Below are 68704 nucleotides of genomic sequence, written 5' to 3'. Positions count from 1 at the left end.
GTTTATGCTAATACATTTCAGTTAGTTGTTTCATTTAATATTGATAATACTCTTAGGAACTCATTCTTATTGAAAATGGTTGTGACTATGAAATGACTTTCAGAACTGTCAAGTTGTAACAGCTTACTTTATGTGAGGATTTAATATCTATTATTTTTGATAAAGCCAGCTCTTAAGAGAAGTTAAATCCATTTGGCCCTTTAGCAAATTATATGAATCAACTTCTAAAACTGACACCCACTAATCCCCATTACAATCCAAAGGGATGATTTTTTGGAAGTCTTCTCAACCCTCGATATCATTCTCTTTCTGATCTGATATTCTCTAAGATAAATAACTATGTCTTTAATAATCTGTCTGCAATTCAGTAATTCAATTGAATATGATGCCACAGTCAACATGACACAAAAGAGAGGAAGATGGATGACATATCCAACCTATTCATCTTAATTGTCATCTTATAGTTTTCAGAGAACTGCATCTTAGTGTTTTGATTCAGTTATTCTGATGTCCTTGTCCAGTTCCTGTCTTTTTGTGCCCTTTTTAAGTTGTATTAGCTGTTTTATCTTGTTTACATCTCCCTACTCTGCTTTTAAATCAAGTGTCATTACGTCCATTAGGGAATAAATGATTCAATACACGACGCAGATTGGTATGGACATCAATGCTGACGTTATTAAGCGAATCAGGAATCGATCATGACGCAGATTCTTTGCCAATGTCATTACAGGCTTTCAGTGTTTCCTGTCACAGCAGGTTGCTGCCTCAGTTGTCAGTGCCACAGCAGGCTCAGCCTCATGTTACCTTATATTTTATATTTGGTAAAAAGCTAAAGTACTGGTATCGGATCGGTACTCTGTATTATCCTGAGCTGAGGTATCATCATTATCATTATCATGCATTGAGGAAATATTTCACTGCACAAACTTAAGTTCTCTCCCGAGGCCTGCATTCACAGTAAAACCACTGCTGGGGCTCCAGCAGTCAATCTGGAGCCATTAATAGTAATTACAGTGGAGACTGATGCAAAAATTGATAAATTGATGCAATACATGCAGGTAGTACCACTTACAGTAATTACTGATTTAGCTGTAAGATAACACTTTTATTAATATAAAACATAACATTGTTTGAGCACCACCTCCTCGAAGTAACCTTCAATGTTCGGATTAAACATTAGAGCGTGAATTTAATTCTCAATTTGGTCAATTAATCAGTCTCCAAATTGTATGCTCTTGTCCCAACAGTGACCTTTGTTTACTGTGCTCAAAGGAAACCACAACCGCAGCTTTTTAGGATATATGAAGACATTTATTAATTTTAATATTCATCATCTGGCCTGCAGAAATCCTCCTGGTGCTCCTGATGTCCGGTCTGGGTCTGTGCATGACTTCTTAATTCTAACACACCTGATGAAGGTTGGGCAGACCGAAACATTGTGAACTCATAAATATTCCAGCTGTAAGCGTTTTTTGTCAATCTTAGTTGAGTTGTGCTTTCCTCTGACGCACCTTTTACATATTCTGGTGTGCAGCAATGTTTTGAGACTCGTGTGACTTGAGTGTTGGCGTAAATACCATCAGCCAATGAGAGAGAATCAGGGAGTGATTGTGTTGTATCTGTCTCTGAGTTTTGTGTGTCCTCATAAACCAGTCAGACTCAAGAGGAAGCATTCCTGTATGTGTGTATGTGTGTGTGTGTGTGTGTGTGTGTGTTTGTGGCCTGGGGGCTCGTCAAAAATCCTGGGGCGCAGCACTCCATGGGTTCACGCCCCTCCCTCATTGTATTTCATCTCTGTTTTCATCATCACTTTCATGTTACTGCAAATGCACCCAAATCCAACTAGAACTTAATTGTAATGACTCCACTGCAGACAGGATCTTAAAAAGGCTGACATGTTGGTGAGGTATGCAGCACCAACAGCAGGAGTTCACTGACTGCTCCCATGACCAGGGGCGATTTTAATTTCACATGTAGTTATTCACCACAGTGAGTACAGGAAGATTAAAAATTAGAATCATGTCTCTACAGTGAGCAGCATTCATGAGTAAGTGTATTTATAATACATATTACATATTTAGTGTTCAGAATAGAAACTTAATACTCCGATATCAACAGAAAACAGACTTTAAAATGGTCAAAATAAAAGTTTGAATAAAAGCAAAGCTAATGGAAGTGGAGTTTTATTCTATGCATATCCAATACCATTACAATATATCATTCCGTTTAGCCGAGTGAAAAGCACATCTATCATCCGGCCAACAGTTCAGTTTTCCCTCGGTACAAAGACACTCTTCTGCTAATTGATTAGCACCCTGTCTGTAAATGGATCATGTATAAAGATGTCTGCTTTGACACACTTCATTACTCAGTGTATATTCTACAGTACAATGTGCTGAGCGGGATCCGTTGACTCTGCAGCTTGTGAACATAAAAAATCCATTGAATTAGAGATGGCACAGAGGTGATGTGATGTTTGGCTCTCTCTGGGAGGAGAATAAAAAAATACTTTTAGACACGGAGCTACCCTGAGATTGGAGCTGATGCAGTCTAACTGTGCCAGATGTTTTTTCCTCTCTGCCGGGATTCATTAAGTCGCTCTACGGGTGTGAAGCAATTTGTTGCGTTGAGCCACGGAGCAGGTGTCTTTATGCATATTGTTCACTCCGCTGTTTCAAGGCTGTTAGGCCACGGTAGACATGCTGCAGAGATGAATTTTGACAGAGTGACACACTGATGCTAAAACCAATATTGTGTTTTGAATTCTGCAGTGTGCACAGACATGATAGCTGAACTACAGTAGTTGAATTGCTCATACATCATCGCCCATTGCATGACTGTCTAAAACTGGTCCAAGGTATCATGTGTGCTCACGTTACCTTGTGGAAAAGCATTTTCACCTCCCTCTCCTTTGCCAACACATCTGAAATGAATCAGGCTCGGCTTTTTGAGCTTGTTGGAGGATATCTGCACCTTTCTGACAGATCAAATGATTTCTAAAGCTCCAAATTTCAGTCTTCAGTTAGACTTTCATCCCTGCAGCCAATGCTGTTGTTATTGTTCGGAGTTCTTGTTTTCCACATGTTATGTTCAACTTCCATATCCCAAAGGGATGGTGTGCAAATAAATTAACAATATTTACCTGCAATGAGTCGACATAAATTTATGCAGTGCTAATATTCAACTGTGTTTCTATTTTGGGAAAGTTCGTGTTCAGTTTGTACTGCTCTCCCTTTGAAGACAAACTCAGCAATATAAAAATAGGATGTGACACAACTCAGATTCAAACGAGCTTCTGCGAGAGATCACATTAATAAAAATGAATAAAATAAATAGTGATATCTTAGTTTCCTGTATGTCAGTTTGATTTATTTTTCTAGAATGCAAACCGTGGAAAATAATACATGGTGAAGGATTTTTACAAGTATCTGTTTCATACAAATATTATTAAATTTATATTAAAATATTATTAAAAAATTGTTTGTTTTCGGGAAGAAAAATAAACCATGTCAAATACCAGCACGCAGGTCGGTTACATCGCTATCTCAGTGTCTCTCTTCTGCTCCGCTGTTACATCTATCACAATCGTAAATGGACTGTACTTGTATAGCGCCCTTCTAGTCTTTCGACCACTAAAAGCGCTTTTTACACTACAAATCACATTCACACACATTCATACGCTGAATGGGTACAGGGGCTACCATGCAAGGTCCCAACCTGCCCATCGGAGGGAACTAACCATTCACACAATGATGGAACAGCCATCAGGAGCAATTTGGGGTTCAGTATCTTGCCCAAGGACGCTTCGACATGCGGACAGAGACAGTGGGTGACCCGCTCTACCTCCTGAGCCGCAGTCACCCCTATCAGCAGGTATTAACGAGGGGAGTCACATCCACCTGCTACGTGACGCATATTTCCTAATTTGGACATCACTTCCGGAGTTGGGGGTGTTCCCCAGATATATAGCTGAGCTACTGACACACACATCATGAACAAGCTTCATGAACACTTATTGTAACACTTTAATTTTCTAAAATTAAAAGCGTAATAAAAACAAAAACAGGATTTTTAAGCCTCTTTCCACTTTTGTTCAGAATACAAATACAAATACAAATAATTTTCTGCCTCAACGAATACAGATACAAATACAAATACTGGGCCCTCTGTACATCCCTACCTCACATCACAACACAACTCAATGCTGTCACTGGTGGCTGTAAGATAATGTAAGTAAATCAGAAAATCTGACCACCATCTTATTCAGTAGTATTGTTGCAATATAGCACTCAAAAAGTTGAGCGAGAATCATGAGTGTTTTTTTCCCACCTTAATGTTACTAAAAATGTCCCTTCTATCTGGGAATTTGTATTTTCAACATTCTTGCTGTAGCAAATTTATAAATGTCTGAGGATGTTTGAGGAGGTGGGGATCCAAGAAGAGATCACGGCTCCTCAATTAAATATGCTATTCAGACAGGTATATTATATCTGGCTTAATATATTCACTAAAAAAAAGTAGGGACGTCATTCTTCTTGTAGTTTTGGCAGTTTAGACACCTAGCATATCCCTGCCTCCCACCGTTATTAGTTAAAACAGAGAAAGGCCTGACTTTGCCACCATTAGATGCTGTTTTACTGTGCAACATAGTCGAATGCATTCATTTCGGTACTTTCTTCAGGATAACTTTAAAAGTATTTGAGGTAGACATTCGCATTCATGATTTGCCTGTATTTATACCAAACAAACCAGGAAGGAGTAATACAGCTGGAGCATTAGCATTATTAGCGTTACTCATTAAATTCAATCATCCACAAAGCTGTCTGTTAAAAGCTGGAGTAATGCAGAAGTCTACCAATCAAGGACAAATAAATAAATAGATATTACAGCAACTGAAAACAGCATTTAAGCAATAAAACTGAGAAGTACAAAGACATAAAAATTGGTATTACACATCACAAATGCACACTCTGAATGTAAGCAGAGCAACCTAGAGAGAATCAAATAATCAATATGCAGCCCAAGGAAACTTTTCATTTTTAATATTTTTTGAAGGATTGCGTGCTTCCTCTGTGTTACAAGTAATTGAAAGTCTGAGCAGTTACCTTCAGAGAGAATTCACAATGTCCATCTTTGCCCTCACATTGCTCGTTTTATTTCGAGACAGTTCAAGAAGAGTGCAGATAAGACCTTGCATTATTGATGCACTCTGCTAGATTGTCATCAATAGCCACAACCATCATCGCTACTGTGGAGCCCACTTACTGTAATGTTGTAATAATGTTGTAATGTACTGAACTGATGCACAGAGACTTTGATTTGAATTGACACATGCTGAGCTCCAGCCGCCGTCTGGCAAGCATCCAAAGAGTCCTCAGCCTCACACAGAAAAATAAAATAGTTGGAGCAGAAACAGCGATGACAAAATGCAATTCACAAAGAGATTTTTGGTTTCCACTGAGGCCCTGCTATTGAATCTGCATGTTTTCTATGTGTATACTTGCCAATTTGTCACTGTGGCTTGTGGGGGAAAATCATTTTTTAACAAAGTAAAATTCCTTATGTGCAATCTTCATTCATTTTTCTTGTTGTCAGAGGAAACAGCTGCACCACAAAACTCTCATTATAAATAAAATACATCATTATAAGTAAAACAAGCTGGAAAACAAAAGCACAAAAATAGCCACTATGATCTTAATTGTGCTTTTATTAGCACTATTTACACAGCATTTAATTAATTATCCATTGTATGTCCTTATTTATTTACTTAATTTTAACCAAGACACAAGAAAACACACAAAAAAGTCACCCATACAAAGTAGAGCAGAGCAAAGCTACAATCAACATTTTCAGCATTACACAAAATTTGGGTCAGTTGCAAATCTGTTCTAAGCTATGGATGATCTGGTTACTTGTGTTGTCCTGAAATCCGGGCAGTACATCCAGTTACCACAGCCGGTCCCTTGGTATGTGCTAAAATGAGAATGCATTAACTCGGTGGCCAGCCACAGTGATACTTCAGGAAACACATTTTAATGAGCTGCCAGATTCAGCGTCATAATTAGGAGCAGCTTCGAATGAATTAGCAAGTTTTGGTTAATGGTCTCACTGAAGAATACATAAACAGACTCATCAGAGGTGTTGATATACATCTATATACTATATGTGCTCTGTTAATTGTTCAGGCTGTAGTTGTGTACTAGATTGTATCATATTGACAAATGGCATTCATGATAGACAGATGTTGCCAAAATGTTTGACTATCTGTCATTTTGTCACATTATGCAACTACAAAGTGTTTCTGCTGTTGAATCATTTTACTATTAAAATGATGTTGCACAACTAAAACTTCAAGGACTCATCAAACAGTAGATTAACAATCTGCAAAATGATACTGACTTAAAGGGGAACATTATCATTATCACACATGAAGCTCAGTTTTCATAACCCAGCCTGTGAAAACTGTTGCAAAATGTCTCTAAAGAAGCTTTTCAAAGTCTGAAAAAGTAACCCATGACATCACTGATGAAAGACGCTATTAAGTTGCATTATGGGAAATGTAGGGTCAAGTGTTTTTGGAACTTGACCCACTCTAGAGACTACGGTGTTTTCAAGCCTGCATTGTTCAGTCTAGTTGATCTAGGTCATTTTTCCTTTTAATGCGATTTGTTTGGGTAGATTTGAACACATCAATCGTATTCGGGTCTTTGACCAAAACAATCGCACAGAGACCCTTTGAGGAAGTGTTCTCACTCTGGTCACAAACACATTCTGGAGCAGTTCATTTGTGGTGGGAACCAACCTCAATCCACTGATAGGGACCAGAGCGAACAAACTACAGGTTTGAAAACGACCCTAAAAGTTATATCAAGGCCTCTGCTGCTTTGATTTTAACCATTCTTTTTGCCACCATTCTTTGTACCACAACTTTATAGAAGTGCAAGACTAAATCACTGGAGTGCCCCTTTAATAGGTGGTTAAAGCTTTGTGTTTTATGCCTTGTTCTACCAAATAAAGTCACAGGTTTATCCCCACAACGAGTAAAGTATATGTTCCTGTCAGGCTGCTGGTAAAATCCTGGACTTCTGCCTTCTCACTGCACAGAAAGATTCAGTATGTGAAGATTTGAAAGTGATATAACTGAGAAGTGAACACGCCTACATAAAATATAAAAATCATTACAAATTTACAATATGCTGTTATGTATATTGCATGCAATATAAATAATATAGCGTGAAATGAGAATAGTCTTGAGTGTTTGTATCTAATCACAGCTAAGCACTTTGTAGCAGCTACTTTAGAGCGAATAAGCACATATTATCTTAATGCACTAGCCAATATACTCAATATAGTGTAGTGGTTAATGTAATGGGTGCCCAGAGGGAGGTTGATTTCATACAATATGTCATTTTATCATTATGCTATCACATCTGACAAAGAAACATTGTATTAAGTATTTGATTTAGTTGCTATTTGATCCTGAAGGACTGACACCATTACCTGATAGTCTTCTGTTATGTTTTATATGGTTTAAATGATATCCTTACATTACTTAAAGAGGAATTTCAGTGCTGTAAATTCAATGATTTCTTAAAACTAGGTCACCTACTGTATGTAGTAGAAATGTGCAATTATTTTCAAAACTGGTGCCTTATGATGTAAACTGAGGAAAACACTGCAGATTCCCTTATTGCTCTAAGAGGGAAAGCATTAGATCTCTTTATTTACCAAGGCTTATTTTAATTCACAAAAAGTTTTTCCTCATCGAGTCCAGTTTTATTGTAGCAGTGTGGAATAACAAAGTTTATCCAAAAGAAACTAAGCACCGTGAAGTTTGTTGCAGAAGAGTTTTTAATTCCGTCTCCATCGTGGTGTATCTGCCACAGACACCGTGCCAGTCATCACCGGGCACCAGGCGATGCTGCAAAGCCAGCGCCTGTCTTTCAGCTGCTGCTGTAACAAAGCTCCAGTGGCTGGTTCCTCCTCCATACTCTGATGTGTCTAGTACAATATTCAGAGTCGTAACAAAAGCGCCACATCTCTGATTCCAATATCATATTGAAACTAGTTTTTTTCCAAATGTACTGATATTTTAGTATCTCCTGTTCCCTATCGCTAGTGAGAAAACAACATGGCGGATGGATTGTTTTGGTCCCTGAGTTTGGAGCCAACCCTTGAAGGTGCCACAACAAACAATGAGAAAAGTAGTTTGTAGTCCAAGGCAGATCTCGAAACGCGCCAACTGGTGGACATTTGCAGCTGGATGAAGAGGGATATTTTAACACAGGGAAGAGAGACGGACTTCACCTCATTGGAACCATAAGAATCAATTTGAAAATTGGTAAAGTCGCCCTTTATCTTTGCTCAATGTTAAGATAACACAAGCAGGGTTGTAGTCAGAATTTTAAAAAATTCTGAGGTCATGATTTCAAGTCCCCCCTAATACAGCAACTTGATTCCCCTCAGAAGATTTGGACAAGACACCAAAAACAATGTAAAACTGTCTAAATATTTGGATTTTCACATCTTAATTATTCACTTTAAACTTTATTTCCCCATACAAAGGCCTACATGTTGTTTAAAGCCTTACCCATACTGCACAGGTATATTTGGTAGAGAAATACTTAGTCCTTTATTTGTTTATTTTCTGTAGGACTATACGTGGCAAAATTCAAGTCTAATTGAGTCTAAAAATAGTGGAACCATCCTGTATAATACCCACCATGAGTACGCTGTAGAATATAAACTCCCCCTACAGGCCCCTAAAATCCCCCAATTCCCTGAAAAAATACAGAGAAGATAGCTTAAGTGTCCTCAGTGGTAGCTCCTGTCATATTAACAAGAACAAGAAAAATACAAAACACTGTGCCCACAACATTAAATGTACATAAACAGCAAGTGCTGTTAAAAATAAGTCAAGACTATATAATAAGATAATTTGCATATATAACAGCTAAAAGATCTCTGTACTGTTAAAAAAAAAAGTTACTTTATTAAACAGTATAATTGCCAAAGTCTTGTCAAGCTTATTAGTTTGGAAAAAGCTCCGAACCTCCCATTCTGAAGACTCAAGACAAGTCCAAAAGCAGCCAATTAGGAGTAATTTATTTTTAGAAAACCGTTAGAGGGTTGTTTTAAGAGTTTATGACCATATTTTTAGAAACTGCATCCACACACAAACACTTGAAGTTTGTGTGTGTTAGACAGATAAAAGATAGAGGATAAAAACACAATAAAACTAAAAGCTTATTTCCATTGTGGTGCTCTTTCATGTGTCTGTGCGTGTTTTCAGGTCACTATCACATTTAATTAGGAAATGCATGGCCAACCTTCTGTGAGAAAAGCTTTACAACATAGTTTGTGTGTGTCTGTGTGTGCGTCGCTGTAAACAAGCATGTGTGTAAGTGAATGTAACAATAAATCCACAGCTGTCTGGTTTCAGTCTGCTGCTAAGACTGAATATGTACACCAGCATCCCAGTTATGAGAAATATTGTATCTTGACTTTGATCATATTTGGGATATGATAGTTAAATGGAACATACATTAACCCAGTTATTTATTGTCCTGTGTACATGATAATAATAATAATATATTCCAGATTTGTGATCAAATTCTGCAGTCTGCAGGAATGTCTTTGACTCCTCAATATCCACGCACGTTTCTAATTTCTGCACTAGTTGTGTGACTGACTATTTAAAGGGGACATAACATGCACATTTCCAGGTCTGTTTTTTTTTATTTTTTATTCTGAGGCTCTACTGGGATGTCTTTGTATGATTTGCAGTTCAAAAAACTCCTTCCTTATCTTATACTAGCTCTTTATGCAGCCCCTCAGTTCAGCATCTGTCTGAAACAGGCCGTTTTAGCTCCTGTCTCTTTAAGTTCCCCCTCCCGATGAGCTCACTCTGTTCTGATTGATTAGCTCCCAGAAGCTGCTTATATCTGCAGACTTCTGGCGGCTTAGGAGACTACATAAATAAACAGTAGTATTAGGATTTCACTTATTTTCTCTAGTTCTTTACTCAAAATATGAACTTCTCAAATACATCTGTACATGTTTGACCCCTAATCCAATCCAAAATATGTGACTGGACAACGTGAATGACCCATGGAACAACCTTAGCAACCAAGACTACAGCATGGATGGGCGTTTGTGGGCATGTGATCTGATGTCATTACCAGGAGGAAGTAGAGGTGACACAGCAAACACAGTGTTGATGCCCTGGGTTTTGACTTGTAGGCGACATTTTTACATACATTCGATTTGGCACTATATAAATAACACTGAATTGAATTGAAATTGAATGTCAAAGATGCTTTATTTCAATGACTAGAAGCTTGAGAAAAGGCTTTACATGACACAATCATTTCTTTCTAAGCTGCAATTTGCAACATGAGATAATTTTCTTCTCGCTTATTTTGACTCATGAAATAAACACCATCCTTGTAGCACATGCATGAGCATGATAGAGTCCCAGGACTTGCAAATTTTTGATGCTGCCACCATTTGTGAACTACTGTATGTGAAAGACGTGCTCACAAGTCACTTTAGTGAAACGGCCCCAGCTTCTCAAAACATGACTTATCCTGGTTTTTGTGAGCAGGGCATGATGTTCACTGTACATATGTAAATACTAAGGCAGGATACTCCAAAAACCCATCATAACCAAAATACTAATCATATTTGAACAGGTTTTTTGTAGCCTTGTCTGAAATATGACCTGCATTACATACATACAGGATGAGATAAAAGAAGACGGGAACAACTTGCTGCAATGAACTGGTTTATTACAACAACATGTAGTGTTAAGATGGGGTATGTAGGATTTACTGAGGCATGAATCCAGTCTTGAACTGGACTCAAAAAAATATAAATGTAGAAATAAGTGAATGAACAGCCAGTTATATTTAATTTCCAGTATTTCTGAAGTCAAATAAAGTCAATTCAACTTGAGATAAAGAAGTGAAAGGTGCAGTATGTGCAACATTACATTAGAATACAATTATACTAATAATGAATGCAATGCAAAAAGATAATTGTATGTGCAGAATTTGAATATTACAATATATAAAATGTATAGCAAATGAAAACAATCAGTGAACGCAATACCTAAACAAATTCACACAGTCATGCATCAGGCACAGAAAATGCTTATACATACCTACAAGCATTGTAATCTTCATCTGCAATTGATCAATCTGTAGATCATTATGACATATGGAAACAAAGTGCATATTGTGCTGATTCTGTAATAGACACAAAGGAAAATAAAAAAAAATAAAAAAGGATGCAGTATGATTTTCAGAGGTGTCTTCCTTCGGTGTCATCCCTGCTGGGGCAGGGCCAGTGTAACAGGAAGAACAGCAGGATGCTGAGCCGCGGGCTGAAAGTGCTTTGTAGATGCATCAGCTCCCCACAGAGAGGGCAGGATGCGTTGTCTAAGATGGAGTTCAGTTTCATCATCCTTACCTCTGCTGCTGTGTAAAGGATGCCCAAATCACATATATTGTACATGAATGCATGTATATAATTTAGTATATACTATACAGTCTTCTTACTGTAGATACACATTTGACGAAGATGGATAATATGTATGTTAAACTGTAATATTTGTAGTTATTAGTTAATTTGTAGATATTTTAATGTTACAGGGTTGCTGCACAGGGATTTGTTGTGACACCACATGACTGATTTAACTGTTCATCAGAGAAAAACTGTTCTAGCGTCTGGTAGTTTTGGCGTATAGTTCTGTTTAGCACTTACCAGACGGGAGAAGTTAAAACAGGTTGTGTCCACTCTGCAGTTACTTCCTCTGCTGTTTCCTGACTCTGGAGTTGCACACATAGCCGCGGGAACATGATTTCAGTATTATAAATATAACTATTAATGAGCTTCAGGCAAGGTCTGTAACATGTTACATTAATGTTTGAGTTTATTAAATACCTGCAGTGATCTCACAGCAGCAGAAATGCTAAGTGCATCTACAAATTATTTTTTTATCTTCCTGACACATCGACAGGATCGGTCATTAAGAGTAATTAATGTTCTGTGTTTTTTCCCTACACAACAGCTGTTACACGCAGATCCCAGGTTTATACAGTGAAATAGACTGTAATAAAGCTGTCCTTCTCAGAATGAATCCTCAACTCCATCAGAGCTGTCAGGACATTTTTATATCAAGATAAGTCTAAACTCTGTTTCCTCTGACAAGTTTATAATTACAGTTTTCAGTTTTGCTGCCTCAATGCAACCGTTTCTTTTCATTTTTGCTTAATGATGCTATAGTAGTATAGGTTATCCTATACTACTCTCACATTCACCTCCCCCTTTCATATCTGGTGACATCACTATAAATCACAATAAATATCATTTACTTCATAAAGGAACTGAGTCTCTCCTGATTGAAATTGTTTATATGTTTCAGCAAGATAATTGAGTTTGTCCCCTTTTTTCATACAAAACAAATGAATTAAGAATGGTGATAAACAATGGTGATCAAAATGAGGATCCAAGGACACCTCTGTATTGAAAATAATAGACTACATGGCTTACAAAAACACAAAACTGAGTCTATTTTTTCAATAATCTTGCAAAATAGGGGGGTTGATTTGTTTAGTTGCTCTTGTCTTTCCTGTTTTCTTCTCTCTTCCCGGTCCTCCAGCTCCCTTTGTCTTTGCCTTTGTCGGTCTGTATATTCCCTAAGAAAATCCAGTGTTTCACTGTGTCTTCTTTACAGGACGCTTGACTGGATGAGGCTTGACTGGGTGAGGCTTGGTGGATGCGGCTTGACTGGGTGAGGCTTGGTGGATGAGGCTTGACTGGGTGAGGCTTGACTGGATGGGGCTTGGTGGATGAGGCTTGGTGGATGAGGCTTGACTGGATGGGGCTTGGTGGATGAGGCTTGGTGGATGAGGTTTGACTGGATGGGGCTTGGTGGATGAGGCTTGGTGGATGAGGCTTGGTGGATGAGGCTTGACTGGATAGGGCTTGGTGGATGAGGCTTGACTGGATGGGGCTTGGTGGATGAGGCCTGACTGGATGGGGCTTGGTGGATGAGGCTTGGTGGATGAGGCTTGACTGGATGGGGCTTGGTGGATGAGGCTTGGTGGATGAGGCTTGACTGGATGGGGCTTGGTGGATGAGGCTTGGTGGATGAGGCTTGACTGGATGAGGCTTGGTGGATGAGGCTTGACTGGGTGAGGCTTGGTGGATGGGGCTTGGTGGATGAGGCTTGACTGGATGGGGCTTGGTGGATGAGGCTTGGTGGATGAGGCTTGACTGGATGGGGCTTGGTGGATGAGGCTTGGTGGATGAGGCTTGACTGGATGGGGCTTGGTGGATGAGGCTTGGTGGATGAGGCTTGACTGGGTGAGGCTTGGTGGATGGGGCTTGGTGGATGGGGCTTAGTGGATGAGGCTTGGTGGATAAGGCTTGACTGGATGAGGCTTGACTGGATGAGGCCTGACTGGATGGGGCTTGGTGGATGAGGCTTGGTGGATGAGGCTTGACTGGATGGGGCTTGGTGGATGAGGCTTGGTGGATGGGGCTTAGTGGATGAGGCTTGGTGGATGATGCTTGACTGGATGAGGCTTGACTGAATGAGGCTTGGTGGATGAGGCTTGACTGAATGGGGCTTGGTGGATGAGGCGGCTGCAGAGGGTGATACCAGTGGTTCTGGTGGAGCTGTGACAGAGTGTTCAGCTGTGGAGGGGTCTGGACTGCAGTGTCCTTGATCAGAAGGACTTTCCTCACAGTCTGAGATATATCCCCCCACACTGGCTATGAGGTTTATTGGTTGTATGCTATGTTTTTTTCCCCAAGGCACTGTGCATGGCAGGAAAGAATTCCCAGCTATTAAATCAAAGCATTGAAATGAATTGAAGTTAATGTACGAATACAGGATACTAAGAGTAGTGTAAGATGTAATACATTACCATTTTGTTGTGCTGTTTCTGTAGAACTAAACTGAAGCTGGTACTGCTAGTGAGCCGCACTGCATGCATGCTTATACTCACAGCATGGGAAATGTAGTTTTTGTTCTAGAAGTCACACACAATGGTTGTTTATAATGTTAACCGACATGTTTGTGTTGGTATTATATCCTACAATGTAAAGTTGGTGAGTGGCTTTATTTATTTTTTTATCATTTTAGTTATTTAGTAAACCCCCAGGGTTTAGTACCTAGTAGCCGAGGTTAATACGTAATTATACTGTTTTCATAAAGTTGTTGCCTCTGGTTATGTGTACAATGTACATATATTGTGGAATGCAGTCAGTGATGTAACCAAGAGAAACACAGACCCACCTGTCCATGAGGGGTTCCTTGATGTTTACTGTCTGTTACTGCGGATTCCAGTAAAAAAAAAAAAAAAATCACAAAGAGAGAGCTGTTGCGTCACTGTGGTTTTGTGACTCTGTTACATTAGTATTGTATGCTCCACTATCTTTATGTGTCAGGTCTGTTTTTGCAGGACTGGCTTGCATGCCACAGAAAGAAATAAAATCTTGCAACAACACGAATGAGCCTATATGCAGCCCCAGCCACCTGGAGTCACCCCTCCTGTGGCTATGAGTCCTGCATCTTGTACACTGTCCATCTACCCCGACCTCCAACCTCCAACTTTTAGGCAATTTCCAGACATATCAGGTATCAGGCATTAAAACACACAAGTACACAAAAAATCAAGTCTTATTAGAGCACATTCAACTAAAGATCCCCAAAATAAAAGTGTGTTGAGAATTGAGCTATAAGGTGATATAATACTGAGTTGTGGAGTGTGGAGAGCTTCTTAAATGTGAATTATTCAGATGTTCTGCATGTGTGGGTAGGGGCATTTGTCTAAATGCATACATTAAAGAACAGGGGCAATTCAAGGGGCAATTACATATACATCACAGATCATTCAGCCACCCCCCAGGCCCCTGCCACACACACACACACATACACAGTGAAATGATAAATAATACATCTTTCCATTCCTTATGGGAGTATCTGAAAGATCCTGACATGCACCCGCCTACCATCTGTGAATTTCACCCCATAGAAAGAAGCAGAATGGTGATGAACTGCAACGTTCTTGGCGAGCGAACATAACAAACTGGAGCATCAAAGAGATTGGGGATTGTGCCAAGATGAAAAATGATATGTGGTTGTGTTGAAGTGAGCTTCTTGTTGGATCTAATTCATGACAAGCCCATGGAAACCCATCACAGTTATTGAGTAGGAGAAATAAAAAACTTATTTCCAGTTTTAAGCTTACTTGACAATGAACACTAACATTTGTGCATTCTCAGAGGATGTTGACGGAATTTCTGCTTGTGGTTCTCATGGACAAGATTTCAAAGTGCAGCCGAGGAGAGAGAGAGATTCCAGTTTGGTGGCCTCAGGATTGCTTCTCTGTTGGGGATCTGTTGGCTTCATTACACTGTGACCACCAACACACATTTTGACGGATGGAGCTTAGTGTGAGGCAGTTTGGGGGGGGGAATAACGGTGAAGTAACGATTAACAATTTGATCTGCGTCCCAGTTTTTAATGGTTATGAGCTTTAGTGTAGTGTTTCTCAAGAATGAGATCTTGGACACAGCTGAGATGAAACTCGTTCACAAGGTGTCTGGACTCATCCTTATGGTGTGTTTGGACGTCCAGAGTAATGCGAGACGAAAAATCGCTTTGCGTTACTTGCATGAGTTAGACTCCAGGATCATCTGTGATTACTTGCCCCAAACAGCCAAAGTACAGTACTGTACATTAACTGCAAGCTAGCTAGCACAGGGTGTGTCTGTGTGTTTGGGTTCAGTTTAACTTCTGTCTGAACTCACCAGGAACTCCGGTTCTTGTTATTCTTCTTCTGTTATTTCCCTCCAATATCTCTCCTGCACCCCAGTCCTCTCTGTATGTTTATAAAGTACATTCATAAAGCTCTGCAACAAGTGCAAATTTTTGGCTCGAGTTAAAACATTTTTAACGCACGGACACATATTTGTGTCAACTTGCGTCGCCCGGCGCAAATTCAGGTCTATTTGCATCTTTACATTGACTTTGTATGCAATCATGCCACGTGAAAAATTTGCTTCACGTTTGGTCTGAATACACCATTAGAGTCGAGGCCAGATGCATAGAGGGAGCTTGAAAAAGAACCAATGCTTATTTGCAATAAAAGAGGCCAGATGAGGAGGTTCAGGCATAAGATCGGAATGCCTCCTGGACGCCTGTCTGAAGGTATCAAACCCTGTCTCCTAAAAATTATGTTTTATACTGCTTATTTGCAACAGAAAATACTGCATGTTCTAAAAGAAAGTAATGGCACCTAAGTTATGTTTTTTATCAACATAATGAGGAAATGTTTCTAAAGAGTAACTACGCACTAAATATATATATATATATATATATATTCTTCACATTTAAACTGTTTTTTCTGTTCAAAATTAGCTTATTTATGTCTGCTTGGATTTGAAAATTCAGTTGAGCTGAATTCTCCGCCCCTCCCTAATCGTGACATAACAGGCAAGACTCTGAGGTCTATATCATATGTCAAGCAAACAGCAATACCTCAGCCTCAGTTTGTGCCTCTCAAATATAGCAAGCCTGATAAAAGACAGCAGAGACGACATTGTACATGAACAAGAAATGTATTCCTTTACTGTGGCAGTAAACACAACACAACTGTGCTATATTCAGAGCTTCACAAGATATCCAGGGCTGATGATGGTAATATTAACACGATAAACAGCAGGGCTACCGCTACATACTGACACTCCCCCACAGACACACTCACACTGGAGAGCCTCTTGTAGAAGAGCCACTAGCTCAGCTACAACACAGGAACCACACAGAAACTTTTACAAAGGGCTTGAATGTGCTTCTAATGACTGTCAAAGCTCCAGTGGACTCTCTTTGTTTCCAGCACGGACACAGAGAGTCTGACAGCAGCTGCTCATGGCTGGTTAACTCTGACTACCAGCTCTAAATCACTATTCACGCTATTCATGTTACACTGAGTGGTGGTCAGTCGATGTCCCCTCACCCTCTGCATCACACACTACGCAGCCACAAGTCATTGCCCTCCACTCTGTTGCATTTTTTTTAAATATGATGGGGGGGAGCTAGCACAGTTAAAGTGTGTAGTTATCAAGCCCCCATTCTGTTGCTAGCAGCAACCCTTACTGTCACAGTTCTGCAGGAGTTGCAAACTGACATTGTTACATCCACCATTTTGTCAGATCTGTAAGCAAGTACTGCAGGGTTGCCGACTTTGGGTACCTGGCTGGAGTGAGATTTTGATGCCATGGGCTTAATCACGCAAACGCATATGCTGACTTAATCACATGCAGATGTTTGGACTCAATTCACCATCAGGATTTAAAACAGTATGCAGCTTACACATGAGGCGGGAGCAGCAGCTTAGATGTAAGATTTAAGGATATAGCCTGGCTATGCTATCCTAACAATTTCACAATATTAGACATACACTAACCCAATAAAGCGCACCCAGGTTGGTTCACTAATGAAAGTCATGTTGTTTCCGATATTAAAACTACAATGTTTTATTGAATAACGTTAAGTTAAAAAGGCAATAACAAGGGCTTATTGGAAGAAGAGAATCAGAATGGTAGCAAGAACCATAAATTAAAAAAAACCCTATCCTACTCCAGACACATAGCCGATACATGAACACACTCACACACACACACCAATACACACTCACTCACACACACACAAATACACACTCACTCACACACACACACAAATACACACTCACTCACACAGCCAAATCTACACGACCATGCTTACTCACCCAGCCAAATATATACATGAACACTCACTAACTCATTTACTCACTTACACACTTGCGCTCTCTCTCAAACACACACACACACACACACACACACACACACACACACACACACACACAGGGGCCTATTTTAGCCTACTACAACTACAAGCAGCAGACTCGGACTAGATTATCATTTCTACCAGCAGTTCATGTTTGTAGCAGCACGGTGTGACCTGATTACTTTTAATGCACATAATGGACAACAGCTTCCCATCTAGTTCAAGTCTGTTTCTACACTGTTTTGATCAGGCCAGTTGTTGAGAAGACTCGTTCTGCATCTACATTAGAGTGAGGTAAGCATAGAACAAGCTGTGCCACCTTCCTGAGTCTGGGAACTGTGATTCACCAGTTGTTCAGACACCATGTCCATACAATGGAATCGGTCTTCCTCTTCAACACTCACCAGGGCACCTTTCCAGACGGTGTCATGTATGGCTGTTTCCTCCGGCATCTAGTACTCCAGAAACTCACCTGAAATCCTGTCCTGGTCCCTTGGATCCTCAAAAGGAGGAAGGCGATCATATCTGGGAAAATACAATTTCAACAATATTAGTTAGAATTGGAAAAAAACATTCAGAAGTTAAATTTTGTAAATAAAATCTCCATAAACTATAGCTAATCATCTATTCAAATAGAAAGAAACAACTCTTTTCAGTAGCAGAATCTCCCTGTTTAATACCTCAGAGCGTAGTCTTTTCTCACCCATCACAGCTGCCGGTGAAGCCTATCAAAATCACACATTATCTTTATATAACTACTCACGTTGTTTGAATTAAGTATTGGTGAAGTGAAAACAAGAGTTCAGTGATTTACCTTTGGACAAAGTAGAGCACATCATCCACATGCAAGTCTTGTCTCTGCTTAAAGTCCACAAACTCAGCATATGGCAGCAGGGGATCATTCAGTAACGTTAGCTTCTTCAATGCGTATCCGTACATCTTAGCAGGAAGCCTCTTGCTGCCTTGTAAAATTTGGTGACTTCACCCGAGGGAATCTCACCAGTTTCATCCAGCCTCATCAGCATTGCCTTTGTAGTCAGACCAACACCAAGTTAGAGGTCTGAAAGGCAAAAAAGATAACGTGCTATTTCTCACCCTTGCACCATTCTGCCCACACTATATACCTGTAGATTATCTCAGTTTTCATCTCAGTTCCTTCAAGAACTTTGACATCAGCTTTCGGATGAACGCCCTCACTTAAAATACAGAAAATATGCAACCACCTCATCCATAAGCATTAACATAAGAATCAATTATAGAACACCTGGCTTTCCTTTCGAAAAACCAAATGCCATTGTTTAACGTTGCTTTCATTCTTCTCTCTGCTGTGCCCTTAATGTTAGACAGCTTATGTAAGCTAACGTAAACTAGCTTAATCCTACTCTGAAACTTACAGATCACTTATTCAAAACAAATATTATACAGTTAGTTTATAACAAACACCCTGGGTTAATTAATTAATTAATCCATGATTAATAGCTGCCCTATTCACTTACCTTGGTTCATACCAGGTTAGATGGAGTGTGGCTGGCTTGCTTGAACACCTTCTGGGCTCCTGGCTGTGAACTTGAGCAGCTGTCCGATTATCACGGTGATAAGCACTACGCAACAATCAGAGAGTAATTTAAGATGCAGCTCCATGGAAACACCCACTTTTTGAATGCTCAGCTGTCTTGTAGAGTCCAAGATATTCACCAGGTTTAACCATTACTATACCAGAAATACTTTGACCATAATATATTCGCCTGTTCATCTGTGTTGCTGTCATAGTGTTTTGTCTTGACAGTTGTTTGGGCAGCAAAGTATGTGAGAGTTAGCAACCCAGGTATTGACAGACATCTTTTATCTACTGCCCAAATGCTCATGTTGTTGCCAAAGCAGTTTACAGAAGATTCATATAATACATATTACATATACATATTAAACATACAGGTGTCACATGCAGGTTCTTTATTATACTGATGCAGTCCATTATTTGATGGTAATACAATACAGTAACGTACAACACAGTTTTATAGAATATGATACAGTTACTTAATATCTTATAAATATAGATTTTACAGTGATTGTGAGTCTGTCAGGCTGTGGCAGGAAGATACATATTTAGCTGCTAGAGGAGCTGCTGTCCCTTCACCCAGGAGAACTGCCAATTTCTCCTCTGGAGTTAACATTTGGACGTTTGGTATTTGTTTGTTATTTCCTTTGGTAGTGGAAGTCTCTTACTGAAGAGAACATCTCACAGTGGAGGAGGAAGTGCATCTCTGTCTCTACCTCCCCTGTCGAGCAGTGAGCACATACATACATACATATATTTATATATAAAAAGAGTGAAAGTGAAAAGGGAATATTCATATAAGGTATAAGCTTGGATTAAAATGGTGAGCACACAACACAAGGATTTAGCTATGACCCAGGCCCCGACATCACTGCACTTATAAATGGAGTTTTGGTATTAATAGTAGTAGAAGTACATGCAGACATGAGAAAGAACATTTTGCTCGTATCTTGCTATGAATAAAAAAAGCATTCAAATTCTTGTCCTTCAGGTGTATAGTGTATCTGTCTATGATTGCTCCCCCCGCCTCCCCTCTCCTTGTTTCTCTTCTTACTCTGAAAAAACATCTTTAACGAACAAAAGGGGCACAGATGGAGTGGAAGCCGTACACCATCTAAAGGGAACAACAACCACAGTAATATAATCAAGGTTGAAATTAGCTTACTGGTGGATGCAAAGTGACAACACACTACTGGACCTGATTTTACACAAACAAACCTCTCATTTTGTTGGAATAGGTTTCTTTTCCGCTAGGACCAACAGGCAAAGTGAATGATTTACACAGCTATTGTAATGTGTTAGTTGAAGGAGTTAAAAGGAGCAGAAGTAGAGCCAGTTGTGAATCAATAATATCTGTTAACACAGCTTCCAAAAATATCCCTAGGTATTCGGTTGGATATTGATACTATGAAAAAAGGTGAAATGGAGGTTTGAGCAATACTAGATTCATTCCGTTTTCTCACAATGTAAAGCCAGTTTTGTACTCATTTCAAATGAAAGGGAGGCATAATCTGAATTAGCTGCTGTTAATTAAACCATCTTAAGTATTATAAATGTTCATATGCAAAGGAAAGACAAAGGAATCATATTTGAATCAGATTTTGCATATTCTATGTTTAAACACTACAGTAGGTTAGAAACCTGAACTGAACACTACAAAATGCTTCTGAAGTTGTGCTTTTTCCAAGTTTATACTTGCAACCAATTAGTTTTAATGAAGCAAATTTGAAATAGAAAAAAGCCTGAGTTAAGAATAACTAATAACTTACATTGTATTTTGCAGTCAGGTTAAATGAATTTAAGCTACATTCACATTACATGCTGAAGTGGTCCAAATCCGAGTGACTCAGATTTGATTTTTTCACACAAGTCTGAACAAAAAAAATCTGATTTTTTTCATATCAGGTCTTGGCCGCTTGCATATGCGGTCCAAGATCTGATTCATATCCGATCTCTGGCTACGGTACGGTCAGATTGGAATTCATATGGTTTCACTTGGTTTCACTCTGCACATATTGCCTGGCCCCTTATAGCCCAGTACAAATAAACACACAGGAGAGCAACAACAGCAACGGAGGTCAATGGAGAGACGACGAAATTTCATATTTGTTGGAGAGTTTATGGAGAAGCATCTATCCAAGCCAAACTGGAAGGAACTTATCGTAAGGGAATGCTAGAACAGCTATATCATCCATGTTTGTGATTTGTCTGTTATTGTTGTTGTTCTTGTATGCATGCGGCTCACATTTCAGTTAAATCTGTGCATGCATGGCAGTTTAGGACCTAAATGGTGTTCACACCATGGGTGTATTAAACACACAATATGTGATTTCAGCCGCTAGGGGTCTCTCAATCAAATCAATAACAAAAGACGGAGTATGATGCAAAGTAGCGTGGGATCATGGGAGTTGTTGTCTTCATTGTTAAATAACCAGCTTCTTTGGGTAGGATTACTCCACTGTTCATCGTTCAGGATGTTTTTACCAGGAGCCGAATTATCCACAGTGGTCTCCTCTTGAATACAAACAGACTCAGTGATTAAAACAGGTAAAAACACTGAATAAAGCAGTTTCATGTTAAAAATCAGTGTTTCTCTGACACTGCTCTGTGGGCACAGGACGTCCGGTAGGGGCTGCTAGCCGAGCTGATACTAACGTTTGCTCACCTTGTTTTTCTGATTAATTAAGATCCAGACATCCGATGACTAAAATCCTTCATCTGGTTAAAAGATATAGTAAAAAACGACCAAGATCTAAAAAGCTTATCATAAAAATGGCTTAAAACTGAATAAAAGTCCATTTATAACAGTTTCTGTTGAACAACCACAACACCGACGTATTATCTTGTATGCGTATACTCTTCGGTAGACGCCATTGTGGCAAACAGCCACTGTATTATCTTGGAGGTATTTACTCTTTGGTAGAGGAGTATGACGCCATTGACAGGCGACCAAATGAAAAGGACTGTTACTTTGATTAAAATTACAGATGTCTCTGGGTTTGGAAAATTGTTGTAAACATTAGGGATAATGTAAGTACACAATTAAACAAAATAAATAACATAAGTCTAGTTGATTTTAGACATTTTAATGCGGAATAATTACATATCAGGGCTTTAAGTAGCTGGTTACACGTAACTTCCGAACATGAATGTGAACCATCAACGCAAAACAGTTCTACAAGGAGAGAACAGAGCAGCACTCAACAGGTGAAGCATCACCTACATAGATATCCATAATGTTATAGCTAAACATCCACAAACTATTCTCCCATTCCTCAAACCACAGAACCACAACATGCCAAAATGGCTGCATGTGACAGATAATTAATGTTGTGATAAATTATCCACAGTTCTGTGGTTAAAACCAAATTTTATTTATGTCGAAAAATCCTTGAAATCCTGGGAAAGGAGTGATATTCACTCTAGTTTACAAATATCTAAACAGTAAACGCAGTATGTTGTGGTAAAGAGATGATATTTATGTGTATTGTTCATGTCTAATTAAGAAAAAACACAGCAGATAACCACAATCTGAAATTGATTAAAAAAAACATTACTTTTAGAAGAAAAACATCAATCATGAGTAAGTTTTGCGAACTTTTCTTTTATAATTAGTTCAATGTAGAGGAAAAAGGCTCCTGTTTGTGGAAAAAGGTGACAACTCAATTACCTCTATTTACCCACCCAGCAATGTCTCCCATGACATCTTCTCTTCCAAAGACTCATGCTCAGTGTCACTAAACTCTATTTACAATGCAAGCATCAAAGCAAGACGTTCTTTGATTTATATACAGTATAAATAAAGTAGGTAGAGGTAAAAGAGTTCATGTTAGTGCTATTTTTGCTTTGTTTTTGTAGTGTCTTTTCTCAAGAAATTCACAGGATTACTTCAGCCTATTAGATACTTTTGGCAAGACTTTACTCACCACTCGCTAAAAAAAAAAAATGTTATTGGTGACTTCTCTCTACATATCATTATTTGATCGGTAGTTCCAATCAACTTGTGAGAAAAACATCCTCTTATTTTGTAAATTAAGTCTGTGTTTTTATGCATAACGCTACCTTCCTTTCATCCAACAGGCTTTATTAGTCTCACACAGTTAAATTTCATGTGGTTTACAGAATAAACATGAATGTATAAATGAGAAGTGAAGAACATCCAAGGATTACTAATTCCTCCCATCCGGTGTGTAGTCTGATATGTTGCTCACTACTGGTTTACAGTTTAAAAATCCACACTTCAGAGAAGATGTTTAGTTCATTCCCCAGATCCTCTCCATTAGTCTTTATCATAGCAGGGAATGTGCTATCAAAATACTTGAATTATTGAGGATGTGACAAGAGCATCAAGGTATAATATCTTTGATAGCATTTGTCATCAAAGTCAATTGTTATGGTCTTCTCGGTTCTGGTATGAGATGAAGGGTTTATCTTTTTGCAGGAAAAAGAGAGAAGGAAATGTAGAACTGGAAAATTTTTATTGTGGACATAACAAAACATATTAGGATATAAGTAAAGTGAAGTTTATTCTTTAAACAAACCTTTGCAACTTTACAGCAAGACAAGTTGATGTTACCTTTACATACGGTGTTTTACATAAGACTTCAAAAGGCATTAAGACAGGATATAAAGCTCAAATGGAAAAAAACTGGAGAATAATAAATTCCTCCGCAAGCCAAGATAGCCCCAAATTTGATTTAATATAAGCCAGCGGCAACAGAAACATTTTTAGCCTGGGGACAGTAAGCAGACCTGTCCCAGTTGATCTGATGAGTCTGGACTGTTCATAATGTGGCATCAGATCAGAAATATACAGTATTTAGGCCCTAAACCCTTCTTCCTTTAAACAAATCATCCTGTCTTTGTGAATTTATGTTGTGGAACCCTGTTCGAAAATTAGATGATACATCTCAAGGGGTTTTTTTTCCTGATATAGTTCGTCTCCGCCCATCACTTTCCTCTTCTGCTGCTGAAACTTTGATCCATGCTTTCATCACATCACATCCCCGACTAGTGCAATAGCATTCTTTATGGTACATCATCCAAAGTCTTTAATAAACTTCAGTACCCTGCTGCTCGCCTGCTCACTCACTCCCACACCATCCCAGTCCTCCACTGGCTCCCCTGTTCAGTCCAAAATCCCTCTCTTAACTCATAAAGTTCTACATGACCAGTCCCCATCCTACCTCATCGACCCTCTCCACCACCAGCCTCCTGTCTCTACTGTCCAGGACCGAGCATCGGACCTGGAATGACAGGGTTTTCCCCATTGTCGACCCCTCGCTCTGGAACTCTTCCCTCAAACCAAATTGTCTGTGTTCAAGAAGTTCCTCAAAACTCATCTTTTTAGACCTGCTTTTAACATGTGATTAATGTCCTATGTTTACCTTTTTTAAAGATCCCCTCCAGACATGTTGTAAGGTATATAAAAATACTCTGTTTGAAAGAATAATATGTGTCTGATATGTTTTTTTTCCACAAAAAATTCCAGTAACCTCATTTAAAGGTCCAGTGTGTAAGATTAAATGGCATCTAGTGGAACAGACTTGGCAGAAATGCAATATAATATTCATAAATATGTTTTCATTAGTGTATAATCACCTGAAAATAAGAATTGTTATATTTTCGTAACCTTAGAATGAGCCCTTTATATCTACATAGGGTCCTCTTCCACGGAGCCTGCCATGTTGCACCGCCATGTTTCTACAGTAGCCCAGAACGGACAAACAAAACAGTGGCTCTAGAGAGAGCCTTTTGCGTTTTTTGCGAGTTTCGCAGCCACCGTAGGTTCTCCTACATGCTTGGGGGGAGGGTAAGCTGTATTCAGTTGGTTGCAATCTGCAACCTCACTGCTAGATGCCACTAAATTCTACACACGGGACGTTAAAAGTACATCTACTCCATCTAACAAAAAATCCAGAATCTCTGAATATGCCAATATTGTTTGTTTCAAAAGTGTAACTGTTGGACACAAGATGTCTCCTACTTCACTGAAAGGTGTATGTTCACTGGAGGCTACAGGTTTCCACATCATAATTACCTTCCAAATTAGTGATGTCACAAATCATGCTCAAGGGCCAACAACTCAGAATTTCAATGAGCACTGAGAAACTTTCTTTCTTTAACAGATGAATGTGAAAACAAACTCTGCTCAAACATCATTCTGCACGGTGCAGCTCAAACATCCAACTGAAAGAACAAGAAGAAAACACATGTTTGACTGGAGGGGGACATTAACTTGTGTAAGGCATCTTTGAGTTTCTTGAAAGCACTCTACAAATTAAATGTATTATTATTATCATTATTATTATTATTATTATCAATCAGTTTTCTGACATGAGAAAGTCCTGAGTGCCTTGTAGCCTATAAATTAAAATTGCAAAACTGTGCAATGCTGCTTGCAAGTGGTGACTTTTGTTATTGCAGAATCTTTGCAGATTATGTACGCCGCCTGCATGAGGTGCCAGGGTTTATGCACATTTTAAAATAATGGAAATCATGATTCATCACATACATCATTTTAATAATACAAAAGGATTTATCACTCAACCTTCGGTTTACACGACTGAAAATTTGCAAAGATGCTTGAAAATCTGGCAACCTTAGATTCTTCTGAATTACTGTGTTTAAAGAAGGTTTTGAAAGTTGTGCCCAAGGTTCAGCACTTCATTGTGTCCTAGAAAAAGCGCTACAATAGTTGACAAGGAGCATTTCATGTGGATTGACTCCCTTTCAAGTGCAGAAAGGATTTTAGAGGACTTGTGTTTAGAATTTTAGGGTCTAGGTTGCTTTTCACAGCAGGGATGGAGACTGAACCTTTGGTTTACACATTCAGAATCTTACCAGCTGACCACCATGTCTACAGGCAGACATCTGGACTTGTCATGTTGTAGACCTGATTCTTATAAATCAGTGTCCCACATTTCATGTCATGTAACTCTAAAATTTGCCTGCAAATATGTTTGGGAATTTCAGTAGTACTATTTCAGCTTACAAAATAGCACATGCATTGAGGAAGATTTAGAGGAAACAGAATCACTTATTGTGAGTGAATTGTAGGCTTTTTGTCTGTATGCGATGGAAAAGGTTTTGGTGTCTCTTGTTTCTTGGCACATTACAGCCACCTGTAGATCACTGCAATAGTGTGACAACATTAGCAGGACTTTGTATCACGTCACCTGCATGCAAACACTCGTGCATGTGTGTCTTCATGCATGCGCATTAGACAAACAAAACAGGGACTCACTCATAAAAAACTAGAAGCATATTAAAGGTCAGAAACTCCACAGAGTACCATTAAATCTTCACTACTGTAATTCAATGTCAAACTGATTGCCTTCTGCAATGAATGCAAGCATTATTGTCATTGTTGTGTATTGTTATTGTTTGTATTGTCCTTTTAAAATCTTAGTGATTGTATGTTAACCGGCACTGGTGCCTAGTTTTTCTATCTGTGATGAAAGATTATCTTGAAAACAATGTATAGTGCATGTGGTGCAGCATTATTTTGCTTTTGTATTGTGCATCTTATTGATCTACTGTAGTTTAGTTTAGAAATTACCCAATGCATGCCTCCATAGAAGGTTTCACTATTTACATCACAATGACCAACAACAAGAAACAATGCCAGAAACAAATCCATGATTTCGTGTTTATCAGCACTTTAAAGTTTGGCCAGTATGTGTATAACAGGCAATAACATTTCTGAGAAACAATTTACAAGTAACAAAGGTTTAATGTAAAGAATGTCATTTTAAATGGCACACTGCCAATAATTTACCATGTATTCCTTTTACATCGTCTGGAAAGCAATTCTTTCTACCCTGTTTGGTTAGCTTGCATAGTTTCTAATTTTACTCCCTGTGGAGAATTATTGCAACATGCAGCCCTCGGAGATTAAAACTAGACTGTGAAGCTAAGAAAATGACTGACTCTATGCAATAATTCAGCAATAGATAAAAACATTTTGGTTGTCACTTGTGGGAAACAGGATGGCACGTCTTTAAATGTAAGCATCATAAAAGAATATGTGAATTTAAAAGAAGTTTCAAACAGCAGGTGTTACATTATTTGGAATACGCCTTTGAAGTGAGACTGTAGCAAACTACAAAGTTTGAAAAGCAAAATAAAACATTTACTGCCATTAAAATGATGGAAATGTATGAAGGAAATACAGTGTAGGCCTTGATGCTGGTGAGGACCAACACCTTGGGGATTAGCAGGTAAGATGAATTGAGAATGCAGATGATTCTTTAAAACCATGTCAAGTTAGTGGAGGCACATTAGATATTCTTATTGCTGACACATTTTTAGAGGTGGAGGAGAACATTTTATTTAGTCGACAGTGTCAAAGAAAATGCTGAGATAAAAAAGGATGAAATCTCAAGCATTGGCAGACAGCAGATGACTTACTTTCAGGAGAAATGAAAAAATGCTGATAACCTTATTTCAGAGCTGCTACTGTGCTTAGACCTCGGTTGAGTACAGGCCAACACATTTATTTACTGTTTGGAGAGAGTTTAGTATCGTAGTGCCAAAATGATTCGAGGTCTTCGGAATTTTCCTTCTTCCTTATTCACAGAAAACATTTTGACGTGTCTGTGTAGGAAAAACAACTTCATTCATAATTCAACCTAATGATACTTGAATTCCATTTAGCTGCTTGAATTTCAGGGTCCTTGTGATGTGCACGCTGGCTCACTGTCATGGTTTAGAATAACGCTATTGTTAAAGTTCTTAGTAACCCCTGTGCTTTTTCTACTATCACATGTCAAAGTGTCTGTTTTGAAAAGGGCCTCACTTTTGTCATTTTGAGTTGTCGCAATAGCTGTCTGTCAATCTTGTCGCAAGCACAATACTGCATACAGGATGATTACTTTTTTCTTCTATTTTCTGATGCTGCTTTTGTCTGACAAGTGTGGAGGCGTTCACTAGAGTCCTAACAACTGTGATAGAGACCCTGACAGAGATTTTCACATTCTGAGCAAAATAGTGTGAATCTTCACATTAAAAGAGGAACTGTTGGGGTTGGTTTTATAATAAAATCAATGAGATTGATGAGGACTTTGGAGTATTTCTTCAAGATCTGATCTGAAATGTAAGATCTTGATTCTGGGTTTTGTTTTCTTTTTCTCTTTTGCACATGTTCTGTTTCCCCGCATTGTTTTCCACATACTGATTGAGCAGGGCTAAAAATTTGCATTGGAGCTTTCTATCTCCAACTGAGAAGCAATATCTGCATCATTAACTAACTTGTATGTAGGGCAATGGGTAGTAGTAGCCTTTACTTCCTCTGTATGCTTGTGTTTGATATTGTTTGGTACTCATTTAGACACCACATGAAAAAGTAACATTGACAACAAAACAAATTTACAATGTAAATGGATTGCATTGATATAGTGCATTTCTAGTCTACCACTCAAAGCGCTTTTACAACACATGCTAACATTCACCTATTCACACACACATGCATACACTGATGTCAGAGGAGGCCATGCAAGGTGCCAATCTTTGGTCACTTGCTCCTCTTCAGGAGCAATATAGCAGTTTACAATGTTTCTAATGCTCATTCACGTATTCACACACACACACACACACACACTCACATATGGCTGTGTCATTGGGAGCAATTTGGGATTTAGTATCTTGCCCAAGGACACAAATACATGTCGAAGTGAAAATCCAATGCAGGGTTTGAAGAATAGGTGTGATGTGTTCAGTTTTGTTTTGTTTTTTTTAGTTCTAATTAGCACCATTGCTGCAGCATTCAGGGTGAGTTGTAATTGTTTTAAAGGTTTCTTTGTGAGACCCGAGAACAGTAGAGTTAGGGTAGAGAATAGCATGGAATAGCTTTTCCAGGTCATGTCTGGACAATAATTCCCCCTTATTTCATTAAATTCCATGGTATGTTATTGAAATTTCATTATATTGTATGTATTGTATCGTGGTATAATTGGATCTTGGATTGTTGGAGGCCGTGTGTAATTTTTTATTCAGTACTTTGTGCTTCGTCCAGTGGGAGGCAGCAGGACCCGGACGTACCGCTAATCTACTGCAACAGTACAGAAGGAGAAGAAGAAGGTTCAGCTAGGCATCATCATGCCTGCAGCTGTGATTATGGAGGAAAATTTTGATAAACTACTGGAGCAGTGTGAAGCTCAAGAGCTCGAGGTAACTACTGAATCGCGGAATTAATTATTTTATGTGCCAACAATAAATACTGTTTTATAGACCGTTTAATAATAAGGTAACAATCTGACACCTAGTTAGCTAGCGGCTAGCTCAGGCTAACGTCAATAATATGGCTTAAAGCTAGCCTGTTTGCACAACTCTACGCCAAGTTTACTTACAAACTCTGTTATATTAACTTATTAACTCAACGTTACAAGTTAGTTATGAAAACTGTAGTAGCAGAATTACCGTTATTGTCCACTTTCATTTCATGTATTAGCAGATAGTTGGTAGCTAGCTACATAGCTAGAGAGCTCTTCGTTATATCTTACTGGTAAACACAGCCTGCGTTGCAGCTATTGTATTGTTGTCATTTAGGGTCTTATAACGTTAAAAGCAATTCCTATTGTAGCCGTGTGTTACTGTTAGAACTGATCATTTGCTTTTATAACTACGTCAGCTGATAATGTTGACAGAAGGCAGATGTCAGCTAACTTAGCTGACAGCACTGCTGGTGCTGACTGTGGTCAATGTAAAGTAAATATTACGGGGCTCAGTGAGTAATCTGTGAAGTGGTGGAAAGTACATTTACTCAAGTCCTGCACTTAAGTACAGTTTTGAGGTACTTTTGAGGTACTTTATAACTGTTACTTCCTCTCTACTACATTTCAGAATTAAATACTGTACTTTCTCCTCCACTACATGTATTTGACAGCTTTAGTTGCTTTTCAGGTGAAGATTTGACACAATGGATAATATAACATAGTTAAAGGTATACTATGCAGGATGTGTTGGTTGGTGTTTGTAAACACAATATTAAAAGTTGGTCCCTCCTCCCCAGCTCAATGACATTAGTGCTAGAAAGAGAGAGCAGCGGTGGTTCAGTGAGCTAGAGAGTGAATGAAGAGAGTGAGCAGCGCTAACTAGAACAAAGCAGTGAATCAGATAAATAAAATGTTATTTTCTGATTGTTTCATGGCAATTACATTCTAAAGCACAATTAAACATGCTCACACCTCTGCACAACCCCGCGGGAAGGTGCCACATTGTCGGACTTTGTGTCAGATTTTGAAGCGCATGCTTTGCCTGCATCCTGTCCATTGTGGCCTCTCTGCTCTGTGCGTGTCTGTGTATGTGGAGCTCAGCCCTGCCCTCCTCGGTCCGACGTACACAGATAGAGAGCAGAGGAGAGAAATGGAGACAGCAATGTAACCTGGTCCCTATGTTTTTATAGTCCCATCCTCACACCCTGCGTGCTGTTATGGGATGGGGGCTACACACCCACTGCCCAAAGACTGACACCCAGCAACATCCTGAACATAGCAAAATAATAAGAAAATACAGGCAGTGGGCCGGGTTTCTGTAGATGCATACACCACCACACACTTGTAGTGGATTATTGTGATGATTGAGATTGAATTTTGTATGAGTCTATACATCCTTTTTTGTTGTAGGAAAATCCTGCATAGTATACCTTTTAAAGATTAAACCAGTGGTTTTTAACTTTTTTTGTTTTTGACGTCTTACAGAAAGCAGTGTGTAGTTGGTGTCACATTTCAGATGTCTATGAGTTGTTAACAGCTCCACCAAATAGTGATTTTTCCCTCTAAACTTCTCACATGCTTTCATTTCAATAAATGTTCAAATGATCCAATATTTCACCAAAAATCAAAGATTAGAGGAAAAGTCCAAAAACTCAAAACAGATTTGTGTATCAGAACTTTTTCTTCTTTCCTCTCCCATTAATCATCTCATGACCCCTTAGATTTATCTGGTGACCCTTTGGAAGGGCCCAACCCCTAGGTTGGGAACCACTGGACTAAACTAGCTAACTGTATATAAAGTAGTTGAAACTAGCTCCACCTCCAGCAGCTACAACAGTAACATGCTGCTCTAACACTGATGCTTCACTATTAATAATCTAATGATGTCATATATAATAATATATCAGTCAGAGGGACCAAACCACTACTTTTACTGCAATACTTTAACTACATCAAGCTCATAATACTTATGTTCCTTTACTGTGGTAGGATATTTCATGCAGGACTTTTACTTGTAATGGAGTATTTTTACATTGCTGTATTGGTACTTTTACTTAAATAAGGAGTCTGAATACTTCTTCCACCATTGATCTTTAATATATACAACACAGTTTGTTTAGGAAAGCAAATATGGTTTGGTTTTCTGCTTATGTTAAGCAGCAAACTTTAACATCAGACCTGCATTTATTTTTAACAGGCTCCAGGGGGCATTGCAACACCTCAAGTCTACACTCAGTTGCTGGCGCTCTATTTACTACATAATGATATGTAAGTCAACTCTGTTTTTGTTTTAAGTAGCTGACATGCTTTTCTCTACATTGTTTTTTTTTATTGGGGGTGTGGGCTTTTAGATTTTGTGTTCAAAGCAAATGGATGCCATGTGTCTTTTATTTCAAATGAACTTAGTCAACACTGGGGATGCCATTTTTCCTCTTCAGTTTCTTAGCCGCCAAAGACATATTCTGCGACTTTTTTTAGCCTTTGTCTTGTGACATATGTGCACTGTCACAGCAAAAGATTGATTGAACACTGATTGTCATTATCATTTAAAGAACCAACATGCCTTCTTAGGTGTTGCAGCTGTGGTATGCAGTAAGGCTGCATCTCCGTTAAATTTCCAATATCATAATTCATAAGCCACAAGGGGTGTAATGGTACACAAAATTCACAGTAGCGGTTGGTATGTAGCTTGGTTTTGGGACATGGTATGTTATCGGCACAGCAGACTAAAACAAATTAAAGGTAGAAAGCAACATTTTGGTCCATTACTGTTTAGCACATTGAAGTAAATGGATTATAAAACTATTTTGACTGTAATTGTTTGGGTCACAGAACAAAGGAAGGAAGTCGCTTACCAGACATCCTGTAACAAATGGTTTGGGACAAATGCACGTACTGTTACAACCCTATAAGCCACATAAAGCCATAATCCTTCAGTACCTTCTTAGAAATGAAATGACATGGCTTCCTGGAGTTGCAAGAACAGTAATCACTTGAGTGAGAGCACTCAGCAGGAACAATTAGATTTAAATGGATGGCTTTAAAAATAATACATCTAGTCTGGATTTGAACTGCTTGTATAAAATATGTGTGTTAACAACAGTAGGTAGCTGAAGTCTTGTTAAGTTTTGTCACAGCTCACCCAGTCTTGTATTGCTGCCTGTACCTGCCGTTTAATTCTGTGTTTTTCCTAACTTGTGTTAATTTGTGTCCAACAGGAATAACGCCAGGTATCTATGGAAGCGGATTCCCCAAGCAATAAAAACGGTAAATGAGTTCAACCTCACCTCCATCTGGGTATGATAGATGTAATAGTCCTGCTCATGCTGCCTTCAAGTTATGTGGAAGTTATCATATTTACAAGTTTCAGATTTGTAAGTACTGTTCACATCAACATTCAAGTGGTAAGTCTGGAGTCTGAAAAGCAAAGAAATGTGGATGTTTGACTTTAATTTCATTTGGTTGCTTGAGATCAGCAACACAACATTGAAATATCATCACTTTTTAAGGTTTTATGTGTCTGTTTAATCCATAAATAAATCAGTCATTCATGGTGATATGGCAAGCTTGTAAGTAAACAATTGCTTATTTCCACATCCAGCAGTTACGGAGCAACGTTATCATTCCCTCGGAGTTGTGTTTCTTGCCACCTGGCAAATGTAAATCCAGTATTAACTCTCTTTTAGCTCTGTTTTTGGTCTTTGCCAACTCCTGAGGGAAATATCTTTAGCTTCTAAATGCTCCGCTGTGATCACAGGCTAGCTGCTAATTGTGTCTGTTTGCCATATGGTGCTGAGCAGGCAGTGTACAGTGGGATTTATTTTAGAGCTTTTTTTTCCCTTTCTATTCTTTTTTTTATGTAAAAGAGTGGTGAGAGTGAAATAAAACAGTATAGGCCCAGTTTGTGCCTCTCATGCATTAGAATACATTATGGTCACAGAGGTAACATTCAGTTTCTCTAAAAGACAATTAACTTGCAATGTTTGAAAAACCCAGAGGCTCATTTAAAGAAACATTGTTTCGGAGGTATTTCCAGAATCCTAGAAGACTTTTCTAACCATCTAAATTAAAAAAAAAACAAAAAAAAAACATTCCATACACTGCATGATAAAAAATATTTTTCACCTGTTTCCTAAGTTGCAACTGTTTCTTATCCGTGTAGCCAGCAGGCCGTCTTGTTTTGATTCAGAAACGGAGGAAGCAACCCCACAACTGTCATCACATTTTGATTCAAATATTTCTAATGCGAGACATCACCAACTGAGCCAAGGATGAAAACACAAATACAGAAATGTGTGGGAGAAAAACTTTTGTATTGATGTAGGAGCCTATTAATAAGTAGGAAGCTGATTGAGAAAAAATGTTTTCAGGCTTTTTGCCCTTTCTGCTCTTCATCACATTCCTAGCTGAAGGTTGAGAAATAATGATCCTCACATTGCTTAAATAGTATGAGATTTAAAATTTTAAATGGTATTTGACAATGGATGTGAGTAAAAATAGTATTTGGGTGTGATGCTGTTAAAGTACAGTATGAGGGCCACTGCCTTGTCAAGTGAAGCATATGGAAAGATTTTAAAATGCTTTTCCTCTTGTTGTATGCAGGCAAACCCTGAATTAACAGCTGTTTGGGCTGTTGGCCAGCGTATTTGGCAGCGCGACTTTCCAGGGATTTACACAGCCATCGCAGCACATCAGTGGACAGAGAATATCCTTCCGGTCATGGAGGCCCTTCGAGGTAACGACAAAAATCACATCCTACCTGATCTTTCTCTCTCATTACTCTACATTCCATATAGTCTGTTTAGATAGCACTTCCAAAAAAATGGTTTTATGCCCTGCCTTGTGAAAAATTGAAAATTGTAGAGAAATTCCCTGTAGGGACATTTAAATATTATATACAGTACCAAACAAAAGTCCCATCCTCTTGAATGAGAAAGTGTGTCCAAACTTTTAACTGGTACTATACTTCATAACCATGACTTAAAAGTTATGTTAGGTGTATTTTGAATTAATTTAATTTGTAGTTTTATCAGTAAAAGCTTGAGTGACTTAAGTATTTACATTTCACCTGCATGATATAGAATCACAATCAGCAGGGGGCACCAGTTGAACGCAGCTTAAGCTATGATGCAACCCAGCCGAGGGGGAAATAAAATATGTTGGAAAATACAGTGAGTGACTTTAACTGTCTATAACATCATGTCCAGCAATATGACATATTAGTATATTAGTATCAAGAAGGCTAGTTCAGGTAGTTACAACCCAATAGTCTGAATAAGATCATCACTTTACATGTATTTACACTATTGTAATCTAACTGAATATCTAAATATTTCAGTTGTCTCTTGATTTCACTCATCTATTTTATTTCTTACATCTAAAGAATAATTTTGAGAAAAATCCTTATGAAATTATTGCTATCATGCTCACAATTGTTGGGGCATGTGTGTCATGTGTTGGTTCCCTTGTGCAAGAGTTTAAGAATAGCTTATCAGTCATGTTCACGTTACATCATGTTGATCTGACATGGATGCTTACGTACAATATGTCATGAGACACTTTGACACGGATGATAATTGTTTGTTAGATGTGGTGAATGTGAGTAAATAAGATGTAAATATATTCAATTTATTGTTTCAAAGTTAAGAAAGTAGCACATTCATCCGTAAAGAATAATTTATATGATAATGTTCTTATCATCATGTCAATTGGTGTTTACTGTTTATACCCTTTCTGACCAAGTTAAGACCATGATTTTGTCATTGGTTGCCATAAGTATTACTTCATAGAATTTGAAAGATACCATTGAAAATTTTATTTTAAATGACCGACTGTCAAACAGTCAGAAACTCCAAAGATATGACATTTATAAAGAAGCAAAGAAAAGTGAATCCTCACATTTGAAAATCATTTATTACCAAATAGGTTGTATTTTTACTTGAAAAAGACTTTAATTTAATGTAGTAGTTGACTCTGTAAAGATGTAATTAATTATCGAAATTGTCATGATTTTTCTGTCAATTTAATATCATTGGTCAATTGAAATTTAGGTGGTTATGTTAAGAGCTGTGTTTACTGTGGTAAATAAAACAGGTTATATGAACAGTAAACATGGAAAATGACAGCTAATCTCAACAAGTGATAAAATGGTCAAAACAACAAAGTCACAGGATGTTGACACTGACTTGTTTACCAATTGGACTGAGCTCCTTCTCTCAGGTAGGGCTCCTCAGTCACATGGACCCTGTTTGTATCTCTGCTTATTCTGACTTCTGTCACTTTTAGAGGGGACACAGTGCCTACTAGGACATGTGACATATGCAGCACTGGGGAGGTGGGGGCCAATTCTCTGAAAAGATCCCAGGCCAGCAAGCAGGCAGGAATGTGTGCTCTGGTTGGTCAAAAGGATCGGGTGTCACCAGCTGTGAGGGGCTGGTATAAAGGACAGAGCTGCTAGCTCTCAGCCAGAATAGATATCGACATTTCACAAGCAACAGCATACACTAAAGAGTCAGGGTCTGTCCTTTATTTTGATAACTTGTTGAAACTGACGGAGAGAGTAAACCTCGTACCTCTCTCTTTGTGGAAATTAGGAAACGTTCTGGTCTAGCTGCAGGTAGAGACTTTTTCCATTATGGATTTGCAGAGGACAGGATCTGTGGTTCGACCCCCTAGCCCCATGGATAGCCTTGAGAAGCAGCTGAGCTGCCCCATCTGCCTGGACATGTTCACCAAACCTGTGGTCATCCTACCCTGCCAACACAACTTGTGCCGTAGTTGTGCAAGTGACCTCTATGACTCACGCAACCCATACCGTTTTTCTGGTGGTGTCTTTCGCTGCCCTACATGCCGGTTTGAGGTCGTGCTTGACCGCCATGGTGTACACGGGCTCCAGCGCAACCTGTTGGTTGAAAATATCATCGACATCTATAAGCAGCAGCAAGAAGGTAGTGGCAGTGGAAGCCCAGACAACTCCCTGAAGCCTAAAGAATCCAAAGAACCGATGTGCCAAGAACATGAAGACGAGAGAATCAACATCTATTGCACTACCTGTCAGATACCCACTTGCTCCATGTGTAAAGTGTTTGGGCAGCACAAGGACTGTGAGGTGGCACCTCTAGAAAGTGTATACCAGGCCCAGAAAGGTGAACTGAGTAATGCTATTGATACCCTGGTGGCCAGCAATGGGCGCCTGCAAGCTCTGCTCAACCAGATGGAAGATGCCTGCCGTGCTGTACAGGAGAATGCTCAGTGTGTTAAACAAGGCCTAGCTGAACGCTTTGACCTATTATATGCTGTCCTGGAAGAGCGCAAAACCATACTACTGGAGCAGGTTGGTAAAGAGCAAGATGAAAAGGTGGCTGCTCTGCGGGCACTGGCTCAACGTTACGGCGAACGACTGCAAGCTAGTTCAGAGCTGACGGATTCGGCTGTGAGGGCATTGGAGCAGAATGGTGCTGCTGAGTTTCTGTTAGCCTCCAAGGGCCTTATTACACAGACCAAAGACGCAGCTAAATGCTCAATGGGGGAAGAGAGGCCAGAACCAGGCTTTGAGAAGATGGACCACTTCACTTTGTCAACAGAGCATGTTGAAGCAGTCCTTGCAAAAATGGACTTTGGATTGGGTGATGATGATGAATTTGAGGATGCAGAGGAGGAGGAGGAGGAGGAGGAGGAGGAAGAGGAAGAAGAGGAGGAAGAATAATGAAAATTGAAGTGGTTAGGTTCTAGTAGAAACTACTGTAATATGTGCTTTTGAATGTTTTTTTTAACAAGAACAAGAATGGCAGGGACTCTTTGCAATTTGATGTTAAAGAAATATAAGGTTACGGAGGATGTGGGCTAGAATGGCTTGCCCTTACTTTCTGTGCAATATTTAATACCAATGTCGAATTCATACCTTTCCTGAACGTTTTATACTTTTGTACTTTTGAGCCAGTTAAATGCTGGTGTTAAGTGGAAAAATAGGTCTGTAAAATAAATGTAAATAAAATGTCTGCACACGTAATTTTATTCATATGTAGCTTATGGAAATAGTTCTTTTGCATTTTCTCACTTTGTCGAAGTTGATCTACATGTAATCACCAATTTGGTCTTCAGTGGAACCTGAAATAAAGCTGCATGAAATTAATTCATTACTTGTTTTATTTCTAATTCTAATCTTAAAGCAAAGTTTCTAATAAGATCAAATTCAAGAAGCATATAGAGGAAGAAAACTGCAAAACCCAGTTTAATATATATAATATAGATCTTCCTTTGAGTGCACCCATCAAAATGTTTCCCCAGCCTGTTGTTGCTCTTACTTGGCAATAGACTGTATTCAAAAATAAAAGCCCTTGCCATGTCCTGTCTGCTTTGCCTTTGCTGGTGAAAAGTGGGGTCTATTTTTAAGAGGTGAGAGGGTGAGAAATGATAGCAGCCCTGGAATAGACTGTCAGAGAGGACAGGCCAGGTCCTGTTTCTCCTCCATAAAACTCCCATCCTCCCACATTAGACGTCTTGCTCAGCAGCTCCAACCCAACCCTGGAGTGTCAGAAAGGCATACTAAGAAAGGCCGGTCCAGTTGCCACACCAGTCATCTCCCAAGGGTCAAGAGGCAATGGTAAAAATACATGTCTGCCTGTGGACGGACAGGGTTACAAAAAGCCCCTTGAGATGACCTGTTTGGCTTCATGGGGAGCATTTCTTTTCTAATATGCAGCCAGTCATGTGCAAGAAACTTGTTCCAACACAAGAAGCTGTTTTATGAAGTATGATTCATGCTGACTAGAGAGGGGGAAAAACACTTCAATTGTTTTTCTCATTCATCAATGGTGAGACATGACAATGACTTAACAATGTTACTGGATCCAAATGTGTGAAAATAATCTGTTTTAATTATCTTAGTGTCCATTTTAAAGGGTGCAGAAGATACAGCCAAAACTTTCATTAAGACTCCTACTGAATAAATATTAATACCTTCAAACTCAACTGATGCATAAACTTTGCCGTGACATAGTTTTTTAAGGTCATATTTTTTCTTCCACCTCATTTTAGACAAGTACAATAACAGGGTGAACAGGAAGCCTGTTGGACTGCAAAATGGGAAAGCACTCTGACAAATCTCCTGCCTTCACCTCACAGCTGTCTCTTCTCATCCTACTTGTTATTGTTACCGCTGCTAGCTGCTGCAGTAGACTGGGGGCTGACTGTTGGTACACATAAACCGTTGCTAGGCTATAAAACACGAAAGGCCACAACCCTGAGTCATTTACGTGATAGCTTTGCAGGAGCAGCAGCAGCAAGTGCATGCCGATGTATGTCGTTCCATGCTGTTGCGAGACCCTGTCACTCTTACCCTTATCTTCACAAACAACAGCACCATGTCAGGCTGTGGGAAGGATAAATTGGGCAGCTTTGACAGTTGGGAAGCCAGTGCCTTTTGATATAGACTCCTGTGGTCTGAAGTGTAAGCAGTGTACTGCATATAATGCTCATGATTCTTCTTTATCTCGCTTCATTTAACAAGATCAATCGTTTAGCATTCTTGATTATGGAAAACTTTCTTTCAGCTCACATGTTTATCACACATGTTGATCACGATCAAATCAGAGCACCATTTAATATAAAACAGACCCAGATGGTAGAAGCAGTAAAAGGCAGAAAACTCAGTCTTTGTTCAGACATACTTAATTTTTATTTTAGATCCCAGACAAACTTTTGTTAGAGTGAGTCAGTAGTTAGTTGGGACCATGTGCTTGGGTGGAGTGAGAGGAAGCAACTTTATGAATTCAAGCACACAGAATTACCACAACTAGGACCACAACTTATTATTATTTTCATTATCAATTAATCTGTTGATTATATTCTCAATTAGTCCTTTGGTCTATAAAATGTCTTTGTTTCTCAAAGCCCCAAAGTTAAATCCCAAATGTCTTCTTTGGTCCTGACCAACAGTCTACAATCCAAAGATATTCAGTTTATTGTCAGGGAAGACTAAAAAAAAACAGAAAATATTCACATTTCAGAAGCTGGAATCAGAGAATTTGGATACTTTTTTCCATGTAAAATGACTCCAAATGATTAATCATCAAAAGAGTTGGTGATTAAATTTATGTCAACCAATTAATCAACCAATCGTTGCAGCTCTAACCATAACCAAACCCCAAGACAGAAAATTTGAAACTGGGCAGGCTAAAAAGCGAAATAAAACAAATGTTTCACAGAGACTTGCAGCATTCACTCAACATTTTACCAAAACATACTCACCTGTGACTGCTTTTTTAAAACAGCCCCTGGCTTCAAAAACCCTGTCTGTCACGGTTGATTAATTGTTATCCACAGTCTACAACCTCCAGCGCTGTTGCTAATAAGCAGCTTTGTTTACAAGAGACACAATGATAAAATGTTAGAATTAACATAACATACTATTGCTGTCTGACATGCTGTCTGTCTTATGTGTTTTTTTTCTGCATTGACAGAAAGGTGGTGTTGCCCATGTACTCTGTGCACTTTAAATAGACGCAGGGTGCTGGAATACAGCTTTAGCACTCATGTACTCTGTATGTACTATCTGATATTGATATCCTATCTATGGTTCATGGTTGTTTCACAGAGAGCACAAGACAAAGGGCGTACGCACTAGTGGCCCAGGCATATACCTCCATCGCAGCAGAAGATTTTGCCGCCTTTGTGGGCTACTCTGTGGAAGAAGCAGTAAAGGGTAAGCTTGAATTTACACAACCCCTTGAGAGGAAATGTTTTGTCATCACTGTCACTGTTTATAAAGAGGTCAGATGCCGAGGGGTTTTCTAAGTAATAATAACAGCTGTACTCAAGTAGTGTTCCCACTGGGATGTGTTACAGCTTATTTCCATTACCTTATCATTTACGCAACCATCAGTCTCGTATCAGATCCCACTGATACACTGAGGATTTTTTTTTTTTTCCTCCTTCTCCGCCTCTGTGTTTGTCCAAAGGTGTGGTGAGTCAAGGCTGGCAGGCGGACCCTGCTACCAGGATGGTGATGCCCAAAAAGCCAGGTAGGTGGCAGTATTGCTCTTCTAAATTGTACCCATCATCAGCCTGCTGTCCTGTGCCCAAACGGTTTTCTCCTTATGTGAAAGCTTGCACCCATCTTCCTACTACTCCTCCGCCTAGATTTTATTAGACTCATAAAAATGTTCAGCGCTGGGATTTGGGGGTCATTTTTAATTCCATAGAAATACGACATTTGATGACAAAGACGATATTTTCCCTAGAATTTCCTGAAATTTTATTTGCTAAATCTCCCTTGTATAACATATTTCCCAAACTTTCATGCTCCATTTCTTTTCTTCTCCTCCCCTCCCTTATTTTGTCAAAATATTTATCACATCACTACATGTTTTCAAGTCTGGAGGGTCATGGATCGATCCATTTTTGCAAGAGAAACCTATTGATTCATGCAAACATAGGAGGAGGAGGTTGCGGTCTGTCCTCTCTGTTATCATCGGACCTTGCTGCTGAAGCATCTGCAGCGCACATGTCCAACCCAAAACAGCTAACCCACTCACCATTAATCCTCACATGTCTGCCCCCCCCTCCACCCCCACAGCACCACTGGGACTTAATAGTGCTCGGTGATTTTTTTTTTTTTTTTTTTGTTAGAGTGGAGGAAAATCATTCTGGTTTGGATGAACGTAAAGTGTCCCTGAAAAAAGAGTGTGGCACTCTTTTAATGATCTCCAGGGCTGAATGTCTCGCGGTCACATGGGGAGACTCTGCAGGTAGTGTTGTTAAACAGGTCGGAGGAAGCGGTGAGCTCATGCGCAGATGTCGACAGCGTGGTTAACTTGAAACCTGCGACCTGCTGAGTCTCCGAGCCAGAACACGTGGGCTGCAGCCTCTCGAGTTAAAACTGGTTTAGATGTAAGAAGATCGATAGCACTAGGCCCAATGAGGAATCCCCCCTCTGACTCAACTTCTCCCTCTCCGTGTCTCTCCCCTCTCCTCACTGTTTCTCTCTCTCTCTCTCTCTCAACAGATCCTCCCCCCGTTTCATTGGTTCCAAATGAGCAGCAGTTGGCCAGACTCACTGACTACGTGGCTTTCCTCGAGAACTGATAACCCACCACAACCACTGCCACCCTTTTTCGCCTGCTTGGTACAGAGGGAGAACACAAGTTTGCATAGACTCTTCCTCCTTCCTACAGCTTGCAAAGTCCCGCTCCCTGATAAAAGATGTACCAAAAACACACCCATCATCGTGTAGGATTGTTGCAAGCTCTTCTCCATGACCTGCCTATTTATGTTCAGTGAATAATATAGCATCTTGACAATTGGCTACAATGTTGTATTATTTTATTTTTTTGCTCTCCTGTTCTTTGCAACCCCGCCTGATGCAGAAATTCTGATCTGATTTTCAAAGGAAGTATTACAGGAAGTCATTCTTATCACTGTCGATATGTTTTAATTGCCAACATAACAAACAGAATAGAAATACACAAAGCAGTATGTACAGAATGTCCGTTCTGTCGTAGCACTTAAAGGTTTCCTTGAAAGAAATTTTTGTCAGGTAACAGAAGTCTTGGCATGCATGCATCACTGTGTGGAGTAGAGCTGCAACTAAGGATTATTATCTGATTATTTTCTCGATTAATCGCTTAGTCTACAAAATGTTAAAAATTTCTCAGTGATGCCTTCAATTTGCTTGTTTTGTCTGACTTTAATGTTAAGATATTCAATTTACTGTCACGTATGACGGACAAACAGCAAGTCATCACATTCGGGAAGCTGGAACCATCAGATGTTTGGCATTTTTTTCTGGAAAAATGACTTAAGCGATGAATCAACTACTCTTGCAGCTCTGGTATGGAGTTCAGTACTCAGACCTCGTATTTGAAGTTTATGTTTTGACTGGTGAATAAATATTTTGCTGTTTCTAACTTTGTATTCTGGAATTTCTTTGACGTAATAGATTGATCCTTACAGACCAGTCTGGGAACAATATTTTTCTTAATATCAATAACTACTGACGTTCTTTGAGTTAACATTGTAGCTCAAAGTCCAGACGTCGTGATATGTTGCACAACAAGCTAAGTGAAACTCTGTAAACAAAACCGCATTCCTACACATGCTCAGTGGCATCTACCATTCAAGGAACTGCTCTCTGAAAGCGTGATGGCTGTTACTAGTCTGTGGAGCTGTTTCTAAATAAACAACCGTTGCCTTTGGGGTGAAGGAACATGTCACCCTGTGCAGCGGTGTGGCTCATTGATGTGTTGTTAGTTGTTTTTTTGACAACAACAAAGGTCTACAGTACGAAAAAATCTAGAAAATTGCCAGCCAAATAAACAATAAATTGTCACATTTGTTACCCTGCGAGGCACCTGGATTCGCAAGATGACATCACAGGATCAGGCGAGGCGAAATCCAGCTGCCTCGCAAAGTAAGGCGGTGATAAACGGTTCATCCAATCGCCTGCCACGTATTTTTTGAAAGCGCCTGCCCTTCTCCAAACGGTTTCCATCGACGACTTCTCAGATGGTTCTGTGTAACAAACCATCTGGTGCATCAGGTTAACACATTTGTTTCACATGAGGAAGAACATAATGTGTGAGGAAGCGTATTACTGCAGCATTATAGCCACATAAGACCACCAGGAAAATCAGATAATCAGAATAAAAGCTATCTTGTTTTGCCAAGTTTGCTTCAAATAGCATGAATCTCTTCATAAAATTGATTGGGTTGACATTCATGGCTTTCTGATATGTACGGCTTTAAATGAGCTCTTGCTGGGTGACGTAAGACTGACGTATAAGTCCACAAACTTTCATGTCTGTTCAAAGACTACACCCACCGAGTTTCATTACTGTAATGTGCAATGCAACTTAACTAATGGTGCAAAGATTTTAGATTGCTAAATGGCAGCAAGAGCAGGATTCTAAACTGGTTTCATCACTTCTTCAAGAATTAGTACAAATTTCCAAGTGTCCTTAAATCTTACCCCTCAAATTCATGATCTCAGAATGTGTAATTAAGTTTGAATTAACATCAAGGAAAAGCAATAGATATGTCATTCTGTAAAGGCATACGATCTGGCTGCCATCTGTTCATCAGTGCTACAAAATAAATCTGGTGGTGATTTCTTCTTCTTTTTTTTCTTTTTTTTTTTTTGTACCCCAATCTGCATCCTGTTTTGGAAAAGAAATCGAAACGCTTATTTACTTTATAGTTTTTTTGATGTATTGATTGCTTGACATTAAAAGAAAGTGGCAGATGTTTGATGTGATTTAGTGTGAAATCACATACATTAAGGCTGTTCCTTTTGTGTTTGTAGTGGTGAGGAACTCATTTATTTCATGACATGGTTTGCTTTGTTGTGAAAATTGCACATTGGAGACCACTGTAAACATGGCAGTTACCAGACACTTACATTAAACTATTTACATTTCCTTGTTGCCTGGTAGAGTCCATCTAAGTAAACAACCTGAGAAACTGTAGCTTTGTGTTCATCCCCACAAATATCTTCACATATATTCTGCACCTTACTGGTTTACTGTGTTCTTATCTATATATAGAAATATTATAACGTGTTTTTATGTAAATATACAAACACGTGCTGACTGTAACCCATGTCCAGGCATGTGTGGGACCAGCTTTGGCCTCATGACAGTGCAGGGTGCCAGAGTCAGTCAGCAGTGCGAGTGTGAGACGGTAACTGACCCTGATCGCTCCTGCTGACCTTGAGCAGTCTGTCACAACAGTACTAAATCTGTTCTGGGTGACACATGATGCACCCACACAAATTTTGGACTGATGAAATGCTATGCTGAAGTTGCAGGTCGCAGAGTGCAAAAATAAATAAATGTTTTTGATGTGGACAACCTCGATGTGTGTCTGTTGTAAAATTCAAGAGTAAAACTGTTTTGACTTACTGTGTGCCAAATGTGCTCATTTAAATTTAGTTTTGAAATATGCACCTCTAGATTCGGTCGTTATAGACTACTGTACTACAGTGGTTCTCAAAGTCGGGTTCAGCCCCCCCCTCAGGGTTCTTGAGGGGGTTCCAGGGAGTTCCCAGCTAAAAGGGGAATCATTTTATTTATTTATTTTTATATTGTATTTTTTTTTATGTATAATTCCATCCATAAGTAACATATGACATAATGTATGACTGTCTTGGTCATGGGTTTCATACACTTTCTGTAAACAAAAAAACAACTAAAAGGAAAAGCTTTATCAGACGGATCATGGGGCAAAATCTTATCAAACGGGGGTCTGTGGTCTAATTTGCGTCCACTGGCCTTCTCCAAAATGGTAGTTGTTATTGTCTTCACAGTTGGCGGCTGCGGCGGCAGGGATGTTAAAATGTACGGTACGCCCTGTATATATGGCCGGTTAGCTCAGTTGGTTAGAGCGTGGTGCTAATAACGCCAAGGTCGCGGGTTCGATCCCCGTACGGGCCAACGTTATTATGTTAGCAGGTGTGTCTCTGAGGATATAACCTGGCGTTTATCCACGAAAAATCTGGCGGTACACTCTCTGGCTACTCCTGTCGAAGTGATGAGCAGTGCCCTAATTATAGATGAAGAATTTTGACTCATTCATCACTAAGTGAAAGATACTGACTTAAGTACATAAATGACTAAATATATATATTAGTAAACACGAGAATAAATAAATAGGCGACATAAGATGAAATGAATACCTAATACATAATGCATTAATTAATTTATAAAATTAAAACATAAATAATAAATAACTATGTCGATAGATGAATGTCTTAAATTCATTTCTACAGATCTAAATTTATTTATTTCTGTATCTCTACATTACAGGTAGCAACAAATTACTGACTTGATGAGGCTACGTTTTTCAGTAAGGAGTAATATAAGGGATTACAATTTAGAATTCAGTGATTGCAAAACAGTTAACTATCCCAGTAACACTTGGTTCTTTGATGGAGGGTTTATTTGACAGACTGGTTTGGTACATGTTAGCCTGGTGCGGGGGCTGCAGGGCTAGATGGTTAGCCTCAACCAAAACAGGAGAAATGCTAACTCCTGGTAACTGCAAAGTTGTCATATTTACATATTGTGAATTTATTTACATGTTGTGACGTTTTAAACCTACAAACAGGAATCATCTGGACCGTCTTCAGATTTGGGGGGGGGGGTGTATGAACCCCATAACTTCACTTCAAGGAAAGGACTTCTGAAGCTAAGCTAGCTGTAGCAGGTCAGTAAATATCTCCAAACTGTTTGTGAGCTGACAATCATAATGTCTAATTTCCTATTTTTACATGTTAAATACAGAATATGTGATGTATGGGTGTAGATTTGGAGTTTTTTAAGTAACAAAAGTAGCATGTAAGTAACTAATTACTTTTGCTGTCGTCAGCTAAGCTTCATACATCATTAGCAATGCAAATGTAATAGAGCCAAACCCATTATACTCCTGTGACCAATCATGCTTTACAATGAGTTTAGTACCACCTACCTCATAAACATAGAGATGTAGAAATACACAAATGAATAATATCAACGATAATATCAATATCAGAAATTTCATCAAATTACAATGAGAAACACCAGAGGCATGATTTGAAAAAAAAAAAAACCCAAAAACTCCAAACAGATGATGAAAAGTAAATGAAAGGTTAAGAGCACAAGATAAAATAATAAAATACTAAAAGAGAGGAGATGTATTGAAGTGAGTAAAACCAGAAATAAAAGGTAGGGTATTAAAAGGAAAACATTCCAGAAAATAAAAAATAAAATAAAATGATATATCAAGAAGTAAAACAGACTAAAATACATAAATAAATAGACAAATAAATAAATAAAGTTCAATTAAACGCCAGACTAAAAAGGTAGGTCTTGAGTTTGCCTTTAAAAATATCATCATTCTCTGCTGCCCTCAGGTCTTCAGGAAGCTGTTCCAGAGACGAGACCATCATAATAAAAGGATGCCTCACTAGGCCAGTAGGGTTCTAGAGGCTTTATAGGCTAAAGGCAAATCTGATAAACAGGTAGGACCAAGTCCATTAAGAGCTTTATAAACCAATAAAAGGATCTTAAAATCAATTCTGAAGCAAACAGGTAGCTGGTGCAGAGACTTCAAAATTGGTGTAATGTGTGCTTTCTCTCTGGTCCCAGTCAACACATGTGCAGCTGTGTTTGAAGTAATTGTAATTGAGCTATATTCTTTTTAGGGAGAGCATTACAATAGTCAATCCTGCAGGTAATAAAGGCGTGCATTAGTGTCTCTGTGTTGCCTTGACAGAGAATTGGGTGCACACTGGCAATGTTCTTGAGATAATAAAATGCATTCTTAGTTATGTTTCTATTGTGAGGTTCAAAACTAAGATCTGAATCAAAGATAACTGGGTTTTTACTTGTTGACAAGGGTTTAATGCTAGTGCTTGCAGTTTCGTATTGAGTTTGTCTCTCTGAGCTTCAGTATCAGTAACCAAGACTTTAGTTTTGTCCTGGTTTTGCTGTAGAAAATCTGTCATCCATAACTCGATATCTAAAACACATTTAAACATGTCTTAATGGATGTCTTTGAAGCAATCAAAAAGGGAAATGAGCTAATCTGAAAAAGCTGAGTTTGTATCTTGCATGTGGATACTAAATCAGTCTCTATATTGCAGGTTTGATGCTCTTTAAAACCCTGTTATACCATGAATACTGAGTAACTTGATGCGTTTGGATAACCAACACAGTTTTACAGGTTCATATGAGACATAAAATCTGTCAAGGCAATGTTGTGAACCAGCTGGAAGAATGCTTTGAAGTGAGGACAAAAGGTCAAATTATATTTCCAGAATAGTCTCTTTGCATTTTTACTGCTGTGGGTCCAGCAGCAAGGTTTGAACATGTTGGTTTAATGAGGAAAGAGAGTAAGGATTCAAACTTTTTTTTTACAGTGATCGTTTCTGTTGGACCCATGCATTTATGGCCTGTATAATTTAGCCTGAAAGTAAAGTGCCCCACAGAGACAAACAGCAGTGACTGGTTGCTTTTTTAAAGGTTAAAGGCCATGACTTCGTTTAGAGTTCAACTATAAAAATGCTAACACTGAGCTGTATCAACAATACTTCTGTGGTCCAAAAGGCTGTTTTTTTCAGTTTCACTGGTCACTTATTTACTGCTGTTTGTACCATATAATGCCAAGAATAGTTTGGCTGTTCAACACAAGTGTTCTGTATTAAATTACAGCATTGTTACAAAAATAGTTGTCAGCACTTAAGTCAGTCTTGCCTTTGTTGAGGTTCTCATAGCTCCATACAAATGGCCACCATGTTGTATAAGTCTTTGTCATTCACATGTTCCCAGTCCAAACTGCTTGCTTTGAAGTGGCTGAGATCACTGTTTTTGATTATTTGTACAATCCTCTTATTTTGTGTCTGTTATAGTCTCCAGACAGATAACAGATTTTCTCGAAATAATTAACATATATGCAGAATAAACTTAAAAGAAAAAAGAAGGACTATTGGACAGGAAGTGGGTTTTTTTGGGGTATATTTTAATTAAAAAAAGAAAACTCATGAGAGCTTAACTGAGTCAATGTCCTAGTGTCATTTGCACAGATGTTCACAAAGAGCCGAGGGCTTTTGTTGGTGAGGTCACTTTTTCCAGGGGTCAAAGGTGAACTCTGCCTCGCATCATAGCACATGCCACTTACGTGATGTTATAGAGGAATGAGTTGGTATACAAACACAGTTCTGCTTAAAGAAACCATACCGTTGCACTGGGTGACATGAAGAGTTTTGGTCATGATACTTTGTTTAAAAACGGCTCCAAAGAGTTATAACTATGATCACATTTTCTGTCTCCGGAAAGTAGCTCTGTAAGTAAGGCAGACACCACTGTTTAAAGAGCTTCCCTAGCTTGTTGTACTGCATTTCACAACCCCTTCACTTTGTAGATCTTTGCAATATACAATGTAGTACAAAGTCAAGAGGTTGTAATATGCAGCATAACAAGGTAGCAAAGCACTTTAAACAGAACCACATTCCCATGCATGAGCATCTACTGTACACAGAACCACTCTTTGGAGAGTGAAGACATGATTGCTGTTATTCGTTTGGAGCCGTTTCTAAATAAACTAACATGACCAAACTTTTCATGATGAAGCCACATGTCACACAGTGCAGCAGTGTGGCTCATTTTTCATGTTTTTAATAGTTTTTGAACAACAACAGAGGTCTACGGAACAGAGGAATACAGTATATCAGGCTTTAATATACTAACATTATACTTGCTAGTAGATCAATTCGTTGTTGGTTTGACTCTGCACATGAGATTTGATGACAATAAGAAAAATATAGAAAAATGCCAGCCTTAACCTTTACATAAAGTTAGGATTTAATGTCCTTAAACATTTGCAGTATCCTTTGTACAGTACAGACCACAAAATGGAGTATACATTGCATATCCATACTCTGTTTTTCTGGAACGTCAATGATACTTTTTTTTTTTAAATGTCATTTGTGCAGTTTGAGTCTGGAAATGCTTTTACATATTTGGATAACATAGCTCAGCAGTTCTGGCAGTGTCTAAATCAGGTGGATGTAATCTGTTCAGCACTCTCATGCATGATAGTTGGAGACATTTAACCCAACAGGGAATGCCTTGGATAGATGAAGAGGTTACATAAGGAAGGAGATGGACCAGTAGGGGGCAGTCTTCACTGACAGATTGTGTGACCTCAAAGAGAATGATATGAAACATACTGTTTGCTATTACCAGGTACTAAAATGCACTATAGATAAGTTTTCAACGCTCTCATCAAAATATAGCAATATTTGGATAAGAAGAGAAGAAGCAGATTTCCTTTTCTAACGTGTTTTGCTCCGACTTGGGGGGTGTTGTTTAAATTTTCATTAACAGCAGTAAAAACTCCCTCACATCCACAGTGAAAATGTTTCCATGTGGGACGATGAGTCATGACCATGAGACCGAGAGAAGACTCCAAGAGGATGTGGGAGACGGAACAGAGGACGGTGATGAGAAAAAGAGGGGGATCAGAGAGGGAGAGGGAGGAGAGGAATGGTGCGAGGGGCCAGTAGGAGAAAAAGCAAGAGAAGCAGCGGTGGGAGGAAGACTGAAGAAAGGAGAGCGTAGGAAACATTGCAGAGGCGTTGCTGCATGAGTGCCAAGTTGACAAATATGTGCTGCAAAGAGGATGAAACACAAAGATAAAGACTGAAAATTGCATAGAGCTGCAGTAAAAGTGAATTTTCCAGTATTATACCACTGAGGTTATGGAATTTCTGGAGATTACTGCAGATATATGTTTCGAATTATCTAAACAAACTGGAAATATATGAATTTATGGCAGCTTTGCACTAGAATATGTCTAATTACATGCTACATTCAGACATCTTCTGAAGCCTAGTGGATTCACAAATCACTTCTGTTTACTCTAATTGAGCAATCTACTGATACAGATAAAAAAAGAAAGCACGTAAGTACTTCCTAAATCCACACAGCATCACCGAGTCATGCGTAAGCTCGTGAGAACCAACACAACTTGAAAATTAATTCTCATGAACAGAGAATTAGATGCAGTTTTTCATTGCAGCTGTTTTCCAAGCCATGTATGACCTCAGTAAGAATTCCCAGATAATAGCCATGGGCCCTCATAGTAGTCATCCAGGAGATTTCCTAATCAGTCATTAAAAGTTGAGATATCCAGCAGGACTTGACTTGGCTTAAATGGTCCTGCTGCCAGCCAAAGCTGAGTGAGTCTATAAGACTCCCCCACCCCCCCCAGAGACACACCTGCCAATATATTCAACTTTAAAGTCTGCATTAATTTGAAAAATCATCTCTTAACACCAAAAAGAGAATGACATGGATAAGGTCACATGGCAGAGATGGGCTCTATCAGTATACAAGCCTCAGCCAGAGGAAATGACTTTTCACCAGCTGTCTATTTAACCATTAGTCTGTCTTTTGTTACTAGCCATGATTTCTTAAATCAAAGACACCTTTATTTTATTTCTCATACAATATGTTTGTTCTTGTTAGAATATCAGAAGGATTTGAAAAAACACTTTACCTTTGAAGAATAAATGGAAATATTCTGTACTTTTTAATGTCAACAAAGACAGACCAAAACCAAACAGGCATGACCCATAAATGCACTATATTGTTGGAGTAATATTTGATAAGCCCTGCAGTGTCCAGCTGTTTTTTTTTGGCCACATTAGCAACATGGTTGAATGGATGGTAATATTGGCTGGTTGGTCCAACACTTTGGTCCAGATGGAAATATTTCTACTGGATTAATTCTGATGAAACTGTGTGCACTCATGTTTCCTAGAGGGTGTTTGTGAACCCCTAACTTTTCCTCTTGCACCACCATGAGGTTGGCATTGTGATTTTGCATGAGATGTCTCAACAGTTAGTGGATGGACTGAATAAATAAATGAACATGAAATTTAGCACACAAAAAAATTAGGACAATACACATTAATCAACTTATCTGTAAATGAGCCACTGTAAACCATCTCGCTAATTTTCAGCAGCAGATCATTCATCAAGATGAGTTAACTTTGGTGACCACCTGACTTTTCTTCTAGCACCATCATGAGGTCAAAATTTTTATTTGTCCATTTGTTTATTTTTATTTGGTTTAGAGCTGCAGCAATTAGTCACTTAAATGATTAGTCAATGGACAGAAAATTAATCAGCAACTATTTTGACAAATGACTAATCATTATAGGCATTTATTTTAAAGGACCTAGTGGCATCTAGCGGTGAGGTTGCAGATTGCAACCAACTGAATACCCCTCCCCCTCGCCTTCCAAGCGTTTAGGAGAACGTACGACAGCTACGAAACTCACGAAAAACATGAAAGGCCCTCTCTAGAGCCAGTGTCTGGTTTGTCCATTCTGGGCTACTGTAGAAACATGGTGGTGCAACATGGTACAACAGGATGGAGGTTTAGCAGCTAACGGCCTGGTGCGGATCCCACAATCTCTCCCTCAACGTCAACAAAACAAAGGAGATGGTGATTGACTTCAGGAGGGACAGCAGACAACATCATATGCCACTGACCATTGATGGTGCCACTGTGGAGAGGGTCAGTTACATCAAGTTCCTAGGAGTGTACCTAACAGATGACCTGACCTCAACCAATAACACTTTGGCCATCGATAAAAAAGCACAACAGAGAGACTTAAAAATGCAAGTCTCCCCATTCTAGCCCTCATTTCTTTCTACAGGGGCACCACTGAAAGCATTCTAACCCACAGCCTCACTTCCTGGTTCAGTGACTGTAAAGCATTCGAACAACATCATCTGAACAGGATATTGAAGATAGCTAGCAAGATCATTGGTGCCCCACTCCCCTTCCTGCTGGAAATTTACCATTATTGCTGTGTTCACGGAGCCTCCAGCATCATCAAGGAGCCCCACTGCCCTTCTCATAGTCTGTTTTCCCTCCGGCCGTCTGGGAGGAGGTACAGAGGCATCTGTATAAAATCCAGCAGAATGCTAAATAGCTTTTTCCCACAAGCAGTCAGGATCATTAACAGACTGTGACCCCCCACGAACATGCCCCCCCCACATCCCCTTATCAGTGCTGGTCACTCCTTGACATGCATCAGCTACTAACTGTTATTGAACTGAGTCATGGACTTTCTCTCCAAATGCCCTTTAATGCACTGTGCTGCTAACTGTTTGTTCTTTTTTTGTTTTTTATTTTTCTCTTTGGGATTTACACATTTTTATTTTTATAAATATATCTTTAATTATATATCTTTATCCTTTCTGTTGCACTGCTGTAGGCTATTTTTTTTTACATGCAAGTACACAAGAAAATGACAATAAACTAAATCTTGGTCTAATTTTCATCTTGTTTGTTTTGGTCTTCATGGGATTTATTGACAATAAGAAAATATAGAAGAATGCCAGCAACATCCTTTGAGGAGCTATAAAGGTCAGAGCATTACTGTGCTTTTCCCAGTCAAATCATATGTCCATGCACTGTAAGTTACTTTAACTCACCATCATAGACTGTATGAGCTTGGGTTCTCAAAGAATCATTCAAAACATCTCATTGTGGTTTAAATCAGGCCACAGACTCCATGTCCCATGTTATTATTTTTTACTTTCTCTGAATTCTCTGAATATTTGAAGGTAGGAGTCAACCAGTGAAGATGCAGGAAATGTGACATTAGGTAACGTCACACCACCAACACACTGTTTGGATAGTTGCCAATCCGCTGGTTATCTTTAATGTAAGACAGTTGATATTCACTCCTCCCCGTTCAGTGCTTCTGTAGGTTGTCACATTTCTACTCTGTCTCTACCTCTCAGGGTTTATTAGGAACGATGAAACTGTGGTTCTGCCAGTTTTTACAGCCTGGGGTTATAAAGCCTTTTTCTGCATTTCCTTGCTTACTAACTGCAGGGTCCACCATGAGGTGCAACTTCCCATGCAGGAAACTGACCTTAGTGCCTTTAGCTTAATCTGTGTGCCACTTCAAATCAGAGCTTTTTATTGGCTATGCTAAGAGAAATGTTTCCTCAACATGCAGGCACACAAATGATGATGAGAATTAAATCACTAGAATAAAATGTAAACTATAATGTTCTGTTAGTTTTTTAGTGCAATGTCTTTAAAAAACAATTTCAAGGCCCAATATAATACTATGTACAGTGACTGAAATGTCAACAGTGCACCAGATTGTGGCTCAAATCTTTCCAGCTGGGCTCTTCCCAAATTGTCCTTGGCCATGGGAATTGTGCTAAATGAAATAAATATGGCGAGCACTACAGAGTTTGCCCCAAAGCCTTTGAATTGCAAGCCTTAATTCCTATATCTAAGTTAAAGAGGCACAGCTGCACAAGAAAAGAGCATGTGTGATAATGCTGTGAAATACTGCAGCTTACAGAGTGTGCTTTGGTGACATTTTGTTTGAGTTATATCAGCATAAATTCATCTGAAAAAGAAAAAAAAAACCCTGAACAATATGATCTGGGAGGCTGCTGAGCTGGCATACTGTGTGTGTAGACTCCCACTTTAACAAACGAGGTCAGGGACTTCAGAAGAAGAGAGTAATAGAGTAAGAGTAAGAAGAAGCTGGAAGACTTTTCAACAAACATGGTGCATCCGGGGTTAAGTGGATCAATGCCATGGACGGGTACCATTTATTTCTATATCACTTTTTGTGAGGGAAGACTTAATTGTTACTGCTACTACTTGTAGCTTTTGAAAGGCAGTTTAAGCTAGCAGGAAGAGGTGGAGTTTCAAATTTGTGTTGTAATGTGTGCATATGTGTTGTTGTGTTTTGTGCTTTAATGTATGTACATTTATTCTTGAGTCTTGTGCAGCATTTTCTTGTATTTTACTGTTAAGTCTGATGTATTTTAAAAGCCCTTCTAGGGACAGGCATTGCAAACTAACTTAAACTATAAATGCTGTGGTATGTGGCATAAGTTCATGCTATATACTTGTCCCTGTACAAATAAACATTAAATAAACTTGCTCAAGAATGTGTCAAGCTGTAAGGATTGTATTTACACCTGGCTTAGATCTCATTCCTATCACATTGCATTTGCTTGCATTTATGTCTTGCATTAACATGCATTTTTCCTGTGGATGTATAAAGAGAGCTGGAGCCACTCAACCTTGTTTCCACCAGTGGCCACTCGTGTGTGGTATTGCAATAAAAAAAAAAAAATCCCCTGTGGCCTAAAAAGCATTTTCCCAGTAGACCACCATTAGAAGAGACATCTGTAAAACCTTTGACAGGACACCTCGAACTACAAACAAGGTCAGTGATTACTGTTTGTGTTTTTATACCTGCTGGTTTTATATCACCTTTCCAGAAATGCACCCGGAGAGCAATTTTGTGAGTGAATGGGCGCCACCTTGGAGTCTGGTATGCAGTTCCTATAATACAGACACGTTTTTCCTTATCCAGACAAGATATCCAGATACAGATCACATGTTGATGCCGTGTGTAAAAGGGGGCTAAATGTCCCCAATGTCAAGAATGAATCTCCATAATCACTATCAATAAATAGAATACGTTGTGCATATACACTAAGCTTGCTGTTTCATTTGCTTTAGGAAATTCAAAAGAGACAAACAGCTGGACTACAGGCTGATGCTATTAGGAAACAAGTTAACAAAACCACTTCCAGAGGGTCTACAGACATGTGAGTTCATACTGGTTGGCAATCTGGCCTTAATATTGTCAAACCAAAAACTCAAACTGACATAGGGAGCTGCTCAAAAGAAAGCTGTTCTGTGCTCTCTGTGATTTCTGTTCCTCTTTGTTAGCATGATTGTTTCCATGGTTGAATAATACAAAATGCCTAATTAACACAGGGTACATATAGCTTGTCTTTGCTGTCAGATTTGTAAAGACAGTAGCTGTGGTACAAGCATTATAGCTGCACTGTACCTTCATATGAAATCATAATGTAGACGGCTCTCAGCTCTAATGTTTATGTAATATACAGACTGGGACAACGGAACCAACAGCAGACTTGTTATCAGCAATCCCTCCAGTATTCTTTATCTGAAAAAAGAAAAAAAAGGACATTTCAGAGTAGTCCCTTTTCACACTGCTGACTCAGGACGGAAAGAATGTTTTCCTGTCAGACCAGGACTGAGGAGCAGGTTGAACCTAAGTTTTACTGCTGTCCGATTAAAGTGCAACAGCATGAAGTGGAAAAAAAGTAAATGGAGATTAGAAGGTGGCAAAAAAGATGCCTTGAAACAGTTTATTTAATTTGCTTTTTTTTACATTTGTTTTTTACATTCTTGACCAAATAATGGTGACGATTTCTACCAGTAAACACAGTGAACAGAACCTAATCTGTTATTCTTATAGTATCAAACACACTAATTGTCTTAAGTATGTGATAGACTTCTCAGCAGGTACTCAAGAAACATCAAACATGAAATCTGACTACCCTTATTAGGAGTCACTCGTACATCTTTTGGCTGTTTGTGGTAGACACATAGAATTGACCCAAATAAAAAGCTGGATTTGAAGAGACCAAAGCACCATATTAGACAAAAAAAGGTGGTGACGTAAAGTATTTTCCTGCATGTTAAGCGTCTACACGCCCACCCAAGAGATGATTGTAATTGATTAAAGATCCCCTCCGTCATGTTTTGAGACATAATAAACTGTGTCCGATATGTTTTTTTTCCACAAAAAAAGTTCAATTACCTTGTTAAAAATCCTGAAAACATCTTCTCCCTCATGTAAAAACCCAGAATCTGTTAATATGTAAATATTGTTCATTTCAAAAGTTTAACTGCTGGACACAAGATGTCTCCTACATCACTATAAAGTCCATTCTCAGTGTTTGTGCACTGTAGGTTTCAATTTTCCACATCACACTTGTGTAAGTTGCATACTGGACCATGATTGGATCTAAACTAGTTGTGATGTCACAAATCATGTTTGTAGGTAGATGCCTTCAGATCCTTCAGCAGATGAATGTCAAAAAAAAAACAAACTCTGCAAATACGTCATTCTGCACAGTGAAGCTCAAACATCCAACTGAAGGAACAAGAAGAAAACACATTTTTTAATGGAGGGAGACTTTAAGTCCTTAATATAATCCTTAAATACACGATGTACAAAAAGTATGTGGACCCCCGAACACCGATTGTTGAACATTTCATTCTAAAACCATGAGTATTGATATACTGTTTTAACAGGTGTGACCACATGTTTTTTAAGAGCCTGAAAGACAAGTGAATGGTGTCATTATTCTCATTGGTGAGATTTTTTTATTGATTGTATGATAATAATGAGAGTAAACTAAATTCTCCATAATATTATTTGTAAAGATATTTTTAGATATTTTTATTTTAAGATATTTTTAGCCATGATTCCAACACAACCTGATTAGATAAATATCTCTACTGTATCTCTACTCTCCTTCAGCCTCTAAACACTACACTACTGAACATAAGGCAGTGTTTTTGAGCATTACAAAGTCTGGGAAATGGTTAACATCATTAAAGGATAATTCCAGTTTATTTCGACTTGGGTCTTGCAGTTGGTTGTTATCACATTGCACTTAGCAGATTAGCCATATTATCTAAATGACTTCATTTGAAGATAAAACAAAGTGAATGAACCTGAAATGTTCGTAATAACCCCTTCACTGCACAGGAAAACTGTGAGTGTGCACAACTACAGCCAATACGATAGGTCAAGTTGAACAAGGAGATCAGTCTTTAAACTAAGATGGATGTTTACAACTATGGTACTAAAATTAAACCTTGTGCACACATAGCCTCTGTAGCCTCTGCAGCAGGTGACTACAGTTTTATCATGACCAATAGAAATGGTGGGTACAACTATTATTAGCTGTAATAAATCAGAATTATCCTGATTATCCTAAACTACTTGCAAGACAATTTAAAACAGCTTCAGTGTTTAGCTACACATGTTTATTGGGTCATTTATGTTATTTGGATTACACAAACACCCTAATATGTCAAAAAAGGTTTTCAACCTTCAGTAACCTTCTGCTAAGTCTGCTCATTAACACCGTGCCATAGTGTTTTCTCCATTTTCATAGCAAACTCTACATATACTTTACGGGCATCAGACTAAAACCATCTGTCACCTCTCAGAGAATCTCAAGAATGCAGACCGAAAAGACTCTTCTTATCACAATATGTTTTTAGTCTTATTCTCTCAGTTTGGATATCCAGCTGAATTCCTCTTGTGACGATGCTGTTACCTTAACTGGAGGTCAAGGGCCTTGAGGAGTCACAGTCACTCACTCTGGATAAGATACAATCTCTTACCCTCATTGCTAATAGTTTTCAGACTTCGGGGTAAACATGTTTGGGTTAAATGTGCATTTGTGGTTTTGTTTGCCGGTACAAAGAAGACGGCATATAATCAGTGAGTTCTGTTCTGTGTTTATTGTTTGGAAGCCTAAATGGGAACTTTAACATGCAGATAATTTGACTAGAATAATGGACAATGAATGTAGAACTCATTTGTGGAAAGAGACTTCATAACAGACTATTAAAATAATTTCTGACATTCTGCAGTTAGGTGTGTTTCATGGAGCATATACAATTTGAAAAAGTGCACATCGTAAACTGATGTAATTGACATGATTGTGACCAGTTACCACTAATATACTGTTCTGCATAGTAAACAGTTTCATTCTCAGATACCAGGGAAAGCTTATTGTACTCTTATGTGTTGTGTGTCATATTGTTCTCTTAATATTAGCTGGTGAGAAGGGTTATTTTATTTTAGTGGCCAGTTCTTCCACATTTTTATCAACACAATGTGCAACTGGGACCTTTGTGCTTTGGCCTTGGTCTTGTCATGTGTGTTAGCATGCTGCTCCATCGTTATGTAATATGATTGACATAATCCAACACAACTCCGGAAATCTGACCAAATTCCAAGATTTGACTGTGTCGACACTTTGCACAACAGCCACAGCAGCAACCCAATGCATGACAGTAAAACACTGTTGCATACACGAGTTGCAATACACATTGTATTGCAACTTTGGTAACGCTTTATTTTTTCAGGATAATTTGCAGGTATTTTATGGGTAATTTTTAGGACATTTTACAGAAAGGTGGTGCAATTTAGTACAAATTATAAGAAAAATGGAAAAAGAAGTTTAGCTGGTTGAGTTGTAGTTCCATATGTAGTTGTTAATTTGCAAAAATTCTTAATAAATTAGAGTCTTAATTATTTAATGGACAAAAAATACTTAGTTTTCAATGTGCAGCATGTGTCAAACATGATCTTTATTAGATTTCTATTAACAATTTCTGTAACACTTTATTTTACAGATCCCTTACTCTCCTACTAATTTCCAGGATGTAAAAAAAATCCTAAAAGTAGCTGCTTTAAAAGGGTTGTGTCATTTGGTAATATATAGGAAATAAACTCATTAAAGTGTTTTAAGGAAGACTCTAATATGCCATTTCTAATACAAAGTATTTTTTGTCAGTTAAAGAATTGTTATGAGTCTATATTTTCAACTTAACCAATTAAACATTTTCTTTCTGTTTTTCCTTCTAATGTGTACCAAAAAGCACCACCCTTTCTGTAAAATGTCCTGGAAATTAACCACTAAATACCTGCCATGGAAAATTAGATAGAACATTTGCAGGAACTTGGTCTGTACATTGTTTCTTTGGTCCAGCACCTGTTTTAAAGTTTTTTGGATGTGCACATCTGCCACACATTTTTCGACAGGAATTTGGTATAAATTTAAAGGACCTGTAAAATGAATGGTTACAATATCTTTTTAAGAAAGCTGCAGGATGTTTCCTAGAGAAAATCTCTTGAAAAGGCTATGAAGTGAATATATATCTAAATGTATATATGTATATCTGTATATATGTACATGCATATGTCTTGAAATATGACACAAATACAATGGGGCCAGCCACGATAGCAGTACCCTAAAACTGAGGCAGCTAAATGGAATTCAGTCATCATTAATTTCATCATTCACACCTATGCTGACTGTGACATGTCAAAATGTCTTCTGTGAGAAAGGTCTGTTGTAACTGGGCTACTTTCTTTATTAAATCAAGAGAATCCAGTGTTAGGAAAAGTCTTTTAGTTTTGTTGGAGTTGGATGTGTGTTGTTAGAGACTCGAGGGTCAACACTGATGTAACACATGTGCAAGCAAGTCAGATTTTTAATTAACCACTGATGCGAATCACCTCAGGGATGCCAGGAGAGTGTTGTGTACATGTTGCACTACACCAAGACTATCCCAAATGGGTAAATTGTTTGATTTGATGTTTTGGACTGTGTAACTTGGAACTTTCCCATCGACCCTTTTACCCATAAAATAAAACCTGAAACTACATCTGCCAGAAGCCTGAAGAGGCCTACTGTCACCCCTCCTACAATCACCTCCAGCCTCAGAGGATGTGAAGTAAGTAAAACCTGAACCAACAGAAGACACTCACGAGGGACAAACATCCTCATGAAACTTGCAATATTTAAGTGGAAGGTCAGCCATGTTCTGCAGTAACATTTTGTACAGTAATACCAGTGTTGTGCAATACGCTGTAGATAACAATCAGCTTGGATTCAAACCTAAATTAGATGTGTTACAGTATAATTATTTGTTGTGTCAACATAGGGCATTGCTGTTTGCATTTTACACAAGGCGATTACATTTTTGTAAAAGAAAAAAAAACAGGCTAAGGCACGGCAAAATAGTGGATAATATGATGTTTCTCATTGGCAAATAGGTTTCTGAGCATTCTCCACAACTTACTGAAATTTGATTTCAGACTTTCAAACTTATTTAATCACAAGATTAATTATAGTCTTGTAACTAGTCTTGTTTTGTGACTATCTGTCTGTGTGTCTATGAGAACCATGAGGACCCTGTTGACCCTGCAGTCACCACAAAATTTAGTGCTGGGCGAACATTCAAAACATTTTAGGGGACAAAAAGGGGGGAGGGGGGAAATCCAGGAGTTAAGTATCTCTCAGTCCTTCTGTTCCCTCAGTTCTTCTTGTCCTTTCATGTTAGATGTTTAATTTGGCAGGGTACAACATTTACCAGTCCAGGGGGATTTGTGGACTGTATGCTTAGCATTTAGTCCGACCATGAATGGGCAATAGCGGACAAGCACGTTGGGTGATGGCACACGATGTCCGGTTTAGGCCAAAAGAGACAGTGGGAGAAGGAAGAGATGAGTCTGGTGGTTTCTACTGTGACTCAGGAGCTGCAGATAGTGGGAGTGCGTTTACAGCTCTGCTGCTCAATGTGAAAGTCATTACAGGCCCCTGACTTTTATGGCTCTTGTGGAAAGATGCAGAGCCAGCGGTATGAGTCATCGATGGGACGACAGCATGTGTGCTGCTACAGCAGTAAAAAAATCCTTACTCCTTCCCCCACCCCTTGTTTTTTTGGCCGCATACAGTAGAAAGCTACCAGGGCTGGAACAGAGCTCCCACGCTCTTAGTTTAATCTTGCCAAGTTCATCAGTTGGAAAGTAGTCGAGCAAACCACAACTACATGATCATTCACCAAGAGGATCACTTCAGTTATAAGGCCACATTAAATGATCTTTTGCTTGGGTTTCCTCACATCAAAACACAGTTTGAACCCCCGATTATTATTTCACTCATCTTCAAAAAAGTCCATTCAAATGAAACCAATGGTCGTTGGTTTTCAAATTCTCTCCAAACTTGTTCTGTAAAACCACACGGTCTTTCAAAGATGTCTTTGAACAGTTTCATTTTGTGGCAGAAAGCTCAGCAACGGTCTTTCCTCTAACAATGTTTACGCTGGCACCAACATGGCCCTATATGAATCATCAGCTTGTGGAAACTGGTTTGGTAAAGGCACCATATGGTAGAGCCAAAGGACCCTGTTCAGTGAGATGGAAGCAATGAGAGCCCCTCTCGTCTCTATGGCTCCGGATAATTTTACGCTGTCACAGAGTGGATAAGAAAATGTTGCACACAAGGCTGAAATCATTCCTGTTTGTTAGAAAGAAGTAAATATAAAGGCTTTCAGTGGCAGGGGGAACAGAACAGCTTTCCAGTTGAGGAAGTTTGCAACCAGAGCAGAGATTCAGTCTGCTTTCATTTTGTATTAGCTGTGCAGTCATTTTACAGGCAATTAGAATACACAAGCTCGTATTTGATTGCTTATAAACAGTATTTTCTATCATACATATAGATGTCAGCAAGCATTCATTAAGATGCAAGTATGGCGAAAGGTGCAATGATTCTGGCAATTATCTTGTTGAACATAATGTGTGCATATTAAGAGTATTCATCTATGTAAGAGCTTATTTTCTTTATTTGCCTTTAGGACTGGTTGATATATCAAATTTTAATTTATCTTAATTGAATGTTAATTTGAAATTTTGTTTTTGCATGATGTGTAAAATGTCTAAATTGTGAAAATTTAGTTATTTCAATAAGCACAAAGCAGTTTTTAGTCAAAAGGAAACATAGATGGTAGGTGTCTACATTATCTGTTTTGAGTCCCAACAGTCCTGTAAGCTGTGATGTGATTAGTTACACTACATGCGCACGTGCTACAATTTATGGGTCTGTGGTGACTCCAGCTGTCTCTGGCTATCTCGTAGTGTATTTCACAGTCACATGTACGAGATGGACAGACTGAAAATGACTCTGCACACTAATCTGTGCTCTCAGTTTGTGTTTGTTGATGAAGTATTATCTCTGTAACTAAAGCACTGAGAGTCGATTGGACAGTTTTTACATTCTACTTTGTACAGTTTTTCCATACCTGCCGAGTAACTAATGCTAGCAGACAGCAGTCTACAGATATCAGGCTGATATCTTGTAAAGACACAAACAACAGCAGATCAATTAGTGAGCAGACATTTCTGCTCTGTCTGTGCTGAAACTGATTATTAAGCTGGATGCCCCTTAGCTGAAGCATCTGGTCCTGACAATCAACAGCTGTGTGGGATAACCTGTATTTTATGTGTAATGATGACAGTCTTGCAGGTGGTGCAGGTCTTTTGCTCAACTGTCTGGAAAAAAAAAACAACAAAAAAACAAACCCTTATCCCCCCTGGCTTATTATGTGAAACCAAGCATACTAAGCTTATTGGTCCAGATTATCTAGAGACAGCCCAGACGATAGATGCAATAAATTCCTGTATCCACACATGTCCAATATGTTTATAGAGAAAGGTTTGAAAAAGGGAAAAAGAGCCTGAGAGAAATTGTTCTATTAAATAAATCGTGGTCACAGTAATAATTCAGAAACATGGGAAGATAATAAGTGAAATGGAAGCGTGATTTAGTTTGGATAAAAAGGGAGGTGAGGAGGATTCCTGATCCTTCACATGCACTTTATGACTCATTCGTCACTTTGCGGAAACCGAAATAATGATTTGCTCTGTTTAATGGTGCTGAGGCTGAGGTTATTTGTTTTAATTCATATAGTGCTGGGCGGTTGCGTGTTGGAATCCAGGGGGTGGTTTGTTTTGGCATGGGCTGAATGCCTGGGCAGTGTACCACAGTGGGCTGCTGTTAGTCACTTTTTTGCTTAGTGCGGAAATTATGACACAGAATTGCCAGTTGCTGTGGCTCTGATTTCTGTTGTACATGTTTTTTACTCTCTTTGCTGAGTTACTCTACTTTTTAATGGTGGATACATTTAAGTGAAGGTGGAAGTGTGTCCACTGGGTTTTACAACTTGCAAACTTTGACCAAAAACAGCCCTGTGTTAATAAAAACACAAGGTCTGGGTTAGCAATGACATGCTGCTTCAGGTACCAGTGAGACGATGAAATGCAAAGCAAGATCAATTTGACCAATAGATTTGTGAGTCTGAAGGCTTACTGCACAGTGAGTTTTAAGACTTTTGGAGTCTACAACTCTGGAAAGTTATCACAAACAGTAAAATTCGGCTGTTCCCTTTAAAAGTAATGTGACACTAACATTATGTCAACCAAGCGGCAACGACTTGAGGCTGAAGCCAATGTGGAAATACCCTTAAAGTGCAATGCCACCAACAGCCTCTAGATGCTCCGATTGACTCCCATTCAAAAAGCTTCTATCCAGAAATACAATTCAATGAGTCATTATAGTCTCAATTGCAAAATTCAGGCTCTCTAATAAGTGTGCTGGTGGTCATTTTGGAAATTATTGCTCCGTTAATAAGATTTGAAGACTTTTAATAGCTTTGATGTCCGTTGAGTGGGCGTTGATTGACAGCTGTGATTGACAGTTGGATCACCTGCTGCTCTTATATGACTATTGTCGTAATATTTCTGTAAGTGTAATGTTACTTGATTTCAATACCTGTCCTGTTAGCAGGTTAGGGTTAGGTTTACTGAATCAACCCAGTGCTCTAATTGAAATGTGTTTTTCAATGCAGTGATATGTTCAACCTGAACATGGCTCAGACTAATCATAAGCCTGTGAATCTGATCTATATGGAAGAATACGCCCAGGAAAGTTTCCCAAAACACTTTGAAAATGCTAAATGGTACTGTATACTCTCTGTTTTGCTCATTACAGTACTGGCTTGTGGAGCAGTGATGACTGCATCAGTTGGCAATTCTCTCTATCAGCTTTACCATACTTAATCAATTTGCACAGCTTAATGTGCCATCTGAGCTCACAATGAACACAGGGAATGTTTTGTTGTGATGGATTTACACACGGGTATGGAAAATGCTGCAGAGGCAAGTGTGTTACTGATCAGTTCTGTCACTGTACTGAGTTTGAGTCTTTGTTAGTATATAAGATGGATTTGCATTTGCGTACATGTGATGAAAGCTGTTCCGCTCATTGGCAAGCTACATACAGCTGTTTAAATCATTAACACATCAGCCCAAAATTCCCACCCTCAGAGAGACAGAGAAAGAAGTAGTGTAAATATATCAAGTGTTACCACTAATTGTGAGCTGTTGTTTTCAATTTGGGATTTGAATAATTGTCCTCTAGTGTAATCTTATAACAAGATTGAACTCTATGGGATGTGGGACACTCAAAACACTGAGTTGCACATTAACAAAAGACTCAAGCACAAAGTGTTCAAAACCAAAATGACCAAATCAGAGTGTGATGGTTTTCATGTTTATTCATTTAATTATGTGTAGTGACAGGCGATATGTCAGAAATTATTCTATCTGCTCGTTATAGTTATTTATATATACACCACATGGACAGAAGTTTGTGGACACCCAAACATTCCACCTATGTGTTTTGTTAATCAAATCAAGGGTAAATTAACTACTGTATATGAGGAGCATTCTGCATCTTTATGCAAATCATCAGACCCTGCATACATCTGTAACACTGAACATAAGAGTATTCTAACATAAGCAGAAAGCATACATACATATGTACATAATACCATTGTCTGTTCATGTCCATTATAACTATTAAAAAAGGTTTTTTTTGCTCATCTAGTCCTTAAAGTCTCTAATCCCTCATCTTTGGCCCAAAAAGAACATAAGTGTAATACACATGCATGGAAAAAAAAACCCATATGTAATTGTTGAACATGTGATTCCAAACTGATGGGTATTAATTGGTTGGCCTATATTTTTGAAGCCGGCTGCAGAGATTTGTTCCCATTCAGCCACAAAAGCATCAGTGCATCTGTCCCATCATCAGTCAACCACTGATGCTGGGTGATGAGCCCCGGCTTGTTATAGTTCATCCCAAAGGTGTTGGGTGAGGTTGAGGTCAGGGCCAGTCTGTTACTTCCATACTAAACTGGGAAATCCATATGGACCTGACTTCATACACTGGAGTGGAGACATTGTTATGTTAAAGCAGGAAAGGAACTTCCCCAAACTGCTGCCACAATGTTGGAAGTACACTTTCATATACTATGTCCTTTATTTAACCAGGTAAAAGTCTCACTGAGATTAAAATCTCTTTTTAAACAGTGACCTGGCCAAGACAGCAGCATAAACATTGTTGTAACATTGCAGGAAGGAATATATGCAGATATCCATATGTTGGGAATCTCACAGTTGGAGGAAGTAAGTAAGTGACTATTTATATAGCACCTTTCAAGAGCAGAGACATCACAAAGTGCCTCACAGAGGAGATAAAGCAAAAGAAATACAGGGTAAGATTAATAATATGAGTCAGAGGTTCTGCTAAAAAAGTCCACAGCTAACTTGAGAAAGTAAGGATCAAGCTTGTCAGACCCTGCGGATTTGTTATCCAGTTGCTTTAAGGCTCTATGGACCTCTATCGCATCAAGAGGAGTAAACCACAGAATGGTTGAACCACAGAATTAATGGAGGGTGAACCGTAGGCTGTTTTGGATCTAAAACAGTAAAGACTCAAATAAAGAATCTGAAGAGACAAAATAATCATTAAAGCCGTTAAGAATGACTGATTTATCAGGTAGAGCACATGAGTCTTTTACAATGCAGGCTGGCAACTCATTCGTGGTTACACTCCCACATGAAGATTCTATTACTTTCCAAAATTTCTTAGGATCATTTCAGTTTCCGGTAATTTTAGAAAGGTCGAACTCGGATTTAGTTTGTGATAAAAGAGGTAAAGCAATTTCGGAGCTGTCTAAAAATCAGCCTGAGATTTGGATTTTCTGGCCTTAGCCCACACAGCATCCCTTTCTTTTAGTAGACTGAACAGTTGAGGGGGAAAAACATGGATTGTTTTGGCCTTTCACTCCTTTCCATGTTTATTTATAATATTGGTAAACGCATCATGAAAATGTTTCCAAGCCAGTTCTGCATCATTAATGAGAAAGATCAGTAAAAGTTCCACAAAACATGAAGAGAAGCTTGCTTACAGAAGATGCACAAAATCTTGTTTAGGAAGAAATCAGATGGTAGAGATAAGTTTTTCAAATTATGTAAATTATGACACAGCACCAGCTTTGAGAAAAGGCCTTAAAAGTAAACAAACTGCTTACATAAATCTTCTTTTAATCACAATATGCTGCAATTTGTTTAACTTGTCATTTCGAGTTCCAGGCAGTTTGTTGCGTGTTGGAAAACGTTATTATGATAGTGGTGTGAACTGAAGCGGCGATGAAATAGTGAAGTAAAGTGATGGTACGAGAGGAAATCAGGAGAGTTTATCAAAACAGTGATACTATTTCAAACACCCCAGGAGATATAACATCTGGAAGTTTTGTTGGGGTTGAAAAGAGGACATATCCCTAGGCCTTTTAAATTCACTGACCAAATTGTCTCCTCCTCATACTGTGACAAAGCACAAACCTCTTATCGTTTTATTTGTTTATGCATGATTTAGGTCTGATCTCTGAAGGGAGGTCTGTATCCTTGTTCAAACAGCTTGGAGTATATTGGCAAGAATTGTCATTTTTGTAGTGGCTAAATATTATGTATTGACTTTAGCTTATAAAACTGGCCAAATAAAACACTTTGATGTTGTAAACAGTAATGATCAGCAATAACCATGGTGTTAGTTATGAGATTTTCAACCCTTCGGACCACCATTGAGTAGTGAAACAAACTCTCTGTGGCTGCTGGATGCCAAGAGGAAAGCAAATGAATATCGTTTTTAAAAGGTCGATGGAAATTGACAATTATAACCACAAAGTACAAAAACAATCAGCGGTCTGTAAGATTGGAAATGTGGCCAGAAAACGTGGCTCGAAGACCTGAAGATGTAAAAACACGAGGTCATATTTTAAAGCAGGTCAGTGTGTCAAAATCACAAGTACTATCACAAGTCACAAGTATATGTTGTTTTTTTTGTTGTTGTTACTGAATTACTGAAGTATGAATTCCTGCAGTGCTGTCCATCTTTGATAAGACACAAAAGAAAAAACAACATTATTATTATTACTGGAAGATATTTCCCTTCATTTTATTTATTGCTAAAGAACCTACTACATGCAATTTGTTAGATATTGTAGAACAACTTCTACAATAGTTGTTAAAAGTTGCTGAGAACATGACCTCAGAGTCCTCGGTGGTAGCTTCATCCCTGGTTTCTCTCAGAGAAACGTGTTCTCCATTAGTTAATGATATAAAGGCCTTTTCAAAAAAAATGTATGTCTCCTGTCTTAAATATTGGCAGTCTGTGAACATTTCTGTCTAAATTCTTCTTTAAACTGTCTGTGTAATCTGTAGCTCAACAATTCATCACTATTCTACAAGTGTTTTCCAGATTCTCTTTTTGTTTTTTTTCCATATGAATGCAGGATTGAAGGTGCAAACTGTAGACCATTTTAAAATGTCACTGTATGTAAATGGTTCTTCGTAGCAACTTTTAGACATTGTTAAATATTTACACTTTAACCGGCTATAGTGCTAGCTACTTGGTCATACAGCTGCTTTCAGCAACTTCACTGGTAGTAAATCTGGTGATGTTTGACTTGCAAGTTAAAAATTACACAAAGGTCTCCAGGTCTCCAGGTGCAGCCTGGCTTCAGCTCACAAGGTTAGGTTAGGTTATATGTCTATCTAAAATTATATAAACCTCTCAGGCTGAAATCTTCATCTGTGTGTTCAGTATCACCAAAGCACAGCTGGCGGCAATAAATTATTAGAGTAATTACCTGACAAGATTTGCCTGAACACAGAGTTTATAATAGGAAAAAAAAATATGGATGAACCTGTGAAAACGGTCTAAATTATGATAGTCATCATTCACAAAATAAATGTTAGAGAGAAGTCAATAGTTCAATAGCCTTTCTCTGAAGCAGTCATTTATGTCTATGCCCATGATTTAATAATATGAGAAACAACCAAAAGTCAAAAAAGCTTTTGCACTCTGAAAGATGTCTCAGAAATCTATTTTTATTAAATTACACGGCTGAGCAAGACAGACGTTTCGGCATAGGCGCCTTCTTTAGAATATAAGAAACATAAATGGAATTAAATGTCTCTGCTCTGTGAAGTTTCTCTTGTATGTGGGTGTATCACACAGACTTTCTGGAATAATAAAAACAAGATGCTCTGCAAACAAGGAAATGTGACTTCATCAGATGGTCTCATACATGAGGAAATCTTTTGTAACAGAACCAAAGGCTTCTGATAAATATGTCTAATATCCCCAGTGGCAGGGCTTATATGTATTTACCAGAGTGAAAACATGTATATAATTATTTGGTATAAGCATTAAAGACTCTGAAAACAAAATAAACTGTTGTTGTTTGTACTGAATCAGATTCACAACTGATCACTAAGTCTGGATAAGAAACACATACTGCTTTATACTAAATAGAATATAATGGAAGGTTCCTGAGGGTTTATACTGTATGTTGGTGGAACTTCAATTTTAAAGTATGTTTTTGAGGATATAAGATTTGATTTGAGGGTCAAATCTCAGGAATGTATTACATGTGCTACTAGTGAGGTTCCTCACATGCTAAAATGTCCATGTGGCTTGATATGATTCAGATTTCAGAGCTCAAAAGCACTATCAGGAGACAGGATCTAACTTCTCCCGTAGCAAAACATTTTCTAGTCTATGCCTTCAAGGCATTAAGAAAGTGAACTGCATTAAGTGAGGTGGCCCTCTGGATCTATTGCATTTGAAACATGAAGGTAAAAGTGGACTGAATGAAGAGCTAGACTTGAAGTGTTTCCTTAAAAGTTAAGTTTAATTGTTATTTAGCTTTAATACTAATTTGTTGGAAATCATACTGGAATTAGATTTT

At 38.6% G+C, this 68704-nt stretch overlaps 2 protein-coding genes, 1 long non-coding RNA gene and 1 other non-coding gene across 5 annotated transcripts; 3 read left to right on the top strand and 1 right to left on the bottom strand.

Annotated features, from left to right (window-relative positions):
- Positions 1 to 13818: 13818 nt before the first annotated feature.
- On the bottom strand, positions 13819 to 21763 carry LOC122992763. Of its 2 annotated transcripts, XR_006406139.1 has the most exons (5): positions 19336 to 21763; positions 18654 to 18899; positions 18520 to 18564; positions 14309 to 18364; positions 13819 to 13854 (listed from the first exon to the last, which is right to left on the bottom strand). It is a non-coding gene; the product is annotated as an uncharacterized LOC122992763 (long non-coding RNA). The 2 variants fall into 2 exon arrangements; XR_006406138.1 differs by having other exon boundaries at positions 13819 to 18364.
- Positions 21764 to 29431: 7668 nt separating this feature from the next.
- On the top strand, positions 29432 to 42513 carry cops8 (COP9 signalosome subunit 8). The gene is made up of 7 exons (XM_044365710.1): positions 29432 to 29564; positions 31806 to 31876; positions 32827 to 32875; positions 34211 to 34343; positions 40203 to 40310; positions 40567 to 40629; positions 41613 to 42513. Exons 1-7 carry the CDS (start codon positions 29493 to 29495, stop codon positions 41690 to 41692), a joined length of 576 nt encoding a protein of 191 aa, XP_044221645.1. The 5' UTR covers positions 29432 to 29492; the 3' UTR covers positions 41693 to 42513.
- Positions 36039 to 37955, top strand: trim63b (tripartite motif containing 63b). Its single transcript, XM_044365709.1, has one exon. The coding sequence runs from the start codon at positions 36243 to 36245 to the stop codon at positions 37311 to 37313; it is 1071 nt and encodes a 356-aa protein (XP_044221644.1). The 5' UTR covers positions 36039 to 36242; the 3' UTR covers positions 37314 to 37955.
- A 2449-nt stretch (positions 42514 to 44962) lies between the features above and the next one.
- On the top strand, positions 44963 to 45036 carry trnai-aau. Its single transcript has one exon. It is a non-coding gene; the product is annotated as a tRNA-Ile (tRNA).
- Positions 45037 to 68704: the final 23668 nt, after the last annotated feature.

The sequence above is a fragment of the Thunnus albacares genome, chromosome 11 (genome assembly GCF_914725855.1).
Source record: "Thunnus albacares chromosome 11, fThuAlb1.1, whole genome shotgun sequence".
Classification (NCBI taxonomy): domain Eukaryota; kingdom Metazoa; phylum Chordata; class Actinopteri; order Scombriformes; family Scombridae; genus Thunnus; species Thunnus albacares.
The sequence above is the reverse complement of the archived record's forward strand: the minus strand, read 5'-3'. Positions and strand labels throughout refer to the sequence as shown.

Bases quoted from the DNA above. Each gene is read 5' to 3' on its own strand.
- cops8 (XM_044365710.1), top strand. From the start codon at position 29,493: ATGCCTGCAGCTGTGATTATGGAGGAAAATTTTGATAAACTACTGGAG. The intron at 31,877-32,826 runs GTAAGTCAACTC...TGTGTCCAACAG, and splicing joins TATTTACTACATAATGATAT to GAATAACGCCAGGTATCTAT. The intron at 34,344-40,202 runs GTAACGACAAAA...GTTGTTTCACAG, and splicing joins GGTCATGGAGGCCCTTCGAG to AGAGCACAAGACAAAGGGCG.
- trim63b (XM_044365709.1), top strand. From the start codon at position 36,243: ATGGATTTGCAGAGGACAGGATCTGTGGTTCGACCCCCTAGCCCCATG.